The sequence below is a fragment of the Nelumbo lutea genome, chromosome 7 (genome assembly GCF_056320005.1).
Source record: "Nelumbo lutea isolate HS-2025 chromosome 7, American lotus-T2T, whole genome shotgun sequence".
In the NCBI taxonomy this organism is placed as follows: Eukaryota; Viridiplantae; Streptophyta; class Magnoliopsida; order Proteales; family Nelumbonaceae; genus Nelumbo; species Nelumbo lutea.
In genome coordinates this window covers 5,339,649-5,393,669 of record NC_142690.1, presented here as the reverse complement: position 1 = coordinate 5,393,669, position 54,021 = coordinate 5,339,649, and the positions used below count along the sequence as shown (strand labels likewise).

Genomic DNA, 54,021 nt, shown 5'->3' with positions numbered 1-54,021 from the left:
GTAAAATGGGAATTGGGAAGAACTGAAGAAGAATTTCAGAAAAGGTCGGAAGCAATCATCAAGCCCCGAAACGGTTTCCCTGATGGACATTTCCAGTTTCCTCCAGAGTTCCTGAGTCACGCATGGATTTCCATTTGACGTTCTTGTATTCAGTAATTAGGCCAACCAACCGCCATTCACGTGTCACTACTACCTAAGAACTTTACGCGGTTTCCGACCCAACTCTATTTCAGAGAGTCGTCCCAGAACCGAACGATCAATCAATCAGAGTTTTGGAGTTTGAAGTTTGAACGGTCTCTGGGGCTTCCTCCGTTTCGTTCCACTTTCGTATACTAACCAAATTATGACTGCTCCGTTCGTTCACATTGATCGTGGGGTCCACCATACGCGCTTCGTCTCTCTCTCTCTCTCTCTCTCTCTATCTTTCTTCCATGGTTTCATCTATATATACCCCCTCCCCCCATCCCCTCCAATCAATCAAATCGTCCCTCTCACCAACTCGAGTTCTTTTCTCTTTACTCCTACTACTCAGAAACGGCTATCTGCAGCAAGAATCATGAAGGCCGCTGTGCTCGTCTTCCTTGTCGCAGTCCTCTATGCAGTGGCTGCCGTTTCGGCCCAGGATATGGAGATGGCGCCATCGCCGGCACCTTCCATGGAAACTGGATCGGCTTTTGGTCTGTCCATTTCCGGCACCATCCTCTGTTCATCTCTCCTGGTGTCGCTTCTCGCTCTCTTGAAGCAGTAGATGATGGCAATACTCGTCGTATACATATGGCGGAGATTAATTATTCGTTTTAGGCCCCATTATTTGTTTTGATACAGATATCGGCTTCTGGCTAGGATTAAGTGATTTTATTGATTTTTGTTTCCTTTCCTTTCTTTTAGTTATCGGAAACCCACCGTTTCATATATTGTGGGCTTTACTTATATACTTTGTTTCTCTTCTCCATTGCAGATAAATAATAATACATTGTTTTAGTGTTTGTTCTTATCTTCTTCTTCTTCTTCTTCAAAATAGTAGGGTCCAATAACTGTAATCTGTTCCAAAACCAATTGAGCAATGGAAAATGCACACACCCCTCTACATTATCTTGTTAAATCAACCTTGGCATAAAGCTTCTAAGGAGGGTCGGGGTAGTTTAGCAAAAGGGGAGTGACTAATGATTTTAGAATATTGATTTTCATTTTTGTATTTTCACATCATTAATGGTTTTTACAGTAAGAAAGGAAGCAATTTTTCTTTCACGGAGATACATTCAAGCATCATAGATTTGGAAAGAATTTCAATACAAACTCGATTTTGAAAGAGTATAAATTCAAATATATACAATACAAACACATACAAAATACAAGGTTCTACACTATATTTCTACTCCTTGCAAATTGAGTCTAAGACCGTCTCCATCCCCAACCCAATCAAGGAGGGGAGGTTGGATACCCAGCTGGGAAACAAGGATTCCCATCCCTATCCCCAAAAGGAACAAAGATCCTCGAATTTATCCCACCTTAGTTATTCCTACTTGCATATGAGCATATTTATTTATTTTGAAATTTATTTAGAACTATATTACGTTGCATAATATAATATATATATTATCGGTTAGATATAGGCTGTGCGAATTTTCATCAAGCATAGCTTCCTGGTGTCTACGTGCATAAAAGAAAGGTTGAGCACAGTAGTGGTTGAGGGAGGCCACGGCCATGGATAATTGAAGCAATTATCTTTCTTTTACTCGGGAACAAAGTTTTCAGAACAAAAAAATAGGGGGGGGGGGGGTGCCATATTGCTCAATTTATGGAGTTATTTTCAGATTAGATGTCTGAGCATGCTCCTTGCACAAGTGGAGAAGCCAATCCTAAGTCCTAACCAAATTCTGAGGGGGTGCTTAATACTTGAAAGGTCGTCTACCTTTGAAATGATGCTACCCAGGATACAAGAAGGTCAAAATACAAGTGGACCGGCAGAAACAAGGGTTTAGTGTTTTGCTTTTTTGATCAGCGATGGAGCTAATCTGCCAATGTGATCATAGGCATTCATATTCTCGCTTGGGCACTATAATCTGCCAAAAGGATGAGCTACTGGAGTTGGAGCACAAGTCTAATGTTATAAAGAGGGTTCCTGTATCATCATCGCCATAGTGTTTGGGCGTTGAGGTGTATTGATACTTTTAACCCTATATTTTTTAGTTTTTTTATTTCATTTTTATACGTATTTTTAATTCTTTAATTAATAAAAGAATTGGTTTACTGAAAATACCTTTAAATAGATGTATTGAACACCCAACGATACAAAATGATACACTTAATACAGGGCCTCTCATATTGATACTTAGAAACTTGAACGTGGGTCCTTGGTTATGAAAACATGCAACTCTTCTTCCCTAACTCTACCTCTGACGGTTCACCTTAGCATTTCTCAAACAAAGCAAGATAAAGGTGGGTATTTGAAGTGGCAAGTAAACCGCAATTTGCACTCAATCTGAAACCAGATGTTCCCCCATTCAATTTTGAATGTTCATAGCTCATTTTTCTGGACTTGTCAAACAATCAAATTATAGGTTTGATACCTGTTCAACCTCACCAAAAGTCATTTTGAAGGATCAATTCCCATGGAAATCAAGAAGCTAGCTAAACTTTAACAGCTGAGGCTAGGAAAAAAAATAAACTGAATGGTACAATTCCAACAGAGATTAGCCTTTTGTCCAACCTCAGAAATCTTGAACTGCAGGAATATCATTTTTATGGGCCTATACCATCTTCTATAGGAAAGCTTACCATGATTCAGAAACTAAATCTACAGAAAGCAGGCTTGCATTCCAGTATCCCAGTTGGCTTTTGCATCAACTTTACTACCCTTGAGTTGTCAGAAAATAACCTTGCAGGGCCCTTGCCCTTTCAGTGGCACCCCTAAGCCAAATTCTTCTAATTGGACAAAACTCATTCCTTGCTACTTGATACCAACAACTTGACTGGAATAATCCATCCCGAAATTGGGTATCTACATAAGCTTAAAGCTTGGGTACTTGAATTCCAGTATCCCAGTTGGCTTTTGCATCAACTTTACTTCCCTTGAGCTGTCAGAAAATAACCTTGCAGGGCCCTTGCCCTTTCAGTGGCACCCCTAAGCCAAATTCTTCTAATTGGACAAAACTCATTCCTTGCTACTTGATACCAACAACTTGACTGGAATAATCCATCCCGAAATTGGGTATCTACATAAGCTTAAAGCTTGGGTACTTCTACCTATTCAGTAACCAGTTATCAGGTTCCATACCTCAGTAGATTGCAAACTTGAGATTGTGTGTGGTTAAAATACATGCAAGAACTTGATCCGCAAATCAACTAACAAGAGAAATTCCCGTGTATCTTGTCCATTCAACTTCACTTGTATACATGATAAACGTGAGCAACAATCTGCTTTCAGGCTAGATACCAGTAGAGGTAGGAAGGATGTCGTATCTGAAAATTCTGGATTTATCACAACTTTTAAAGTGATCCAATACCAGGGGATTGTCAAGAACTAATATTCTTGAAACTCGATGGAAACAAATTAACTGAGGAGATCCCATACAGGATTGGGAATCAAGTGTTTTTTACATACTGGACTTGATCTCTGTCAAAGTGTTACTTGGAAAAGAACACGACTCATTAACCATCACAGCCATCACAACGATATGAAAATCATACTTAGGTGGTTACTTGGCACAAGGCATTCAGGCATTCAAATTGTTACTGATGCATCAGCTTTCAAGAACACAACTCACTTAAAAAGAAAAACATGACTCATTGAAATGTACGAAAATAGTCAATGCATATCTGAGGTTACCTTTAGAAATAAGACAAACAACTTCGTAGTAACATTAGGTTTCAAAATAAGCAGTAGCTGAATATTATCTAGGAAAATAAACAATCAAGATGAGCTAAGAATGGTCCATAAATCCACCAATTATGCTAACAGTGTATTCATTTTATTTAATGAGCTTCAAAAGTAATAGAACAATTATCAATCACACCTTACAACCACAACAAGCAATGAGGACAAGATATCTATTGTTATGTTGTGGTTGCATAGTAGATGAACTAGGTTGGGTGACATGAGTCCTAAGTGTTCTAGGATGGATTCCAACATACTGATTGACCCACATGAATGAATCCCTGTGGTCACCTCTAACTTGGTGGGCAACGGTAAAACTACTGCCCTTAATTAGTTTCTGTTCTTGCCATGTGTAGCGTCATGTCTCTTTTACCATAGGAGCAAGTTGGTATAAATATTCCCCAACAGTGGTATTTTGAGTGTTCTTCAACACTCTCCTCTCCCTAAGCAGGGTTGCATTTATTTGGGTGTTCTAGGTCATTAAGGACTTCATTCCAAACATATGTATGCCCACTCAAAGAAGAAGTCTGTTACGATCCATTTGTCCCATAAGAGTAGAATGGGATGCTAATGTGAGGTATCCCACATCGGTAGTATGGGATGCTGTTGTGGGATATGTGTGTGTGGGGGGGGGGGGGGGGGTGTTCCCTCCCTCTAACAGCTAGTTTTTAGGGGTGATTTCTCTTAAGGCACATAACAAATGGTATCAGAGCCTACACTATGCCTCCTAGTTGCAATTGTGCAGTGCAGGTGGTGATGTTGGTATTGCAGTGTTCAGCCGGGACTAGGTGGACTAGTGCAAAGCCAGCCCGCCTGGGTGCCGGGACTGTGGAGAGTGGTGGAATGTTACGATCCATTTGTCCCATATTAGTAGTATGGGAAACTAATGTGAGGTATCCCACATCGGTAGTATGGGATGCTGTTGTGGGATATGTATGTGCTTGGGTTCCCTCCCTCTAACAGATAGCTTTTAGGGGTGAGTTCTCCTAAGGCGCATAACAAAGTCATACAACATTGTTTTCCTATTTGTGGACTATACGAGTGTAATAGCGAAGGAATTACAAAGTCCTTCGTCCTTCCTCTTGAAACAACTGGGTAGCCATGAAGTAACAGGAAGTAGAGAAGCTTTCAACCGAGAATATGGAATTAAGGATTCCAAGACATGTTTCCAAATGCTCTTTCTGCCATGCCTTGTCAATCTCTGCACGCATGGCCTTCTCCCTATCCCTTTCCATGTATCTTTCTTTTTCTTGAATCTTTGCCCTCTCCATCTCGATTTTTCTTTCCCTCTCGATAGCAATCTCTTTCTCCTCCCATTCACTTTTTCTTTCTAAGAAATCAATTTCACGCTTATAGACCTCAACCCATGAACCAATCATAATATCAAGACCTAGAGGAAGACATTGCTTCTTCCTTTTCTTCAAGCTGGTGGGGGGATTGCCAACTCTATTCTTACGTTTCAGGACCCCTATTGGCGAATCATTGTTGAGGTCAACAATGTTGACACCAGCAACAGATTTCCCAATGGTTGGTGTGCCTTGATTGTTTAGGAAGATAACTGGTGGTGGGTTATTTGTTTGCTGGTTGGGCTTACCAAGACCCGTTTCAAGTGAAAAACCCCTATCCTTGCTTGCCTGTGCTCCTCCAAAAATGTATTCCAAATTGTTCCAGTGATGGAAAACCTTCATCCTAAATTTATGTGCCCATTGGTAAGTCTGCACATAGCATATAGTAATTAGGGCTTATATCATTCCAAACTAAAGAAAAGGCATGACCTAATGGCAAAATTACTTTTCATAGATTCTGCCAAACATCCTCATTGGTAGTGGGATTTTTCGTCAAGGATCCATTGTCACCCCAGTGTGGTTAAGGAGCATCAAATACTCCTTTCTATGCTGCCTCAGTGCATTATATTTGTTCTTGAACTTGGCATGTATGTAATTCTTGTTATGTGTTTGGTTAAATTTCTCTCAGATGTATTTCCACCCTTCAATATTGAAGGAGGATGTGGACCTGTTGTTTGCCCAAACCTGTTCCACCATTAAGCTAATGAACGTCTCCTCTTCATCCTCAGTCCATTGTACACTATCAGCTGTAAACTTGCAAACTTCCTCACTTTCTATCTCCAATGTCATCCTGCTAAGTAAATTCCACTAAGCTTAGTTAGAATATTTTAGTTGGGTTTTCTAAGGATTCAATCTATATATCCATATGCAAGGGGCCCACATTAAAGAGTTAATAAAAGCACAAATACAAAGTCATACTAATATCAAGATCTCAACCAATCTAGGCTGTCCAAATAAATCAAAAACATTATAGCTGTCTCCTAGAAAAATTGATTTAATCTCACCTGTTCAAATGATACCAATAAAAAAAAAAAAAAAAAAAAAAAAAAAAAAAAAAAAAAACTGGTTTGTTAAGAGGGCATCTACAAACAAGTCAAATGTTGAAAATAGGACCCCTACTCTTAACCAACTTTAGACATCATCCAATACATCATATAAAGGCATAAGGAGCTAAATGTTGAAAAATAACTAAACAAATAAATACAGTATGGGAACTAATGTCATATCCCCCAAAGTATGATGGTTTCTTTATCTGCTCCATTGGTCAACTGTTATTCAAGCGAAGATGGTAGTGTATCTTTGTCATGTTTCAGAAACAAAAATGGTGATGCATTAGTATGGTTAAATATCATTATGTATAATATCTTTATTCATTCTTTCAACCAACCTTTGTTATAGATTTCTTGAGTCTTGGTGTGAGCTGATATAAGCAATTACAATGTCAATGAAGCTAGAGATTAAATCATTTGAAACCGGATTGCATTGAGCAAGGTCAAAACAAATTATGATGGAAAGAGAATCCAAATTGGATGTTGATTATGAGAGATGTGGTGGACCACCTACTTGTTCTTTTTGAAAAACCTAGATAAATTTAAACTAGATAGTGCTGTAGGGTCTTTATTCTCACATTCCCATGATCCAGATAAAACAAGACAAAGTTATAAATCAAACAATTTAATGGGGTGATCTCATTAAAAGGATTAAGGGGTTATAATCTAATTTATTCCAAAGTTGCCTTTACAGATGTTCTGCAATTTAACTCGATATACAGACAGTTGTTGCTAGATAGCACATAGAAAACCCTACTTGGTAAGAATCAAAAGCCTATAAACATGCTACTGTCATGAATCAGTGAGCAACAAATGGCAATTCCTTCAATATAAACAGACAGAAATCAATTTATGGCAGTAGTGCTCTGATTAAGAGAAACAATCAAGAACCAAACAAACAGATAGATGACCCATTATCTTTGCTGACCATAACCTGGTTTTACTTGTTGTAATCGGTTATTTGATGATTAAGGGGAAGATTACCAACCAAATAACCATTTATCTAGAAACATTAATCTATGTAGGTCAGTAATGGAGTTTTGAGTTAGTGAATCATTTTAATATGTCTAATGGAATTATTAAATCACTAGTAATTATCAATGAGTACCGAACTGATCAAAGACTAGAATAGTTTTGGGTATGGTATCATGCTAGTAGCAGATGGCATATTAGACACAAGAAATGTTCAGAAATACTGTTGAACAATATCCCAAGAAAGAAATGTTGTATATCATCCATACATGGCCTGTTAATGGGCATGGGGTTGGATAATTTCCAAAATGAACCAAATATCATTAAACATGGTGATGCATGACTTGAAGTAGGAAGAGGGTGCAGTTAATAAGTATAGTGGGACGGCTGGGTCATACTTTGAATTATTAGTACAATCAATTATCATTGAAGAACCTGAATGTTTTGAGTGTGATCCATGCTTCATTTGCACCAGAGTTTCTCTTGCCTCTTATTCTAAGGAATCCCTGCTTCTACCATTTTGAGTGTGATCCATTTCATGCTAAGAGTTTGGATGGTTTCTTTTCCTTTGGTGCAAAACTACAAGTCAATCATCCCATATAACTGTCATCATGAAGTGAGTGGTGGATAAAGCAACAGAGAACATCTATATGATGAAGAACCTAAGTTACCTACAATTATTTTGGTAAGTGTCTATTTCTAGGATCTCCTGATTATAAAATTCAGTTTACTCTTCTCTTCAGATAGGAGTTTTGTATCTTTGTTCTGTTTGGGGTTCCAAGTATCTCTGCCTTGGGGCTGAAACTGTGAGTCTGCAAGCCAAGGCCTTAATGTAGCCAACACTATTTTTTCATGGAGTCAGCAGTCAACACTAATTTGAGAACATGTTTAAGGCTTTAGGTAGTCTTCTAACTTCTAACATGTCCTAGGATAAGTGCTAGAAAATAAGTCATCTTCCAATAAATGGTTCAGAACTTCTATTTGACCCTCTGGTTGTGAATGGTATGAAGAGCACCTTGTAACTTTTACTATTCCATGTAATTTTAGTACATTTTCCAAGAAAACTTGAGATACTGACTGCACAGTGTATGGATGAGCAATGGGTAGAAAATTTTGATAGGTAAATCACGAGAAATTCCTGCAGCTTAGGTATTGGTGGTATGTTTAGGAACAATCAATGCAAAATTTTTGGCTATTTATACTCAGGACCTATCAGCCAAGGTGACTCAATCAAAGCTGAATTACCAGCAGTACTCCAAGGATTAATATTGGGGTAACAACTGAGTTACAGGGAAGTCTGGCTATAGGAAACTAAATGATGGAAGTGAGAAGCCTGGCAATTTGGATACTGGGGCAAGTAGATGGTCTAGCCTAAATTTTATATGAGATGCTTGGAACAATCTCTTCTTTGTACTTTACTATTCTTTTTTCACAACTTAATAAAACATTACAAGCTACCAATCCAAAAAAGTTTATGTTGCAAGGAGTTTCTGTTTGTCCTAGTCTAATGTTCCTTTAATCTTGTCTTGCCTCATCTGAGTTTGTTTTTTCCATTCTCATTATATCTGTTGTGCTCTTTTTATCTCTTCTTAAATTAGTACTGGTATCAAAAAAGTTAAGAATGTCTGCCATGTCAGATCTCAGATGGCAAATGTTCTTCCTTAATGACCACTAATTGACATCAGTCTATTTTTCCTACAAACAGATAACAGTGATAGGATGACAGTTTTTTTAAGAAGTTGCTGAATCTATATCTATATATTAAAATGCAATGTGCCAAGCTGGCACTTTCCTGCTCTATGGCTTTATTCTCAAAGGCACTTATCTCTTTTTTGTTTTTTTTTCAAAGACACCTATCTTTCTCTCTGTTTTTTTTTTTTTGAATTTTCTAATTTTAAATTAAACAAAATAACTCAAGTGACCAATCACCTTTAAGAGTTTAAATACTCCTCATTAAAACACCATTAGCTCTCTTTAATTATGCCATTAACTATCTCCTTCAATATCTATCTATTTTATATATATATATATACACACACATTAAACTGTAATTATCAGTAAAGATTAATTATATTGAAATTGAGATATTGAAGGATATATTATTGAGCTAAATAATCTACATCCATTTAAAATTAAAATCAAGTTATATTCCATTTTAAAATAATAAAATCAATTAACCATAATACAAGTAATTTAGTAAGTTACTTAAATAAACTAAAAATAATTATTAATTATTGTTATTGATATAAATATTTTTATTAATATAATAAAAATAATTTAATTAATAAAAGGAATAAGATAAATTAAAAGTGAATAATTTAAAATTAATATACAACTAATTCAAAATTATCTAACAATTATTAGTTTTATAATTAAATTTTATTAATTTCAAACCAACTTAAGTTCCACTAAAAAATAAAAAAATTACATAGTTAATTAAAATATTAAATTTCATAAGGAATTTAAATCTAATAAAACTTAATCTACTTAAATAAATTCATATTTTTACTAATTTCAAAAAATAATAAAAAAGTATTAGTTTTAGGCATAGTTTAATTATTTTAAATTAATTTAAATTTCATTTAAAAATAAGGAAACCTATAAAACTTTCTTGGGTTTTTTAACAATCCTATGAAACTCCCCAATGTTTTGACCTTAATAAAAACCTCCCCCATTGTTTTGAAAAAAGGTGCAAATACCTTCATTTAGTCAGCATTCCAAATAAAAAAAATATTGATTTAATGCATTAATCATACTTCACCTTAGCCGTTTTACATTTGTCCAAGAAGAGTAAAGAGAATTATTCTTTGAAAGTTGTCTAGAAAAATAGATTAGTGGAGAGTAAAGTTGAAACTTTAAATTATCTATGATAATGCATTAACAATGATAGGGTATTCTCATAACTTTAATGTCTTTATTACCGAAGAGCCAAGGGAAATTAGATATTTGCAATTTTTTCTCAAAACTATAGAGGAGTCCTTTGTTAGGGTCAAAACATAAAGGTGGTTTATAGAATTGTTATAAGAGGATTTTTTTTATATAATTTAACCTAAAAATAATACAAAATAATAATAAACCAATACAAATTAATCAAAAATATTTTCCAAAAGATTAACAAAAACTAGCATTAAGATACAAAAAATAATACAAATTTATCCAGAGAATAGGAAATTGGCCACTCTCACTAAAGCCCAACTTAGATTGTAATCGGATAAACTAGGCATAACCCCAAAAAATAATAATTGAATTGAACTTAAATGGACACCATTTAATTGGAAATGTCAAATAAACCCTGTGTATCGCACGGGTCCTAACCAGTAATGTAACAATTTGCAATATGTTTGAAATTAAGCCTGCTTATTCCTGAAATTTTCTACTGGTTATATAGTATATTTGAGTTCCAACTAAGATTTCTAAGAGCTTGTTGGAGCAGATAACAATTTCAAGGGTTCATAGAGTGGTACATGTATTTTGGGTTTCAGACAGGCCAAAAACACAGGAAGAAGACAAATAACGGTGAACAAACAACGAGTGGCGGCTGAAGCACAGGAGATCCCTGCAATTGGCTCTTAGATTTGACTAAAAAATAATGAAAAGTTTAGGATGTGTTTGATTGCAATAAAAATGAAGTAAATTAAGACATGAAATAGTAAAAAGTAAAATTCAAAACAAAATTAAATAAGAATTTGCATTTTTTACATTTGCACTCCCATGCATTTGTATGCACTAGTACAAACAGTCTTATTAGGGATCTTCCGTAAATTCAAATAAGGTAAAAAATAATGCCGGTTATACCTGCCAGCGACGGAACCGTCACCTGAGTATGAGCGGCGCGAAAGTCTTAAAGATCCATTTCGAAGCCTCGAAGGTTTTGATCAAATATGTGATTATACATGAAGAAACGAAATGGGGGAAAAAACAAGAAACTTACCGGGCGACGGCGACGGAAAATGGTTGGAAGCAATGGTGGGGCGACACAGGAAACGTCACATTTAACGTTTCCGATATCGACCACTTTCCTGATTTTCGATGCATCAGAGTTTTTTCGTAAAACGCCTCAACCAAACAGCAAATTCGTCTGAAGAAACGGCAACGCATATGTCTCGCTGAACTGGCACCATTTGTACGAAAGAAACGAGCCAAACGGCAACGCTACTAAACAGGCTCACTATTCAAGGTAGCCTTATTCGCAAGGGAGAAGAAAAAAATTAAAAATGGAGCTGATACCAGGCCGGGCTGCGTCGGCCCGTCGGGGAAATAAACGGCGGGGTGGCAGCTGACGCCTGATGGTGGGGGGAAGGTAGTGGTAGGAGTAGATTCGAGCCGAGCCGAACTCGATTCGAGCTATAACCTTAAGCTAAAGCTTGGCTCGATTCAAAAATTCGTAAGCTTCAAATCGGTTCGGTTTAAGCCCGATTTGAGAAAAAATATTTTATATTATTATTAATGTAACCGTTTTTTGTCACGTACCATTTTTTTTGTGATGTATCGATTCTTTTTTTGTTAAATGACTTGTCATTTGACCTGCTCCTAGGAGAGGATGGTGGAGCTCTCTAGTGGTGAACTGCCTAGTGGTGAGCTACTTGGTGACGAACTCCCTGGTGGTGAGCTACCTAGTGACGAGCTCCCTGGTGGTGAGCTGCCTGGTGATGAGCTACTTGGTGACGAGCTACTTGGTGACGAGCTCCTTGGTGGTGAGCTGCCTGGTGACGAGCTACTTGGTGATGAACTCCCTAGTGGTGAACTACCTAGTGACGAGCTCCCTGGTGGTGAACTGCCTGGTGATGAGCTCCCTGATGGCTAACTGCCTGGGGGAGATCTATGCCGAGCTGGGGAGAGCTATACCGAGCTCCTTGATGGCGAACTGCCCGGGGGAGAGCTATGTTGAGCTCCTTGGTGGACTCGTCATTTGTCCTGCTCCTAGGCGGCCTGTAACTCAGAGGATGGTGGAGCTCCCAGGTGTAGCACAACCCAACTGCCCTCTGCATGAGGTGATCTCCTCTCCTTTGTAGGCGGTGGGAGCTGAGGGACCTGCGAGAACTCCATCTTTTCCTCCTCTTTGTAGGCGGTGGGAGCTGAAGAACCTGCAAGAACTGAACCAGGGGGATCGGGGGTATTTATCCAACAGGGACTCTCCGATGCCTAATTTAGCACTTGATTGTCGAGAGCTTGAAGATGATATTAGAGGAATGAGAGAGCTAGAGAGCAGGGATTACCTCCATTTTTCCTTCTCTCCCCTTGCCTTTGGCGGTCGGAGTCTTTACATAGCAGTGTTCTGTCAAATCAGGCGTGACCGCCTCTGTCAAGTCAGGTACAACCGCCTCTGTCTCTCTGCCGCAATCGTCGCTGTCAGAGCTGAGGCGACGGGTGCAGGCGACTATTGCAGAGTACGGCTCTGCCAGGCAAGGCGCCGCCTGGTGAGAGATGTGGGTGCAAGTCTCCAAGTCTTTCAGGTACAGTTGTCAGGCAGGAGATCTTCCTGCGATACGCCAAACTGCTCTTCTGTATCGAGCTACCCTACAAGTGGCGAGCTGCCGGGGGGAGCTCTACCGAGCTTCCTGGCTCCTTGGTGGCGAACCCCTTGGAGAGTTGCCTAGCTCCTTGGCGAGCTCTTTGGTGAGCTACCGAGCTCCTTGGTGAGCTACGGAGCTCGTGGGGTATGCATGCTGAGTTTATCGGTGGGCGTCTTATGGGTTGCTAGGTCGGATCATGTACTAGGCTGATCCAGATCGGCCAGGTCGTGCAGGCCGTGCCAGGCCGCGCACAGGCCGATGTTCGAATGGGACACCAACTTGGTAAGTTGTTGCCTGGGCGTCGCCTAGTTGTCATGAGGTGCCATGTGTCACAATTTCACTGGAGGGCTAAATATGCCATCATCAATTATTATTATTATTATTATTATTATTATTATTATTATTATTATTATTATTATTATTATTATTATTATATGTAGCTATTCGAGCTCGGCTTGCGAGCCTCACGAGTCGAGATTTATCAGGCTCGAGCTTATTTGAAACTGAGTCAAGCTGAGCTTTTCACAAGCTAAGTAGTGGAGGCGGAGGCAATCGAAAGAGGAATTCAAAACTTCAAATCATGTCCCAACAATGGTCCCAACAAGAGCCATTACCGGTCGTTGTTGTGAACAACCAAAAGAATTTTGGAGAAGTACATTGTAGATACTGGCTTAATCCAACCCAATCCAATATAAATTTGTTACGGATGGACCAGGTCCAACCGATCTAATGAATATTTTGGACTGAATTGGTCCAATCCAGCATGTCTTATTGGAACTCCTGTTAAGCATAGAGACCATACAGCCAAAGCGAAATCACATTTGCGCCCTATAGCACATCCAAACCGTGTATTGGGAACATCTAATCTCGCCAATGCATGTTCAGATATGCATATGGTATGTTGGTGGGGCACAGATCTAATCTCACCAAAATCTTTCCAAAAACAGAAGTTTAAGTCCTCTCTCTGTGATGCGATCTGCTCCTCACAAATGGGCGCCTCACATAAACATTCACATGCATAGGGAACATCTCATGTGAATATTCATCAATAAGTATGGAAGATGTGCCTGCGAGGCGCAAGGTGTGAGGAACAGATCCTGTCTCCTCTCAATCAATCAATCAATCTCACATTCTTTTATCTATTATTCAAGTATAATAATGAAAAGAAAAACGAAAACTCTAGTGGGTCAAAATGAATATGGGATAATTTTCAAAATGCAGACAACGAATAGGACCTTAGAAATGTGTGAACAAAGTGAACAACCTCCCCCTCCCCCCTCTGAAATTCTTACAAGATATCATGGTTTTCAAAATTGGACCTGATCGGATGGTCAGATCACAAAAACCAGGAATCAGTCACTTCTGTTTTCCCCAAAAATCATATTTCCCCCCAAAACCATTGATTTTGGTCAGTGAACCGTTGAACCAGGCAGTTAATTATTCAAACGGTTTTGACCATTATTTATTTATTTTTTATTTTTTTGTTAGGACAGGTTGAGCGTTCGGTTCGAATGGTCAGACCATTCAACCCGGTAACCAGACCCCTTATCGGTTTGGTCACCGGGTCGATTTAAAAAACCATGCCATAGATTCTACATCAAACAAAAGTATAATAGAGACAGAACATCTATGTGTGCCTTACATGCACATCTCAGTAGGGGTGTCAATGGACTGGTTTTGGGTTGGATTCCATCCAAATCAAAATCTATTTGAACGGATTGGACGGTCCAATAAGACATATTGAATTTGACAGATTGGACGGACCAATATGACATATTGGATTGGACCCGATCCATCCATAATGAATTTATATTGGATTGAGCTAATATCTAGTTCATTGATAGAAGATTAGAACATAGGTGTCAATGGATCAGGTTTGAGTTGAAACCAATCTAAATTAACAAGAATTTGAACAGATTGAAAATGGTCCATAATATTCATTGGACTGGATTGGACCAGGTTCATTTGTAATGGGCTTAAATCGGACTGGACCGGATTAGACCAAATCCAGTCCAATTGACACCCCTACATCTCAGCGTGCGTACATTAGAAACATCTCCCGTAATTGTCATGCTGATATCAATTTCCGACCGGGAGGTGAATTTTTAACGCACCAGTTTTCACTGGGAATTTCCTACTCACTTTTCCTACCACTCTCTACCCGCCCTGAACTACAGCTACACCAGTGTGTTAATCAGGCATTGGTTTTGACGTTGATGTCAATTCCCTGAGAAGCTCCAAGAGAATCCCAAATGAATATCGGATTTTGGGGTTTGCGATTTGTGTTCATTTTTGTATTTTCTATTTTTTTTTTTGGATTATTCTACCCTTGTTTTGATTCTGATAATGATCATATATCACCTGAGACAACGATGAGGAAAATTAGGGAGGAGGTTTACAGGTTGCTGGTTTTCTATGTGTTTTTCTTAGGGTTAGGGTTGGAGTTGGAGTAGTGAGAAGATTAGGAATGGGAGGCATCACTAAGGAATGATGAGCAATGGGCAGGAATTTTTTTGCAATCCACTCCACTCGTAAGTCGGATCTTGTGGTCAAATAATCTTTTTAAATTTTGAATCTCCCTGCTCGGCTGCTCGCTTTATTCATCCTGTCGGCATCACCTTTATCACTTGACTTTAAAAGGATGGAAATGGGAGAGACCCACATCTGATCTCAACAGAAGAGACATTCTCCAGTCTCCACCATCAGCTCTCAGAGGCTCAGAGCGCAGAAGATGAATGGGAATGGTAAGAACGTCGTCTTGTTCCCGTTCATGGCACAGGGGCACCTCAACCCTTTCCTTGATCTGGCCCGTCTCTTCGCCTTCCGAGCACCTTCCCTTACCATCACTTTCGTCAGCACCCCCGCCAACAACCTTAGCCTACGCCCACGCTTCCTCTCCTACCCAACTATCCGCTTCCTCGACCTCTCCTTCCGCATCGACGGCGAACCCCCTCTCCCTGACAACGCTGAGAACACCGACCTCTTCACAACACAATCATACATCTCGCGCTTCTACCATGGCTCAGAGTCCCTTTTTCGTCACTCCTTCCACCGTCTCATCTCCCAGATTACAGAATCAGACGGCGGTCGTCCCCCCGTCTGCATCATCTCCGATATGTTCTCAGCATGGACGATCGATTTTGCACACAGCTTTGGGTCCCTTCATATCCCTCTTTACACCTCCGGTCCTTACGCCATGTCCATCTATAACTCCATTTGGACTCATCTTCCCCACACGCTCACCTGTTCCGACGTGTTCACCCTCCCCGACGTCCCAGGCATCACCCTACACCGCACCCAACTCTCCAACAACATGAAAGCTGCATCCAAGGATAAAAGGTCATCGGAATTCGTCAAACGACAGGCGGATTGCTGCCGGAGATCCGACGGGAGTCTCTGGAACACCGTCGAAGTGCTCGAGAGGTCAAGACTCCACAACTGGGCACAATCAACAGGCAAACCCGTATGGGCGATTGGGCCTCTGCTTCCCAGGTCCTGTGACGAACACGAAAGAGGAGGGAAACGGCCTGGGCTTTCCCCCGAAGCATGCATCGAATGGCTTAACCTGCACCCACCCAATTCAGTGTTGTACGTGTCCTTTGGGTCGCAGAATAGCGTTACCGTCGCTCAGATGAAGGAGCTCGCAAATGGGTTGGAACAGAGTGGGAGGCCTTTCATCTGGACACTTCGGAATCCGACTGGGTTCGACGGCAGGGAGAGTTTCAGAGAAGAATGGTTGCCGGATGGGTTCCAAGAAAGAATGAAAGAGAGCAAACAGGGTCTGCTGGTGCATAACTGGGCGCCTCAAATTGACATACTGTCTCACACATCGACGGGTGCATTTCTGAGCCACTGTGGTTGGAATTCGGTGTTAGAGAGCTTGGGCAGAGGAGTGCCCATCATCGGGTGGCCTCTTGCGGCGGAGCAATTCTACAATTCGAAATTGTTGGAGGAGGAGCTGGGTGCGTGCATGGAATTGGCAAGAGGGAGCGATGCGATAGTGGAAGGCGGAGATGTGGCGAGGATAGTCAGATTGGTGATGGAGGGTGAGGAAGGCGAGGAGATGAGAAGGAAAGCTAAGGGATTGAGAGAGGAGATGAAGATGGCTGTAATGGAGGGAGACGGGCAGAAAGGATCTTCACTTCGCGCATTCGATGACTTTGTCGAGACACTGATATTGCGATGTGACAAGTCTGAAAAACCTGAACGAGAGTAATGCTTTCTTGCTCAGAGTTGCGTTGTTTTCTGCGGTTTATGTGTGGATATCTTTTATGGGTATTATTGTAAAAAATAAAACGGAATTCTAAAGTCCGAGAGAAAACCGCTTTGAATGATAGAGATGATTGATTATTAATCTGATCGATCGATCGTTATCATAGAGACGTCACCAGTTACTCCATACTTGCTCTCTGTCTTACCGAACAGTGCTCCTTTGATTCTTTCAACTTCCTTTTCTTCTTTGTATTCTGCAAGGTTGGTTGGTTCCTTTTTTTTTTTTTGTGGGGAGGCGGGGGGGTTCTTCAGAGATTAGATTTCTCCCCTTGTATTGAGAAGGTTCTCGTTATGTCTCAAGTATCAACCGCATTAAAAATTGAAAAGGCGTAAAGAGAATAATACATTATACCATTTTTCTGTCCTTCCTCTTCTGTAATATTCGACAAGTTTAGGGTTTTTTGTCTGGTGAGAAGGGTAATGGATACACATCCAAAATAGCTTCAAAAAACTCAGAAAAAAACGCCCATCTCTAAAATAGATATGATCATATGCTGCCATTTGTTTTGATTTTTCTGAGGCTCAGTTTGGAAAGAGTATAAATGCAAATATGTTCAGCATAAATACATGTAAAATAATACAAAATATAAGATTCTGCACTATATATACTCCTTCCAAACTCAGCCTCGGGAAGTTTGTGAATATAAAAAAAAAAAAAAAAAGAGATTAATAAGGCAGAAATGCTGGGCATTCACCCTTTTGACCTCGATTTGCGTAGAATTTAAGTGCTCTTCCATTTCAGCTTATTGATATTATTTACTCCTCGAATCTTCCTTTGTATATATCTATGAAATAAGTGAGATGGGTTTTCAAATTTCTCATTTTGTTGGTTCGTTTTTTTCCTACTCTTTCTTATTTGGATTCAAAGAAAATGAATGGTACAAGGAATCTCCTTTGAATCAGGTCCAGGTGATGTGGACTCAGGCAGATGGCCCGTTTATCCACCTTTGGTTGAAACCCTTAACATGTCAATGTGATTGGGTAAAGGAGTCGATGGATGAGGGTGGGGGGTGCCTGGTGAGAGACTCAGAGAAGAGACGAACCAAGAGAGATTATGGGAAATTTGTTCAATAACGACGTTAGAATTGAACTTTAAAAACCTGTAACCTAGTAAAGATAGAGAGCTCGAAAGGGTAAACTTAAGTACATCCTTTTTCAGTTCCTTGATGAAGCATATTTAAGTCCCAACGCATCTCTACCTGTCGTCTAGTGCTTGTAAAACTTCTCAGCATGTATCACATTACTGAGGACTGATTCCTAGGTGTGTTAGCTGGTTTGTTCCACCGCGAAATAGAATCCCGCAATCAGCACTTCGGGAAAAAGGGGTCAGGGAGGAAGTTATTAACTGCCATGCACCGAATACAAAAAAAATATATATCAGCATTGACATTTAATTTAAAAGATTTCAAATTGGGATTCATTTTAACCTGCGAAAAAAAAAACTATCGAAACCCAGATGCGTACAATGGCAGAATCTCTGGAAGACCCCTTTTTTTTGGTATTTTTATTTCTTGAATCTATATATGTACACATACAATTTCAAATAATTTTTTCGGCCTCACATCATATCATGCAATATTGATATAAATCCCACATCCAAAAGCATATCAATCTATGTACAGCTTCTAATGTAGTGATGATGAGTAGATGGGGTTGTCTAATAATCACCCACTTCACCCATCATTTTGAATCCTTCTAGTGCTATTTTAGGGGAACCACCGCATGCAACAAACATAAGTTCTCAAAAATATGTACAATCTTCATCCATTTTTAACCCTTTTTCTCACATATAGATATATATATTTTTTTTGTTTAATAATGAATGCACTTTATTCTTATGACTGCACCTTCAAGTCCGTTGTTTGGCTCCCCGCAAGAACTTCTGTATGACAGAGTCAACAGATTAGCAAGAAAGAATTTTCAAAAAGAAACAAGACATCAAGAATTTCATAGAAGACTGAAAAAACCAATATCACAATCAGAATTAAATGTATACTTGGAAATAACATAAGCACACAAGCGCCATGCTATGTTTCAAAGAGAATTTATTTGGGGGAAAACGAAGAGGAAAAATATGCGGACCTACTTTCATACAAATGTTTTTTCTAGGTTTAGTGGTTTCTTTGGCAGATTATAGAGAACAGAGGAGATAGTGATAAACTGGAGTTCCCACAATGTCCCACAGCGCATCCCCTCCGTGTATTGGGAACATCTCCCAATGATAGTACCAGATCTGATAATGTCATCATCGGGAGATGTTCCCGATACAAGGCAGGGATGCGCTGTGGGACGTCGTGGGGCGCAGATCTGAACTCGATAAACTGATACTATAATAGATGGACCCAGAGAGCTCAATTAGGTGAAAGACAGTTTAGCTAGAGCTGGGGTGGGGAGGCAGGAGGCTTTTTTTTTTTTTTTGACAAGTAGTGGGAAGGCATTATTGTACATTGTCAGTGCTTATGATGTGGGTCATAAAGTTGAGTCTAGGAATTTTCAATTTGTCTTCAATTTTTTTTTTTTTCTATTGGAGAAAGGTAAGGTAAATTAAATTAAGAAAGAGAAAAGCAAAGAATGTGTAATCACACTGCTCTAGGAGTCAATAAGGAAAATAACAAAGACAACCAAAACCCACAGGCCCAAAAAAACCTTCCTAACAGATTAGAAGAAAACCTCGGAACCATAAAGACCCAAAAAAGGCCTGGGCCGGCCCCTACCTGCCTAATGACACTTTCCTACCCCTGCCTCCATGTCCCCTACTGCACCTTCTACAAGCTCCTTTGCTGTGGATTTTAACAACTATGTCATCATAGAACTCAGCTAATATCTTCGCTTTCCTACAACCAGAAATGCAGTCCAGACTGTTAACTGACCAATCTAATTCCTCACTACCTTCAACCATTTGAACCTACAACTCACCCAACTGAAACTTCCTTGAATTAGGGTATGTTTGGGACCATTGTCGTTTTCTCAGGTACCATTTGTATGGAATTTCTCGAGAAACAGAAAAGTGGGTGGCATTATGCACATAACCCAGTGCACATTTTTACTATTTCATTATGACAGCTAGGCACCACATAAGATAAAGGGGTTTTTTATAGATTCCTCCACCTCAAAAATTTTTATACGTTTCTACTTTCTACAGCTGTGTGAATAATGACAGGTGCGGAAATCTATCACAATTCAAAGGGTACTTACTGTAGCATAGGTCGGGGTTTGCCATTCCAAGAAATGTCATTTTGATGTTTCTTCCAAAATGTGGTTTCACATAACCAAGAAAAGTGAAAGTCCAACCACTTCACTTTAAACGGTTCAAAAAACAAGTGTCTCCATTGCAACAAGCACCTACTTGGAGCTGACCTGGCAGTATTTTTCTGATAAAAATGGCAATGGTACCAAACACCTACTTGGCTTGAGCTTCTGGAAAACCAACATGGATTTCAGAGACTCTCGTGGTTGGACCATCACTTAGACCAGCCCACCATTTTTAAGCAACAAAGAGGGGGTGACTGGGCTTCACTTTTTGGGCCCACTGCAACTAGTTACTCCCCCCACCCCCCACTCCGACTTTAAGCCATACCCATTTACTTGATCCAAATTAGCTAACTGACCTGCACCTGAAACATTAAACAACTTCACCTCCTTCGCCTGCGAATCAGAGGCAGTAGATAGCTGTCTTAATCTTTTGAGGCAAGAAACAGGTTCTGATTTCTCTGCCACTTTAACCTCCACCTATTGCAACTCAGAAAATCTTGCTTGAACATAGAGCCGCAACTGGCTGAAGCTTTCTCAATGAACTAGCTTCATCTTCAACAGCCACTCATGAACCTAGAACCCTTAACAATGATCTCCATATTTTTTGGCATCTTGGCAAGAGACCTACACCAAATACGCATCCTAACACAGTTTCCATTCAAGATTTGCCGAGTCGACAGCGATGAAACAGCCAAGGGCATTGGCAACTTCCTTGAAGGTCACCAAACTCGACACATGTAGTGGGAGTCCAAATAGACGTATCCACCGCAGAAGTTACCAAACCACACCACTGGGCCTCTTGCTCACCAACATCCATGTCCGAAACAATTTTATGTGGGATCCCCCCCCCCTCTTCTCTTTTTCGAGGAAATGGAGTTGAACTAAAGGAGAAGATAACATTGACAGATAACTTCATGTCATCAGACTATTGTAAGACTTCAGTGTCCAATTTGGAAACTCCCCCCCCCCCTCTTATTCAAGGACCAACATCAAGAATGAACTCTGTTCTAGGTGCACAAGAAAGAGGGAAGAGAAAATAACTGAAAAGGGAAGAGAAGAACAATCAAAATAAGAGTAAGAGAGGTGGTAATGAGGGAGAAAAGTTACTCTCCCAATCAGCCAGGCCACTATCAATATGCTCTCCACTTAGAATAACTGTAAGATTACAACAAATGGGCTAAAGTAACCCCTTTAAATCTCTTAATAAAAGTCATTGTTATTTATCAAAAAAAAAAAGTAACCCCTTTAAATACACTAGACCCAGGCATATTAGATGAACAAACCAGAAAAATATAAACTACAGACTACTTTCTCAGCAAAGAAGTGATAGTGGATATTTCTGTCACAGAGCCTATTAAGTTTGCTGCTCCTTTTGCACACCTTTAATTAAACATATTCTTTTTTACTCCTTTTTTGTTGATTAATACAATATTTAATTGCACCTGTATGTGTTCATTGGATATTTTCTCATTAGGTTATTGTACACTCTGTGGAGCACTGGCTCCAAAATAGATAAGCTATCAAGCAATTGAAGGTATGTGAAGGAACATATGTCAGTGCCCATTTTGGACCTCTAATGGACCCTTCCAACCCCAAGACAAGGGCCATTGGAGTATTTATGAGGTAAACAGATAGACCATTTATATTTTGTTGGAAGTTTCCGAATTGTGTATTTTCCAAATACTTTATAATTCGATTATTCTTTCTTAACTGCAGATTAAATGCCTCAAGGAAATAAAAAAGCCCCGTCACCTCAGGCATGGCTTAGGATTTCAACCATGTTGAAGTAGACTAATAATCTTGTAGTCTTCGAAATGAGCATCTAACCTTGCAAAGAAGTGAAGTACAGCATGGGAAAAAGACAAATTTTTTGGGCCTTGAAGTCACATGTAGTTGCTTGCTAACAATAAACATCCTGTCAAATGTCAATATAGACACCAAAATCAGAGAAAGTGGAAAAAAATAATAATGTAGGATTTTAGAAGGCAAGCATTTAGTCAATAAACAGGAACCTGCAGATTAGAAGAACCATGTGAATCCAAATAAGTAGAGGCTTAGCCTAGGCCACTGACTTCTTAGCCACAAATACAGAACTGGTTACCCCAGAAAATGCCATAATAAACAAAGGCTCATATTGCCATCATAAGTTTATGATGGTGTAAATAATACGATATTAATTACATCCTAAATGAAGCAAACTTCTGTTTTTCTCTTTTATTTAGGATGATTAATCCCAGATTAAATACACCACCTCTTAATTGTGGTATTGAAGCATTAAAAAAAAATCAAGATTTTTGGGGAAATTGAGAACTTACGCTTAAAGCCTTTCAATCAAGCAGCGCTCACCTCAAATGCAAGCTACCAAGGAAGTCAGAGAGCCTAAAAAAGCACAGGAAAAATGTGAAATGAAAGAACCAAGAACCTGCCAAAAAATTGATTCCAAATAACAAGATCATGGTGTAGGACAAACCTAATATCTTTTGCAATGACTGTGTTCCCATCTTCAGCTCCAAGATGCCGCAGAACCACTTCTTCCAGATGACCATCACGAAAAGCATGCTGCAAATAGAAAAATCCATGCAACAAAACTTCAATTTAAGGACCAATATATAAGAAAATCAAACCTAGCACTAGATACAAATACAAATTTGTTCCTGACAATAGATCAATGGAGCTTTAATGGAGTAATGCAATTTCATTCATTCTAGGACTGTAAGCCACCATTGGTTCTGCCAACCCAGTTCATTTTCAACTAAAAATTTTTACACAATCTTCATGATACAACAAGGTTGGATAGTTAAAAGAAATTGTTAATTCATCATATAACATACACTAAAGTCAATGAATTGATCATATCACAGAATGCCCGCACCTTCAAGAAAGTTTACATCTCAGTTATGACATCACAAACACAGAAATGATTAGGAAGTTATGTTTTAAAAGGGCAATAAGGAGACTTGCAAGCAAAAAGGGCAATTCAGTATATCTATGTCAGGAAAATAACAAAGAGTACAGGCACAAAGCCAGTACAAGAGGGCTTAATCAAAGAAGCCTCGAAATGAGGCTACAAGAAGACTATTCAACCACAAGAGAGAAAAAATTAGACCAAAGGAAGTGAACCCATGCTGACAAGAACTTATTCAACCGTATCCATCAGATAGAAAAGACAACAGAAATTTACTAGAAAAACTAAACAGCTTAACATTACATGCAAGAGCAAGGAGGCATTTAGAATGCAAAACAATGATTACATTCAAAATAAGAAACATGTGAATATGCTTTGGCAATATCAACTATGAGTTTCTTGTTGCAATCAATATACCTTGTAGAAACAACTAGTCCCAAAAGGACATGTGCCATTTCCAAAGTCAAAGTATCTGCAATCAATAGACCTGCAAAAAGAAGCTAGTTTAGTTCCAAAATCAATTAGTAACACCCAGAATAATGAGTCGTATATGGGGAAGGGGTAAAGGTAGTAGTAATTAATCAATTAATTATTATTTAACCAACTGATGGTGGCTCAGTTGGTAAGGTCTCTAGCTTGCTGTAGCAAAGACTTTAGATTAAATCCCACTGCCACCATAATTAAGGGGGTGAGATCAAATTGGAGATGGCTGCCATCATTGTATATATACATTCTTTGTTCTTTTCTCAATAAATATAGTTTTCAGTTACCAATTAAATAAATCTATACAATTATTATGGTACCTGAGTTTTGCTTTATAGCCATTGATAATCTCCTGCTTTTCTTCTTTTGTGGAATACCAAATGACACTTGGAATGACAAAATATGAAAGCTTGCGGCATATTGGGCAGGCTCTCAATGCAGTATTAACATCCATGCCAGAAGCTGGTGAACTACTACGCCAACTCCTTATGCAGGATATACAGAACGGATGATCACATTCTGATAATAATCCAAACTTCCGTTCAGCAGCTGTGGTCTTTGAAAGCACACGATCTAGGCACACACTGCACTCAATTTCTTGGCTGCGTTTCAATGCCTCAAGGTGCTTTTTCTTTTTTTCACACATCTTCATGTGCTCCTCTCTTTCATCATGCCTATAAGGATGCAAGCAATGTTTTCCACAAATGGGACATAAGTCCCCATGTATGTGTGGACATTTTTCCCCACGAGGACAATTACCAGCAGCAGCAAATGAACAAATAGAATGGTCAGCAGGCCTAACAATTACAGATTCCCTATCATTTTCATTGTCTGGGAAGTTATAATCTCCTGAAACATGACTCCAAGCCGGTTTACCAGGAGGAAAGAAGGGTCTACTCAAAGATGAAAGTTCTGCAGGAAAACTCGGGACCGAAGCGGTTTCCCCACTTGATGTAATTCTAGAAGAATGTTGATGAGAATTTGTTGATGATGATGAGACCGAATGTTGCAGACGAGAAATTTTAACATGTTCATACCTGCATCGACTACCATAAGAGCATGCTCCTTTCTGATAGAAGGTGCACACCTATCGTTACAACAAAAAGAAACGATAAGGAAAGATACCATGCATCTACAAATATTTGGAAAATGTAAACAGAACAAAGACATTACATTATTTGCTTGGTCCCTCCAATCATGTGAATACTCACAGTGCTCCCCTTTTAGACATGCTCCATGTGCAAAGAACTTGCAAAGAATCCTGAAGGAATTAATATAATGAAATAAAAGAAGATACATGTAAAAAAAATGATAAATTTGAGATACGTGAGAAGTGTGGAGAAATTTAAGTAGCCTGTGGGGCCTGACAATGAAAAATAGAGCAAAGTTGCTAAAGGCACAATTGTAAAATGTTGCAAATATTTTGGTGTTGGAACTTAAGGACTTCTTTACATTCAAAAGAATGGCCTTTTCATATAATCCGCAGACTGTTTTAGGTGTAGAAGCCGGCTACTGTAACCAGCTTTTGAAGGTGATTGATGATTCTCCCTTTCTCTGCATAATATACTCCAAGTAATCAAGACAAATAATTTTTTGATTGAAGGATGAGTTTTGAACCAACAAACGAATCTTTTTAAGCTAAAATTTTTAAGAATCAATTCTTAGAATGTGTTTTGAGCGCCCCCCTCCCCCCAAAAAAATAATAATAATTTCTTGTTCAATTGACGGATTTAAATCTTGAAATAATCTTCAATTGTTTTTTTTTTTTTTTGATAAATGCATAATCTTCAATTGTTTCCGAATCTCCTAAAACCAAATTCTTGAAGTAAGAAAGAATACAAGTATTATTGTCTCTCAAACAGGAATTCTAAATAACTCTCAAGCTTAAAACCCTGAATTCATGAAACCCACGAGACAAAACAGGCCCTACCGTAACACACCTATTTCCTTGTTCCGAATTTCCTAAAATACCCACACCTAGACTCCAGTCAGTTTTCCTCTCAACCAAGATTTCATCCAACAATCATCAAATAATTTAAAAGAAAAGAGGAAAAGCAATACAAGAAAATAAAAAAAAAGTTATGAGTTTCGGGAAAAAAAATAAAACCCTAGATAAATGAGTAAGCTCCGTTTCAGCTAGATAATGCAAAAGTGAAGAAAGCATTACCGCTTCGACATGGCGAACGGGGAAATGTTTCTGCAAATCGAATTTCTCGACTTTTCACAGCAAATCCAAAACCAAGGGGAGAAAAAGGGGGAGCGAGAGACCAAACGAAATTGATGGCGTCGAAATTGAAAGCGAAGTTTGATCGGTTGATCCTCCTTCTGTGCTTTCTAGGGTTTTTGGTGGTTCATTTCTAAGGGAGATAACACCGTGGCCATCCAATTCACGCGATAAATACGAATTTGCCCCTATTTTCTGATGTTTCGGAAATCGGAAGCAAAATTATGTATGGCGTCGGCGTCGGCGTGGCGTGGTTTTTTCGTAGTTACGAATGAAACAGAGGGCATGGTCCTTCAGAGCTCCATGCTTTCCATATGAGGTGTACGGACGCCAGGCGCCATTGGGTTCGGCCGTGCAGAGAGCGAGCGCCGTTGTCGTGATTTTTTATTTGTTGAAACCACGTCCACGGGAATTCAACCATTATCATTCTTTTTTTCAAGGGTAATTTAAAGGGAAGATTCATACACCTTCGTACTTTCGAGCTACTGTGATAGATGGACGCCCCCAGCTTTCAATCGAAAACTCTTAAAAATATAGACACTTTGTGTCCATCCACTATTATTCCGTTACTTAAATATTATATAATACCAAAATAACCCTTTTGTCAATTAAACTTGTATGGTCTCGCTTAACTATAATTAACTTATAGTTAGGGCTGTTCACGGGTCGGGTTGGATTGGTTTATTATGGTTTTTCCAATCGATTCGACCTGGTCAGATTATCTGATATAAAAATTGAAACCGATTTAGTGTTAAGCAAAATCGATCTAGTCGGTTCGAATCGGGTTGGGTCGGTTTCGGTTCTAAGTTCATCATTGTGATAAAATCTTGCTAATTTTAAAAATAATCATAAATTGAATATTATTTTCAGCTATCTCCTATCATAAAATTTAAATGAAAAGTTAATCACAAAAGTTGTTCATTAATCACTATTCACTAATCCAAAGTTTTTTGCAACCATTCAAAAACTAAGTGGCTTAATGGGCTTTGGAACTTCATGTTTGAACTAGGAACTAAGTCGGTTCGGTTCGAGTCGATTTCAGTTTTCTTATGTGATAACCAAAATCGACCCGAATCATCAGTTTAGGAATTTACACAATTCGAAACCGACCAGTGCTAATGAAAACCCGACCGACTTAAGTTGGATCGGTCCGAGTTGGTCGCTTTGGGCCTTCTTATGAACAACCCTACTTATAGATTTTTTAATTCATCTAGGGACCTAGAAGGGTAGTTTTGACACCATATGATGTTTAACTAATCGAGTACTATCAAACGGATTCAAATGTCTACTTTTAAGAATTTAGGATACTCAAATGTTATAATTAAAAGTTTAAGGTACCTATATGTTATTATCCCCAAAAGTATGAGATACCTATTTGTAATTTACCATTTTTCAAAGCTGCACTTGTTACATGTAGAGGGTGGTTTAGTTTTTCTACGTATAGATTAAGACATAGTGGTGTTGTAAAACGGGTTGGGTCACCCACGGATCCTCATGGCTTGTGTGCTACAATATTGTGTGACGGGATCTGCTCCTCACAAATAGGTGCCTCACAGGCACATCCACCATGCATTGGGAATATCTCCCGTGAATAATAATCAATAAATGCGGTAGATGTTCTTTGATAGGATGTGCGTGTGAGGCACCAGGTGTGAGGAGCAGATCTGGCCTCCAATACCATGCCATGCCAAGTATGGCCTATGCCCTAGGCTAGCCTCGACCTTTAAGGCCCATGGGCTTGACACCTATGTGTGTGTTTAAGTATCATAACAATATTAATATATAAAATATAAGGAAATTTCCATTATGACCCACCATATAAAAAATTCCATGCCAACCTGCAAAAATGGCATAATATTAAATAAATGTGAAAATCAACCGAAAAAAACAAAGTAGTTTTTCATCCAAGTGGTGGATTAGTGGTTTAACTGTACATAACAAATGGAGCAACACATGATGGTATAATTAAATGATAGAATATATGAAACTATAGAAATGTATAAAATTGCATATAAATTTTGATACATTCTATAATAATATATATTAAAAAAGTGTGATAAATGATAATTATTTTCATTAATGATGAAATTGGATATAAAATAGAAGAAAAATTTATAAAAAAGCATATATCTAACACATGATTTCGCTAGCTATGTCAAATGATTTAATGATTTGGTTAGCTAAGTCACCATAGGCAAGTGGCTTAATTTAGTGATAAATAGATCTACAATCTTGAATTAGATGGTCAATTTATCAATCTAATCAATTGATTTAACCATAAAATTAAAAACCAATATCAAACAATATATTGGAATTGCATTTACTCTTGGTAAATAAGTAAATTTTATTAAATAATAAAAATAAGAATATATAATTTTCATTAGTTTTATAAAAAAGATTGAACATGCATTAATATTATATGTTCTTCATATTAGACAAAAATCTTTAAATTTAAAAATGAGAATTATTGTTAGTAAAGATAAAAATGGCTAAAAATACCAAAAATAATATGAATGTCTTAACCATAATCCATTTTCTTGGTTAAATAAATTAGTAGTTCAACCAATAAGGACCTTATTTGGTTGTTTGACCAAGTCAATGATTTTTTTTTTTGGCAATAAAGTGATTTAGGTTAAAAGATACTTAAAAATCGTGTCTAGTTGACAAACTAATAAATCCAACTCTATAGTTCAACAATACATTAAAAACATTTATAGAAACTATAAGAACATTTGAAGTTAAGTCTTTAATTTGAAAGACTATATATACATCAGTACACCATGGTTTGATCACCATTCTTTGTTTCATGAATTCTAATAAAAACACTAAAATATTATTATCATCACTATTATTTGAAATTGCCACGTACACTTTTACTAGTATAAAATAATAAACCAGCTTATCTTTAGTAAAATTCTTCCCTCGAACAATAAAAATATTCAAACTAATAACACATGACCAAACAACAAGAGAACTTTATCTTGTTTTCTCTTTTTCTTTAATGAAATTTTATTTGCCATAAAAAGGAGTAATTGGGAAAAGTTACATATAAAGAGGGCTTAAATGCCACAAGCTTTAGTTGCAAGGAAACTTGTATACAAAAATTATTTTACATCCTTTTTATTACTAATTCAAGGATATGCTGTATATACGTGTGCAAATAAAGATAAAGACATGATAACATTATATAATCAAATTTAGCACCAAAATTAGGGTCGGCAATTTTCCCTATTGAACCAAGGCCCTGCCCTGTCCCACCCCGAATGGGGAGGGCTTTCCCTGGTCTTAAATGGGACAAGGTAGGGATAGGGAAAACATTTTTGCCATGAACTAGATAGGAGGCTGGAATGGAATTGGCATATAAATCCCCAACCCCACTCCAAATCCGATGGTAAATTATTAAAATACCTTTAGGTTTATTATTAACTCTTAAAATGTCATTAAGTTTTTCTCAAAATCTCAAAACCATTGAATTCTATAATCCCGTTTAAAATACCCTAAATTCCTATAATCTAATTTCTCAAATACATCAAAATTCCCATTATCTCATTTTAAAAATACCCCATAATTTTGTTATATTTCCATTTGGAGGATTCCCTATCCCCAATGGAAATGAATGCCCCTCTTCTTTGCCATTCCTAACCAAAACCAAGGGAGTTATTCGCTTTTACTACAGGGACATTCTACAGCATGGATTGCTTTCCTCTGTTGCGGGTTTTAAAAACAAATAAAAACCATCTCATCAATAGATTGTTTCTTAAAACAGAAAACATGTTATTATATAGTTGTTTAAAACACGTTCTTGAATTTCAGGTTTCAAAAGCATATTTTCATATAGTTATCTAATAATAATATATTAATATTGTCTACGATAAATTGTATAATTCACATACTTCAAAATTTATTTTAAAAACCCTTATTTTAATGGTTCAAAAATTTGTTTTTATTTTTTATTTTTAAGCAAAACTAACTTAATTTTTGCTTTTTTCAGAGTCCAAGAACATGTTTTGTTTTTGTTAACTGACCTGACGATTTAAAAAATTTAGAAGTGCCGATATCAAGAATTTTTCCAACAAAGAATAATAAGGCCACGTGTAAGGCTCATAATTCATCCATTCTTCTATGATGGTTGATGGGTACTTCCAACATAACAAAAAAGGAATCCAAAGATTCTCAGCATTCAAATGTGGGTGAAGTAAAAAAGAGCCTGAAAAGGCAGGTATATACAATAAATAATACACATGAAAAAATGAAACGTACAGATTGGCTGAGCAAGCTTAACGAAACTTGAGACAAGCCCTTCACACAATCTCTTCCTTCTCCATTAAAAATTCTCTCAAGCTGAGAGCCCGAGACTGTCAATGGCAGCTTAAATATCGAGGAGTTACAACTTATTTGAAGGTCTGTGCCATGGTGATGAGTCTGGTGAGTGGTGACCACTTATCCTCTCAATCGCAGGCCTTCTCTTAGTGTTTGTGCGTTACATTCTCTTTGCCTTTCTTCCCAGAGAGAAGTAACTCCGCAGATTGTATTTGCGCCCGCTACTGCTTCTCGTTTTCCTGTTTTAGAGACAATACGAGCACCCTAGATCATATTCTTCTCTGTTCTGGCGGGTTGTTTGGTTTGGAAATTGCAACTTGTAGTTTCGAGTACGATTGGTCATGGATTCTCAGGTTATGGTCGCTATTGCTCTCTCCCTCGTCGGTGGATTGAGCACGTCGATGGGTATGGCTTTGAAAGCTTGGAATCGTGAATTTTGTCTACATAACTAAATTCTGAACTTGGTTTCTTTTGTTCTATCATTTGCGTCTCTAAAATGTAAAATGAGTCATATATTGTTTTTTCCATAGGCGTTTCTTTAGATGATTCGTTTGATAGTTGTTGAAGATTTATTTGCTTCCAGTTTTCTCGTACAATATTAGCAAAGTGGACATCTGGGTATAAATTAACTTTTATTAGTTCTCTTTAGAATTCTGTGATACTGGTGACATTTTATCATGAACGATGCACTAATTATTTTTTACTATTCATTTCCTTAAAATTTACTTGCTTGTTCTACGATATTTTAGCTGTATATGGATAATTTTTATTTGTTTTTCTTTTTGTTTCTTTTGTTCTTTGCACTTTATTCTTTATGAATATGGATATGGTGGAAACTAGCCTCATTTTTTTTGGTATTTTATTTTTAGTTTGAGTGTTTGATGATTTGTGCACGTTATATTCGATAATCCTTATTCAAGTAATATAATTGGGTAAAGTTGATTCAAGTGAAAGGCTTGGGTTGAACCACAGAAATAGGGATTATGATATAATTATTGAACGTGTTCTGAGGAAAAACTGTTACGTCAGTATAGCTTGCCTAGTTTTGTGACAGAGAATGTTGTAACTAATTTTCCAAATTCAATTAATTTTATTACATTTTTTTTTTATCTTCTTTAATATAGTATTTCAAGAAGGCAAGTTAAAATGTTTGTAAAGATAAATATATTCAGGCTACCCTTTAGGATTCATCCAAGCTGGTTTTGTTCTTGCCTTTAAGAAATTGCATGTTTCTCAAGACAAATTACCAACTCAATTCAACTCCACTCAACAAATTCTTATTGCAGCTATATGGGGTTGGCTACATTAATCCTATTATTTAATTGCAATCTATGAGGGTCATGTCCTCAGACAAACTTTACATATTTGGATCATTTCTCACTGCTTCAACCCTATGTCTTTGCTGGCTTTTCTCTTGCTCTTTTAGAGCCATTTGTTTGTACCAAGTCACTCCTTACTGGTGCAGTTATAGGTCTTTTTTTTTGCACCCTTGAGACAAAGTATACCTCAGATTATTAAATGCCACAAAGCAAATTGAGAAAGTTATAATAATTTCTGTCTAAAATCAAGCAGATTTCCTTCTGAAAATTCTGAAGATGATAGAACCTGGGCAGATTTTATGTAATCTGGGTAATCTCATAAGGTTTAATAAAGGGAATGAATGAGGCAATTTGCAATTGGACTACATCCCAAGGAAGAAAATATGGAAATGGAAGTGGTTCTGTTTTGCAAAGATTTCTACACGACTTGTGCAAATATGGCTTCAGATTGTGGACCTTGAGTTCTTGGAGAATTGGTTTAGATCTTCCCTTTTTGCTCTCAGGGTTTGGTCCATAATTTATATTTATCAGGTAACAATTTGGACTGCCTGTCTTTCTTTCTTAGATATAGAGAGGAGCACCTGGGAAATGAGTGAAGTGTTGGGAACCAATAAAACTGGAGTACCATGGTTTGTGGTTATTCAAGGTCCAATGAATGTCACTGTCACCAAATAATGAGGAAAGCTTGAACTGGACCAAGTTCTGAACCTGCAGGCCAACCTAGAATTGGGGTTTGCAAAATCCAAATGCAACCTGCATAGCAACAACCTATAACTTTGGGTGGTGAATTGCAATCTATAAAGTCGCCCAAACCCTTGTCTGCACAAACCATACAAAGCACAACAAAAGTTGAAGGAGCATAATGATCTTATAAGCAGTGCTTTAAAAGTGAGTGCAACTAAGGCATAATAGTTTCCTAGAGATTGGGGCACAAGACACGAGGTGAGGCAATTTGTATATTATTGTATAAACAGTAATATACAAATTTAAATTCTGAAAGAAATAAAATATTATAAAAAAGAAGTTACAGCATCAATTCTCCCTTGGAAATAAAAAAGGAAATCATTTTAAGAATTAAACTAAACTTTATTTAACTTTGGAAAGGAAGTTAATAAAGTCAAGGTAAAACACAAAATGAATGCTTAGAAAGTACTGAATGTAAAAATATTTGAATAGAGTATCCTTGCTTATAGGCAATTTTAATATTGTCTGGTGTTCAGGTTTTCTCTTCCTCTACGTGTCCCTCAGAGAAAAATGAGTATTCAGACACTTTTTAGCGCATTACTTGTTTTGAAGTACTTATAGGGCAGCTTCTCTTCCTCTATATGTCACTTTTTAATACAGCTTGCTTAATCACAATATTAACTCTCCAGCCCCCAATAATTTCCTTGGACTCTAAAAACTTCTAAGAGTTTTTTAACCTAAAATGATTATGTTGTACCTATATTTTTTTTTCAAGATACGAATTTTCTGTTTTTTATTTTTTCTGAGGCAGTGTGAGAATCCTCTTTATTATGCAGATTTCATTTATTGGTTTCTTTATCTTCTTTTACAAGGGTGAAAACCCAAGTTTCAAGTACTTATATATTTATGCATATACGTATATATACTTTTTATATACTTGTTTGCTTGTAATTTTCCTAATATATTTGTTTGCTTGTGCATATAAGATAAAAATTAAAATTAAATAATTTTAAATAACAGTTATATTTTCTTCATGTGCAATGTACCTTTCCATTTTGAAGTGAATTCTGAGGGGCATAAAACCATCAAGGCTAAGAACAATTCTCTTGTTAACTCATCCACTAAAGTGGAGGTTTTGAACCTGTGTTCTCTTCAAATTCATTGATTTATAGTTGTGTGATAAACTTTCTTGGAATAATGACTTCCTGATTACCTTAAAATTTTTAATGAATGCCTGAAACTAATCATGGATGCCTAAAAAGTTCTGCAATTTAATTACAAGTCCTGGATGTTAAACAGGTGCACTTTTTGTAATCATTAGTCAGGCTCCCAATCTGAAGATGCTTGGGATTTTACAGGTAAAGTTAATCCTCTCATTCCTTAGGTAAATTCAATCTACCTATTACCCTGGAATGCTAGTTACTTACATAACAAGGACACAGTTCCTTGAGGAGGTTCTCTGTTAGAATGACGCAAGGACTCTTATTAGGGAATATGGTTGTTTTCTTTTTTGTTATTTTTATTTGTCTAATTGTTATTTAAATCTATTTACCACACATACACATAGACCACCAAGTTCAAGTTGAAATTCCATGTCTAAATTTCATCAATGGTAGCATTTTCTAAAACCCAAACACTCCATGCAGGGCTTTGCTGCAGGACTTATGTTGAGCATATCCTTCTTAGACTTGGCACATAATGCTTTGAACTCCATTGGCTTCTTGAAAGGAAATCTTTGGGTGAGCTTATCCTCTTCAGATTCTTGAAGTGGATTACTGTTGAGACATGATTCACCCATTTTTCTTTTGTTAATTGGTTTTCAGTTTTTCGTGTCATGCAGTTCTTTGCTGGTGTTATTTTCTTTGCTTTTGTTGCCAGCTTCATCCCTGAACCAACATTAGCTCCTAGTGTAGACGTGAAAAGTAAAAAGGTTTGTCAGACAGTTTGTCCTACATTTATAGTTGGTTACTCCTAAAAAGGAGATTCTGATTTTGCGTCTTAAAATTTTATTTCTCTGTTGTTTGGAGCATTAGAAAAATGACGAAAGGGGAAAGGATCTAATGAAAAAGCATCACCGCCAAGTTTTATTCAGTGGAATTATCAATGAATAGTTTGTAATTTTTGTTACTCGAATACTGCATATTCTGTGCTACAAATTTTAGTTACTTCTGAAGTCTCTGGAAAGGAGCTCTTGAGATTATCCAAGCTATATTATTTTGGATCGCTTAAGTGAACTATTCATGTATTCATCTTATGCCTCTAATATGAAAAACAATATTATCCTTATAGGTCTAGTAGTTTATCTTAAAATATTCTTTTTAAAGTAAAATAACTGTTAAGTTCATAAACAATAATATAATTGCAATATCTCAACTCAAATATTGAAGTATTTATATCTTGGTATGGTTACTGAATTAACATATTTTCCTTTAATATTTGGCTAAAATATTGTAATTAACTACAATTAATTTGTCATTGTTACGACTGTTGTAAACATAACTAGCTTACCGTGCTTATCAATGAAACTTGTGGTACTGAATAATGTGATGGGAAACCCACCACACTTGCATCTCATAAACTTTATAATACAAATTTTCTTAATTAGAATATTAGAATTTTATTGTGAGAAATATCTTAGTAAAATTGTTGTGTTATGAAAGGTATTACCAACTACTACTTTAAAGAAAAAAGGGGAAAACTGTAATATGTTAAAAATTAGGCCTTACTATTCTGCAAGTTTGCCATGCCAAGGTTGCTTCTTTGGGTCTTGTCTGATGGATGAATTGACTCTTATGAGTTGTAGGCATAAGCTTGCACAATTTTCCAGAGGGAATGGCAGTGTTCCTTGGATCAATCAAGGTACCTTAACTTTTTTTTTTTTTTTTGGTGAAGTAATTTATTAACTTTATTACATAGAAGGGTATAGATGAATTCACTGATGTATATCTTTATAAATGTAACTCTATTTCTGTTTGTCTGTCATGGTGTGGTCTTTGTTATAGTCAATTTTCATTAAGTTGTTTTCAAGTAAAGTCATAGTGTAATTAGCAATGGCTTTCTCAGTGGCATATGCTATAGTAAGATATTTTTTTGGTAGCAATAGGAAAGTACTATAGCAAGACTTTTGTAGTATAAAAAAATGGATTTGAAAATTCTAGGTGATATGTTCTTTCTTTGCATAACAAAGTATATCAATTCCTCTTCATTTCCTCCTTTTTGATAAGGACAGACCTAATTCATTCCTTTGTTTTAGTAGTAATGAAGGTACAAACTTATTTAGTTAAATGCATATATTATGGCATGAATTTTTGTGGTGTAAACTCTATCTTAACTTGAGATCCACTGTCCACATTGGTACTTTATGTTTTTTCTTTTGCCTAGTAAAGTATAACACCTTTCTAACTTTCTTATACTTTTGTTGACAGCTTAATGGCATTTTTTCTGCCTTCATGGGGATAGAGTTTTTACTAGTTGGACTTAGACATTGCATTATTTTGTACATAATAATGCAAACGATATTTGTTCTTTCATTTGCCTATATTTGCAGTATTGTTATTACCCTGTTAATGCATTTATCTAAAGTGTATTTCTTTTCACTAGGTCAACTTGCAATATTGATTAATGAATTAGTCAGAATTTTAGATGGCAATGGAGCCATCTTAATATTATGCTAGGCTGGTAATGCATAGAACAGCATGTCTTTATTCCTACTTTTTCAACAGTATATAGGGTCATAAGAGCTGGTTTTCTAGTTTCAGTCTGCTGTTCCAGCAATAAATTATCTTCTTGAAAATCTGTGTTTTCTAGCACATACATACAAACTGTTTAAGCTAAATGATGCTACACCTCATCTTCCAAGGAGTTTTTGCATGGATTAACTCCTATTTGTATTCTTATATCTGCATGTGTAAATACTCAACTTGTCAAAGCTTTATTCCAATCATATGTTGTCAACTATCAAAAAAAGTAATAATAATAGAAGTAAGGCCTGTTTCACCATTTGATTCTGTTGAGAGTCTCTTTCTCTGTCAAATTCATGAGAATGCTTTAGCATGAGCTTTACAATGATTCAGGATTGATATCTACAAGGGCTTGGCAAAAGTTCTTTGCCTACAGCTGATCTGACACAGCTGTGCTTTATCTCAGCTTTGGACATGAAGGATATTGGTGGAGTTGTCTATGTGCATGTGCATGTCTGTCATACACATACACATAAACATGTGCATGTGTATGACAGACATGCACATGCACAAATTCATGAGAATGCTTTAGCATGAGCTTTACAATGATTCAGGATTGATATCTACAAGGGCTTGGCAAAGTTCTTTGCCTACTGCTGATCTGACAGCTGTGCTTTATCTCAGCTTTGGACATGAAGGATATTGGTGGAGTTGTCTATGTGCATGTGCATGTCTGTCATACACATACACATAAACATGTGCATACACATATTACGAACGCATACACAAAGATGAAGGCATATACACATGCATATGCATAATATAGACCAACACACAAACCTATGTGTATATATGTATCCATATGTCTTGGGATCTTCATGGTACCTGTTGTCCTCTCCTCTCAACTCATGGGCAAGTTTCAGGATGAAAGCTGATGTCTTGTTTTTAGAACAAGTCCTTTTTCTGGAGCACGATTAGAAATGAAGTTTTGCAACCTTTTGGAAGGCTGTTATCACTTGGAGAAAGCTCCAATACAAGGTGGTATATAGGGATGATGTGGACTGGGGAGTGAATACATGGCCAACTAGAGGGTCTCCTGTCTGATGGATGGTTTGTACACTATATCTACCTTCCATGTGGAAGAAAGCAAGAAACAAGTAGAGTTATCTAGAAAAAAACCTAATAAACCTGATCAAACTACTTTCTTCTTACATACATACCCTAAAGCATACATGCTTTAAAAGACAAAAGCACCCTTATATTTTGACTTACCATTACATTCAGTTATTTATTTATTTGTTTGTATTTCACCAGGGATGTGCCAAAATCAGTCTCCAATAATATTGTATTAGACTTTTTTCTGTTTTCCCCTTGTTTTAATTAATTAAATGCTTATATGAAAATATTTTTTATTTGAGATGAAGGCATTAAATCATCGAGTTTACATGCCTATTGTTTAAGTAGCAGTGACTTTACCATCTTTTCCAGATATGATGATTTGAATTCTGATTATATTTTTATTTCTAGCCTTGAACAACTAAGAATCACATGTAAGTTCTAACTCTTTTTGTTTGTTGAGTGCTTTATTTTAGGGACTCCGGGTTGGTCTTAACTTAGCATTAGCTATTGCTCTGCACAACATCCCAGAGGTACATAGTTACTTAGTAGTTACTAAAATGTTGATCTTATTTTTGGAGACTTGGTATGTTTATTAAGTCCTAAGCTAGACCTTGTACTCTGGTTCTACTACTTTTCCTTTCTTTTTTTTTTTTTTCTTTTTGGTTATCCAGATATTAAGGTAGTCAGCTGTTATTAGTTATTACTGTGCCTTTACACTGTTGATAGTACAAGGCAATACATCAATTATGAAAATGTAAGAAATAGTGCAACAGATGCAGAAAAAGAAATGAAAAGCCCAAAGAGAAATGTTAAAATTTTACTATAGATCTTGTAAACAAGCCATTACTTTTAAGTTATATTCAATTCTCTGAATAGAGGAATTGATCCCTTCATTTAAAATGATCCATATCACTCTTTTTTGTGATCATAATTTCTATAGCTTATCTTTTGTAGGGTGTGGCTGTAGCACTACCTATCTATTTTGCAACACAGAGGTAAGAATTTCTTAAACCTCTTAACCAAAGTTTTGGCCAGAAACTTAAGGTGTTAACCAAGAACAAAAATCATTGGGCAATTTCTGATTTTGTGATTAAGTTCTTTACTTCTTACACATTTTTATGTACTTTGACATTACTAAAACGACAAATTAGAAAACACCGGTGATGATGACATAGTTCCAGCATTATTAAGTTCTAGATACAACATAAACTCAACTAAGTAGATGGTAGGTAGTATGTTAATAATTAAAGGAAATAGATTGAGTGCACTCCATACCATAGTGGCCCAACTACATTGTTTTTTTTTTTTTTTCTTTGAATGGAAATAGTAGGTCCAACTACATTCTTTTGATAGGTAAAGATAAGAATTTATATAAATGAAGGCTGATTCCATATAAAACATTAACCTTTGAGATTGAGATAATAGTATGAACTGTACACAGTCTATACATCAAAAGACCATTCTATCCCAATCAAATTTGAAATGATGAAAAGCCATTGAAGTCCACTATACATTATCTATACAATATACCAACTCTATTACAGAGGGACTATTCAAACATTGAAAAGAGGGAAGCTGTACAGAAAACCTCCATACTTTCATGCTAGACAAAGGGTAAGTGGCATTGCCCATCTACCATTAAATCTGGTAGCTCTCTTTGAAGTCAATGAGAATGGAAAATCAAAATGGTTACAGGGTCAAACACCCCGTTAGCTGCTTGATGAGCTGAATATGAGTTGTTGTCAGAAGTATATTTGCTCCTCTTACTCTGAGAAGTGCTCTGAGAAATCTTTGAATAAAGCTTATTGTTCTTGAAACCCTTGAACCCCACCTGACCTAACATCCATGATTCAGTAGCATTGGTTGTGAAACTTCACACACCAAAAGTTGATCAGATCAATCTTCTCTCACCTAATAGTAGTGTAGATTGTAGAATGAGATGTTTGACGGTTACTCCATTCTCTATGCATACAAAACAAATATAAGACAAATGCTGTCAGTGGTGAATCTACTAACAAAGTAGTCCATGAGAAGGACATTTTACATGGTATTCATCACAGTACATCTAATGCACAACATAGGATAAGAAAGAAGCACTTAAAGAGTTGAAAGGAATTGACCATGAAATTGTGTTTCTTTTCATGCTACCACCTTCTGTTTTTTTATTTTTTTTCTTGATCAGCAAAAGAGAACTTTATTTAAATTTAGGGTTATATTAAAATTTTACAGTTTGTGTATGGGATTAATGCTCCCACACTAGTACATATTTCTGTCCCACTTTACTTTGCAGCCCAAAACAATTGTTGCCTCAAAGCCCCTTGTTTAGCAAGATAATCAGCTATCTGATTTGCACTCCTAACTCATTTGAATTCAGCCTCTACCTCCTTTGCAACTTTTTCCACTTCCCTTATCACTTGTTTGAAAGTCCAAGGAATACTTCTATTGTTTTTAGCCCAAGAGATGATCACCTTGGAATCCCCTTCAACCTCAATATGCCTCAGTCCTAGCTGCTTAGCTATCTTCAGCGCTTGTAGCAATGACATTAACTCAACTCTTAGAGAGTTGCCAATGCCAATCAGTCCAGAGAACAAAGCTAATATTCTCCTTACAGAATTTCCGATTACTCCTCCAATACCTGACAGTCCCGGATTTCCAAGAGAGCTTCCATCAAAATTCAGTTTAATCCTGTTGCCTTCTGGAGGTTTCCATTCCATCCTTACTTTCTCTTTCACTCTTGAGGATTGTGCTACTTTTGTCCAAGATCTTAGAATGTCTGTGACTGAGAAGTCTTGGAAGATATGCAAAGATTTTACCCAATGAGCTACTTTAACTTTTATGGTGTCTATCACCTCCACTGTTCTACTCTTCCCCAAGAATATTCTGTTATTTCTTTCTTCCCAAATCACCCAACAATTGTCTGCCTTTGTAGCTTTCCACATAACCTTCCCTCTTTTCTTTGGTTGGCTCAAGAAGTCTCGGTTGAAGAGTCCTGCCACATCTTGAGGGGAAGCCCACCTGCAACCAAAGAGAGTACAAACCACCTTCTGTTATCTTCCTTGTCTTCATATAGCTCAGTCCTCTCCTAGGTTAGTGTAGTGACGGAAACCAAAATAAACAAAAAGAAACAAAAAGACAAGAGTGCAAACAGAGAATACAAGATTTAACATGGTTTGGCAGTTTGTGCCTACTTCCATGGAAGCTCCATGCTGAATCCACTGTTCTCAATCAACTGAATAGAGCCCTAATTAACAAACTACCTTTTTTTATCATTAGATTATGTCTCTCAAGGTTTTGTTGTCCATGTGCAACTGAGAATAAACAAGGTAAATAGAATGCCAAAAATTGTATGGACAACATATGGGCGGATTTCGCATACCATTTGGGCCTACACCCCAATGTCTTTTTTGTTGCAACAGGTGGATATTGTGCCTCCGCACATAATGTGTGTATTGAATGAAGGAGAGTTTGGATCACTGTCAGCTTCACAGAACACTTCCCATTGCTGTTGTTTGTGCTTGTAACTCATTCCTTTAAAACAAGAACTTTTCATTAGTTAAAGATGTGATCAATACGTGCTGGATTTGATAAAAAAATCAATACGTGCTGGATTTCCCAATCATTAAGTCCTTTTAGAGGATGCAGGGAGGAGAAAAAAATCAACAAACCAGCTACTTTATCCATAATTTTTGTTGCCTAGGCCCCTTTTTAGGTCACTATCCTGCCAACATCTGGGTAGGAAGAGTTGAGAAGCCTACTGATGTGGGACGTAAAGGAAAAAGGAGGAGAGATTATAATAAAAAGGAGGAGAGTAAAGAAAACACTTTTACCCACAGGTAAATCTCAAAGAAATATTTCTATTCCATTAACTCTCTAATTGACTTACAATGACTCGGTTTATAGAATCACTGTAGGGGCTGAGGTCTCTCTTTATAGACTCCAATCTCAACTAGAAGACTAACCAAAAACAACTTTTATTTACCTTGGACCTAAGATGAACTCATAATGGTGCTTCAATATAGGGGTGCTCATAAAAAACCGAAAAACTGAACCAAACCGATCAGTTTGGTTCTGGTTCAGTATTTTTGAAAAACTGAAAGACGGTTTCAGTTCAGTTTTTCAGTTAACCTAGAAAAAACCGGCAGCTAACCAAACCAACTGGTATATATTTTTAATATATATATTATATTATTTATTATTTATAAAATACTATATACAACATTATATATTTATTTATAATATATATCGTAAAAATAAAAAACCAAAAGCCAAAGAACCGAACCAGTCAAAAACCAAAATCGGTCTACTGGTTAATAGGTGGTATCAGTTTGGGGAATTGCAAAAGCCGGTGGTACTGGTTCGGTTTGAAAAAAGAGCTCATGGTTCGGTGAGCACCCCTACTTAATATAGATCATAACTCCTAGAACAACTATAAATTCCTCCTAATTCTGCTAAATCTAAACAAATAAGAAGCAACTCTGAAATAGACCCCAAAATAAAAAGTGCTTAAATTCCATCATTGATTGATATCTTACCAATAAATTAGCAATAACTTCACTAGTTTATATTGGATTTATAAGATCTTGATCTTCTTGAATAGCTACTAACTAAAAAGTAAAAACTTAAGTGACACCAAAATCATGCCAAATAGGCAAGTTGTGACTTGTGAAGCTTGGGATGTAAGAAATTTGATGAGCCTATAACTTCAACTTTTTGAAATTCCAAAAATATCTTAATGGAACACTTTAATGATTTAACCTTTCAGGACAATTAACCCTGTTACTACAACCCCAAAAATCTAGAAAATAACTACTCAAGAAATTAAGATTCACTAATATTAGAATTTTCCAAAAATTATGAAATTGCCACTGGTGCAAGAATCTGTAACAGCTGCATCACTTACCAATTCAGAGACAAGATTTCCCTTGTTCCATTACCAATCCCAATCTCCGTGCTCCTCAAGAGTCCTCCCTATGCTTCATGACATCTTTCTACATCCCCAGGCCTCAAGTAATATTAACAAAATTTCTGCCCCTTCCAGAGGAATGTCTATATTTTAGCTTAACTACCTTTCTCCATGAACTGCTCTATTACCCTCAAATTCTTCGTAACCATTTCCTAAAGAGAGCTTTGTTCATCAAATAAATAGGCCTTTTACGTAAACATCCAAGCCTTTTTCTGTAAATACAAAGTATAAATCCCCAAGACTTCTGCGATACATATACATAACCAAGCAGAATTTTGAAGTTTTATCTCATCCATTTTCAAAGAAAGTACCTTTGGAGTTTATCAATCTTCACTGTTGCAAAAGCTATGATATAGAATGTAGTTCTTGAAGCTGATCTGAGATAAGACAACAAATAGATAAAGAAAAAGAAAAGACAAGGGGAGTGGAAGAGAATAAGATATCCTTAGGCTTAAACAAAGCTGTCTTGATAAAGGTACCCTTCTCCCATTACTGAGGTACCCACTCATCCAAAAATGCAACATTTTTAACTGCTAGATCCCATCCTAATTCAATGATGACTTGTAATAGTGTAACTTGCTCCAAGAAGGAGCTATTAATGAGGATGGGTGGCAGTTCACCCTGTAATCAAGGCAACATCCTATCTCCCCTGCATCTTATGTGACTTTTACTAAACCTATTTTAAGTACCTGAAGAAGAACCTGTGACATCTTGGATACCCCAAGAAGCACCATATACATTATTTCTTAAAAGATCTTCAGAAATCTATGTTGCAAAGTTAACGCGCATATATGTATATATATACCTTTGGAATTGCATCTGGTATATCTAAATGTACCTTGTTGTCATGTTACAGCAAATGGCAGGCATTCAAACTGGCAACACTATCTGGCTTTGCTGAACCACTTGGGGTGGTTATTGTAGGTATGCCAATTGGTTCTTAGTGCATGCATGTGCTTTTATGTACTTAGGAAATTTCTTACTGATTTTTTTTTTTTTTGTTTGAAAAAGCATGCTACTACTTGAAAAAAATAAAATGTTACCTTGTAACTTTTTCCAAGAGCCTTGATTCATGGGGAAGGTCTTAGCCGAAAAGCACTTGTCATGTATTGAAATTTCAAACTAAGCACTTATTTGTGGGCATTCTTTTGAAGTAAAGTTTCAAACTTTGAATTACTAATATCACTTGTTCTAGCTCCAGTATAGTAATTTATGAATTTTTTAGAGACTATGTAGCATTGTAAATATATACGGTATATTCCTACTATCACCGATAAAATCATTACCTGATCAAAGAAAAAAACTCCATTAAATTGAGGGGGGGGGTATAGGTCTGACATAGATTAGGTTAGTGAATAGTGAACATTTCATGGAGGTTCCCTATCTGATGAATGTTAAGAAGTTGCACACATGTCATTCACATATATTTTTTCCCCTTTGTGCAGCATACTTATTCCCAAGCAGTCTTAGTCCTGAAATTCTGGAGGGCTTGCTTGGAGCAGGTTTGAGATGCAATCTGAGTCTTCTTTTTCAAGTTACAACCAAAATTATGTCTATTGCTTTTGCAATCTGAGTCTTCTTTTTCAAGTTACAACCAAAATTATGTCTATTGCTTTGACATTGTTTTTCCATATTTATTTTCCATGCAGTTGGTGGAGTGATGGCTTTTCTCACCTTGCATGAGATGTTGCCATTGGCATTTGAGTATGCAGGACATAAACAAGCTGTCAAAGCCGTTTTCTTTGGAATGGCTTTCATGTCTGCAAGGTACTCCGGTTCATAACAAAGAGAAAACTATTGAAATGCTTCAGTTCAATGTCAAGACTATAAATGAAAACGGCTAAAATATCACGGGTTCTATAAACTTCCTTCCACATGACGAAGGGCCTTTGGGGAATAGTTGCAATGCCAGTGATCAGGAACATAGTTTCTAATAGTCCTGATAAACATTGTTATTGTTGTTTCATAAGGGACATCAAGTAATGTTTTCAGTTTAGCTTTGATTGAAAGAAATTGAAATTATTAAGTGAAAAGTCTAATTTGACTGAAATTTTTGTTGATTTAAGATTGTCAATGAAAAACATAAACGATAAGTATATAATACTGAAAAAACCTTGTGTTGTTATATGATAATATAGAAAGGTGACAATCCAAAAAGATATATTATGCATATATGAAATAAATACATAGTTCTTAAATCTTAATGCATGTTTAATTAGACCAAAGTTTCAGTTAATCCTGTCATGTGGCCAGAATTAAACCATGAAAATGATTTTTCCCATGAAGAAAATCTGTTTTTAATTTATACAGGAACACCACATTTTTTTGTTTTATTTTATAACAGGAAATAACTAAAAACTAAAAACATGCAGTTCTTATTCACTGTTACTGTAACGATTTTTTTCTTTAGTTATTGTTTTCTGCAAGATGCTGATCTTGCCAAACTCTTTAAAGACCAGGAGCTGGGATCCAGAGTATTATACCTGACAGATCATCTAAAATTTGAAGCTTGCAAGCTAAGAATTTAGGTTTCTTATGGAAATATGCTTCAGTAAACACATATGACAACCCGCAGTTTTGCATTCTGCAGACTAGCATGTTTTCCTAGGGTTGCAGTCCTTTTCTACCGGTGGCATAGGGTGCCAGGTGATCGCATTTGGTACTTTGCCCACATAAAGCAGTTCTTTTATTACGATCAAATGGATTAATGGAGATAAGGAAAGAATCAAACTGTATAGATTTTAGATACATTACTAGGTCCTATTTGGTTCATCTTCTTAGTAGTGCGAGTTCCTATGTTCTGATTGTTCTCCTACTTGAAGTATTTTATTTCTTACAAGTTCTCTTACTGTTTTCACAGCTTATATTTTCTTGAAATGAGCTTACCTAAGGAGATGAGCTTATAGCTGTGGACTTGTTGACAAGGACTGAAGAACCTCTATATTCCAAGACAACCAACCTAAGCCCTTGACATGCCCACCACTGCTTACTTGTTTTAGCGCAAATCACCGTCAACTTTTTCTGAAGGCAGATATCATCATCGCTCATCGATAGAATGGGATGTACATATACTAAAAAAGGGGAAAGAAGAAAAAAAGGAAAGCAAAAAAGAGGTGCAGCTGTTATATTCTTCAAAAATCTGGTGCTAATTCTTTATAAGACTGCCTATTCAAAATGTTATTCACATCATTTGTCCTGACTTGAAATTCTCTTAATAAAGCCACTAGTGAGAAGTGTTTTTCCTTTAATATGGAATCTCAATATTCAATGATGGTGGTGGTTATTGTTGGAACAGCTTCGGACCCATCTGTACTGTCTTGAGAAAATGCTGGGTTGTCCAGCAAAAAGTATTAGCACTTGGGAGAGAGCTCGTTTGAATCATGGAAGAGAGGGTGGAGAAGATGCTGTCTTTTGCAATTCGAGTTACATTTTAGAAGGGGAGAAAATGACCTTAGGTTGTTATATGCATGGTTCACTTTCTAATGTAAATCTAGGCTGAAGACACAATTGGTAAAGTTAAAAATGAAGGACCGAAACTTGTTGATCGAGGAATTGATCATTTGAGTGGTTCCAATTCTCTCATCATAACAAGAACCTGTTATATATTCACTTATTTGAAAGGTATAGGATTCTGCACAACAAACACTTCTGAGAGGTTTCGTAGAAAATAATGTGGTCAGTTTGATAAGAATGGTTCAAGCGCCTCTGTCAAAAAGTAAAGGGAGAAAGAAAGAAGAATCTGTTCTAGTAAGACTCTAAAATCAGATTTTGGACCTAGACGTTCACAAGATTATCAAGTTGCTACAAGGAATGATGATGCTCTTCTAATAAAGCTAGTGGATACTGTGGAAAACTTTCATCCTGCCTCTTCTACATGAACTCTTTTACACAGGGAACTTCGAGAAAATTTGAGAAAAGCTTGGCTGTTTTGAACCAAATTCGGATTCAGTCCTCCTAGGACCGTCCTCACATTATTCTCACAACTATTTGCAGCTGTGCATTGGGAATGTCTCCCCATGAATAAAAATATATAAATACATTGGGAATGTCTCCCCATGAATAAAAATATATAAATACAGAAATGTTTCCGATGAATGGCTCCAAAAGGCTGTGAACACGGTGTGAGGACTGAATCCATACTCTTTTTGAGTTCGGCTTCTATCAGGGCAAGTCGGTGCTTGCACCCTTTGAGCAGCCCCTTACAATCTTGCATTGGAAATTTCTCCTATGAAATAAATCACGTAACTACAGGGATATTCCTAACGCAAGGATGTAAAGGCTGTTGAAACGGGCTTTGCCATGACTCAAGCTGGACTCGTTTTTTCCAAACAACCAAGCCTTTCCCAGAAAACTTTGACTGTACATGTTCGACAGCCCAGCCTGGGCTGTCAACAGAGCTCTCCTTGCGTGATACGTTAGTTCGCCCAGCAATGCATCCAGGCTCCAGCTGATACTGCTGCAAGGAGTCCACATGGATTAGTTGACCGCCCAGGCCGTTGAATTTAGACAACCATTTTTTCGGGCACGTAGGAGGGATGGGCTTCTGAGATAAGAGTTGTTGGTTTGTTTGCAAGGTTCAAAGTATCGACACGTATCGGCTGATATGTATTGTTTTGGGACCCCTTTGATATGCTTCTACAGTGGGTGTATCGGGGGTCTGACCGGTTCAGGGGGTGGAAGAGACCTAAACCAGCCCCCTTGAATCAGTTGCGAAAAAAAAGTATAAAAATGCAGTATCGGTTCACCTAATATGCCCCTATTGGTCCAAGGTCAAGCCCGATTTTTCCAACCCAAGCCCAGACCGCCCTGTAATTTGATGCACTCGGGATGGGCTTGGGCCTGGGCTAGGCTCGGGTTGGCCAATGAACCCACTCTAAAATTATATATATATATTTATGTATGTATGCAAAATATGTACATACAAATATGTATGTATATATATGTAAATATGTATGCAACATTTACATATATACACATATATGTATAAATGTATATAATTGGGCCAGGTTCCAACTACCTAAGGGCTAGGCACGAGGCATGCCCAAAATATAAAAAAGCCCGACTTATTGGGTCCGAGCCCAGCCCAAGGACCGAAAATCCAAGCCCATCCCGTATAAAATTCAGGGTTGGGCCAATTTGGGCTCAGGTTGGGCCCACCCAAGTTGCACCCCTGGTTTTTAAAACCAAACCAAACAATGAACCGGTCAGGGGTCTGGTTCCTGGGTCGAATGGTTCGACCATTCGCATAGAACGGACGACCCATTCTGACAAAAAATTTAAAAAATAAAAAATGACCAAAACCATTGGATGGTTCAAACGGTTTAACTGTTCGGGTCAGTGGTTTGCTGAGCAAAACAATGATTTTTAGCAAAATAACGATTATGAGATAAAACGGACCTGACCGATTTCCACTTTTCCTGTCTGGTTTTATAAACCAAGGTTTGACATCTCTTTGGAGAAAAGAGTAAGGAGTATTTTACAAGCTACTACCTTTGTTGTACAGGGCTACAAGGATGGCAGAGACATTTAGACCGTCTAACTATTTTTCCTTTTCTACCTTTTATCTTGGTCATTGAATGGTCCACTGAAAATGAACTATGAAGTGCTGGTGATCCGGGAATTCTCAATCAGATTTCCTTCCCAATTCCTGGCAATTGGTCTCTCTTCCACTCCATTGTGTTCTGCATGACATGCACCATGGGAGATGACATCCACATCATCACATGACTGCAATTATATAGATGAAGAACATAGAAAAACTAGAAAAGTAGAATACATCAAGGAAATTCATGCATAATGAGGTGCACTGCTCCAATTGAGTACAACCCAAAATGCTACAATCATCAAGAACAGTGAAAAGAAAGAGACAATGAAAACCCAACTGCTGATGAAGAAGTTGGTGACCCTGAGCACCGAGAGATGGAGTTATTAAAACCAAACTGAAGAAGTTGCTCCATTTCAAAGCTTGCATTTATGAAGTGATGAAATTCCATGCATCTCTTTACTAGCAAGAGGAGTTATCCCAGAATTAATTTGTTGGGCCATCACTGAATGAAGGTTTGGTTTCAATCCCATAAATTTAGCATGCCTTTTATGGGAAATACAAGTGCAATAGCTTTGAATGCAGCTTCCAAACATGTCACACATGAAACATAGATCTCATAAACGATTCATGGTATTAAAGTTGTCTTGTCCTAACTTTTCTTCACTGGAAAAAAAAGTAAGCTTTTGATTGAATTCTTCAAAGTTGAATGAGAGATTGGTTATTGGTAGAGGGAGATAAAGACACCTACACTTAAAGCAAAAGAGGAGAAAAGTGTTTCTTCAACTAAAGAAGAAAGAAGGAAAATTTTCTTTTCAAACTTTATTGGGAAGAGGAACGAACCACTTGTTAGAGAACCAATCTAACCACAGATAAATCCAATGTGCTCCTTTGAAGTTATCTAAAGTCACCCCAACAGAATATATGGAAGAGAAAATGAAATGGGGGAAGATTGTGAATAATCCTTCATTGATAATTATGGCTGCATTGAAAAAAGGATATCATGAGAATTTTTCAAGATATCTTAAATACTTACAATGTTAATCCATATAGCGCTTGATGAGACTCTTCACAAAAATAGCTTATTTCATATAGCTATCTATCATCCAGTTCAAATGGTGTTTGTATCATTGGTTCATAGTAGGGAAATGATGGGGAGGAATGTTGGTCCGTAGCCCAAAATGGAGCAAATATTATGAGGGAGAAGTCCACTAGAGCCCATTGCAGAATTCTGAAATTACAGCCCTCATAGTCTATAAGTAGCCCCCTCATAAACCGCATCCTATCCGTGGATTTGACATCAATCCACGGTCAGGATTCATCTCACCTGTAGGCTGTATGGTGGGGCTAAGAATTCTGAGGTGGGCTGAACAGTCATTCTCCCATCATTATCATGCTAACCATCAAATCAGTTACTTGATTTTGAAGTTCTTAGGGCCATCAGCTCAACTTCTTGATGTGATTCCATTCTGGGGTTCAAGCAAAAGGTCTTCAGTAAGATGTTATGGGTATAATGGCTTAAGGAATTCCCATATTCTGTCAGAATTGGGCCTGAACTGGTACATCCTCAACCCAAGCCCATAAAAGTGTGACAACTTGAAGCATCTTCAAAAGGGAGGACTGATGAGCCATTAGTGGCTTATCTTTGTAATTATTATGTATGGACTGTAGTAGTGTTTGATAATCACCTCAAAAGCATAGAGATTCGTCAATTATATGTGTTGGGAGTGGGGTTTGCTACTGTGACCTTTAGGCGACAAGGAAATAAATTAGGGCCCATTTCCTTGCCCTATTTGATTGCAATCTTAAGACAATATCCTTTGTGAGTGTGAGTCAAAAACTGCATAGTTATACTTACAGAGTTACAGGGGTGTTTGATATGTGGTCCTGAAACCATGAGAACCCTTGTTTTTCCAACAGTATGAATCTAGTATTCTCAATCAGGCAACAGTTTTCTCTGAGCTTTCCATTCTTTTGTTATAATTTCTTTCTACTTTTTACCATTTTTTCCAATTTACACACCAAATTGGAACCATTCAATTGAAATCTAAATGCTTTTTTTGTGCATAGTTGTTCATATGCAATCAATTTGGCCACATGGTTTAGAAAAGTGAAATGCCATTTTCAACAACAGAAAACAAGAAGTTGGTAGAATACTCTTCCATGGGTTTTTGTGGTTCAAAACCATGTTTCTGCTATTTCTGAAAAGTAGGTCCAGATTTTATTTATTTATTTATTAACCAAACCCATGAGCCAAACACCACCTTTAGTGGTCAGTCTTCCTTCATAGATATTTAATTGAGGGTGTCATTGACTAGCATTTTCTTGTTATTGTGAGATATGAGTAGGATGATAAAGACTTGGATAAATTTCTTTTATTCTTCCATTCTTCTGTTTACCTGCAGTTAAATCTTTCTACTGCATCGTGCTGATTGTTAGAAGAAACACTTTTTTTTTCTCTATCAGTACAAGTGGGGAGTGGACAGAAAGATAGGAACATGGATCTCTTGCTGAAGCTTCAGCAGAAAAACATGGTGCAGGAGTATCTATGGGGCATTTGGGTCAATACACTTATAAACAATGTTTAGAAAAACAGTCAAAAACTGTTGAGCGGGTCAAATAGGTGGATGATTCGACCGTTTATATCAATGAGTTATTGATCAATTCAACGGTTTTTAGTCAGAGATTGGATTTGGGGTAAAATAGAATCGGTTGCCCAAACGGTTTCCAGGCCAAACGGTTCAACCGTCTGAGTCAAGGGTCAAAAACATTGCCTATAAATGTTTGGTTACCAATTGATTTTCTGCTAAAGCTTCAACAGGAAATCCATACTTGAGAGAAAAGAATTCCGCTGTGTTTGCAGAATTGGGGTATCCTTTTTATATAGCAAATATGTATTAGCTGTTTAATGCTTTTTTAATCATTTATTTAAAAATAGGCTAATCCTTCTTCATAAAAAATGAACAGACAAACGATAAAATAAATAAATAAACAAATAAAACTTTTAATATGTGACAGACAAGATCAAGGGTCTTTTCATCTTCCATCTCTAGTGTGAGATATTTAATATATAGAACTATTTCAACGAAAAGAAAAACCATTTCTCTGGAGGAGATAAACTGATGACCTCTTAGATTTTCTCACTTTACCCCATTATTTAGTCTGTGTTTTCATTTATTTTTTCGAGAAGAGGTAAGGTATATTCAGAAAAAAGGAGAATGAAAGAATTTACAACCCTGGCTCAAAACGTGAGAGAGACACGGAGCTAGAAAACACAGACTAAATAAGAGAAGAGGTAAGGTATATTCATAGGGGTAACTTTATCTTTTAAAACAAATCACTTTTCCAGTTTTTAATTAGGATTGCACCTTGTTTATGAAAAGGTGACGTGCCCTAATCCTATTGTAATTCTATCCATGCATTATATCTAGACTGTCTCTGTTTTGTAATTGGATCACTAGCTATAACCTACATTGACTTTCTCCACTATTTTCTCAGTTTCTTAACCCTTTTTCTGGTTATATTTGGAAGCTGCAGATCAAGGTTTAAAGTATCGACACATATCGGCTCGTATTGGTTGATACGTATCATATCAGGAGTATTCTATCGGGGTTTTGACCGGTTCAGAGAGTGGAGGAATCTTAAACCGCTCCCTGACCGATTAAAAAAAAATAAAAATAAAATAAAAAGGATCAATACTGCCCGATATGCCTCTACCAGTGTATCGGATATATCGATATTTAGAACCTTGCCCCAGACCCCCCCTGGACCCCTAACCCTACCTAATGAAAGCAGGATTCAATCTTTTACCAATGAGGCAATGACCTATTTTGTTTGGGACCATTATCTGCACGATTAAGTGTCTGAATCATCCAGAGACCTAATACCAGTTTCATCCATAATTAGACAACCCAATTTATCTAGGATAATGGGACTATGCATCAATGTAAACATCTTGAAAACCTTCATGTTGGTGTTTTTTTACAGGATTCCTTTTTGCTAAGAAAGTTGATTGAACAGACAAAATTGGTGATGTTTATAGAAATAATGCAAAACTTGTGAGTGAGGGAAGAAGTCTTTTTCGAACAAAAATTGAGCCTATAAAAAGAGAAAAAGTGCTTTATGGCAGCAAGGATCAAAGCTTTTCCAAAGAAGCAAGGAAGAAATCTCAGGAGATCAAAAAAGAAGCAACCTCAGCAGTGAAGTGATCTCTACAACTACCAAGAGGAACGACTAGGTAGGATGACAGTTGGTTGTCTCAGATCAGATATAGAGGTTGCTGCCAAGGCTAGAAAGAAAGCTGATCAAATCACAAATCAAGATTGAGGCCTTGAAGCGAGCCGACAGCAAGATCAAATCCAAATGTTGAGAGGGGATCGATTTCACACCCTAAATTCCCAACCTTGTAATTGGTCTCACTTGTGACTCCTCTTCTGTTTCTCCATCGTCTTCAAACAAAAATAACCAAAGCTTTTGGTTAGCTCTAAATTTAGAGGTTGTAATGTAGTAAAAGCTGGCTACAGAGAAAATGAAAACAAAAAAGGAGAAAGACCAAACAGTATGCGTTTTTGAGGACTGTCACACAAAGTCCATCAATGTCAAATTGCCCATGTTGTTGCTAATGTCATTATCAACTCCACTAGCAGGATTGACCACCTCCCTCTCTCTCTCTCTCTGTTACTCATTTTTTCTCTTTCCAACTGTAAAATGACCTAGTTAGTGATGACATCAATTGCTTTCATTAATGGAATTAGAGGTATATAATTCATGCTAACACGTGCATGGATGTTAATAGTATCAATTGTTTATTGCTAAAACTGAAAGATCTATGCAATAGATATTTCATCTTTCTCTTCATAATTCTCTCTCTCTCTCTGGAAGGTCAATAATTTTGTCAAAAAATTGATTCCTCCCTTCTCATGGATTTATGGGCACTGTTTTCTAAGCACAACTGATTTTGAAATTCAACTAACTTTGCTTTTCCCCCATGAAGTATAGAGTTCCATTATTTCTCCCCTAAAATAGGTCTTCTTATGCCATTAGAAAACAGTGTTGATATGTTCTTCTTTGAGTCTGTTTGTGCTGTCTACAGTGAACATATCTTTTTTAGGAACATCCATTATTGAAGCATCATGAGGCTCCAAATTTTTGCTAGGATCCATCCAGTTTGTTTTAACTCTGAGCACACATACACACAGACTGCTAGTTCGGCTCTGCTGGTCTGGAGTCCTTTTCATAGAAAATATGTATAATGTATTTAGAAGATCAAGACCCATCACTGGATTGGTCCAACCAAAGAGACCCTACCCCCCAAAAAATTTAACATGCCTGGATATCTTTAAACCATCAGACTAATTAGATTCACACATCATTTTAGAGCTTTCAAAGAATTTAAATCCTACCTTTTGACCACCATCTCCTAACATCTGCTTTAATCTGGATCGGAGAACACTTGTTCCACACAAGATTAGGTTTTCAGCTGATTTGGATCCAATTAATCTTCAAAAGTAGGACCCATTTGAATGATGGCCCTGATCTGATATGATGCGGATGTAGAGAGAGAGAGAGAGAGAGAGAGAGAGAGAGAGAGAGAGAGAGAGAGAGGGGTCATGGGCCCCAGATCGGTTTCCCAGGCCCAAACTTTTGACATTATCATGATACCCTTCATTATTATGATACCCTCCAGCGCAACCCTCCTCCCTTTTAATGACAAAACTTCATGAGTAGAGGGAGTGTCATCGTCATCTATGTGATGTGGTTTGCTGCCACCTCAGATGCCTTTTTGGCTTACTGCTATCATGTAATAATAGGCCCATATAGAAGACATGTTCAACTTTGTTTTCGTCTTTTAGTGGTGAAAGCTGAAAGCTTCCAACCAACCAAAGAGTTGCACAAACTCGTTTATATGGTGGAATGGATTTCATGGTCTGCCATAATGGGCTTAATTACCAGGCTAGTGCCCATAAACAAAAAGTCCATGAGCTATAAAAAAAGTATTGGGATTATTGGATTGGGGGAATGGGGGGGGGGGTTGCATGGATGACACAAAAGGGGCGTCAAATCCAATGGCAAAGTATCATAAATCAAGTCAGATGACCGTCAGTGATTTGATCTGTTACCAGTTGTAGGGTTTTTAGGATATTCTGATGTCAAACCCACGAAATCTCTTATCAGAGTCAGACCCTTCTGATTGATGGGGCTGGTGCTTTCATGGAACACAGCTGACTGCACACATTGATGATCGATCAAGGGCAATCCACAAACAAACAGTTCCATTATTCTCCTTCCCCCAAAAAGGTCCTACTTAACAAACAAGGTCTCTACCCTCTCTACTCTATACTCTCTAAGTAGCCAGCTGCTCTGTCAGTCTCCTCTATCTATGAGGCTGACTGACGATTCTGTGCATGTGTAGAGAGACTAGAGAGAGCGTAGCTAGGCATTCTCCTAATGCCTTCCATCCATCCATCCTTCCATCCTTTTGGTTGTATGTGTACAAGGGGT

At 37.2% G+C, this 54,021-nt stretch overlaps 2 protein-coding genes, 1 long non-coding RNA gene and 1 pseudogene across 6 annotated transcripts; 2 read left to right on the top strand and 2 right to left on the bottom strand.

The window, feature by feature from the left end:
* Positions 1–2,573: 2,573 nt before the first annotated feature.
* On the bottom strand, positions 2,574–11,298 carry LOC148844794 (uncharacterized). The gene is made up of 2 exons (XR_016101971.1): positions 11,040–11,298; positions 2,574–6,013 (listed from the first exon to the last, which is right to left on the bottom strand). It is a non-coding gene; the product is annotated as an uncharacterized LOC148844794 (long non-coding RNA).
* A 3,380-nt stretch (positions 11,299–14,678) lies between these two features.
* Positions 14,679–17,156, top strand: LOC148844793 (crocetin glucosyltransferase 3 pseudogene; annotated as a pseudogene). The gene has a single exon (XR_016101667.1). The product of XR_016101667.1 is annotated as a crocetin glucosyltransferase 3 pseudogene (transcript).
* A 1,024-nt stretch (positions 17,157–18,180) lies between these two features.
* Positions 18,181–26,398, bottom strand: LOC148844792 (E3 ubiquitin-protein ligase makorin-like). 3 transcript variants are annotated; one of them, XM_088953626.1, is made up of 9 exons: positions 25,837–26,314; positions 24,843–24,930; positions 23,990–24,756; positions 23,604–23,673; positions 22,752–22,840; positions 22,628–22,660; positions 22,102–22,196; positions 18,877–18,908; positions 18,181–18,374 (listed from the first exon to the last, which is right to left on the bottom strand). In XM_088953626.1, the coding sequence occupies exons 1-9, from the start codon at positions 25,845–25,847 to the stop codon at positions 18,270–18,272; spliced, it is 1,290 nt and encodes a 429-aa protein (XP_088809752.1). In that variant the 5' UTR covers positions 25,848–26,314; the 3' UTR covers positions 18,181–18,269. The 3 variants fall into 3 exon arrangements, 1 of the variants encoding a protein (XP_088809752.1); XR_016101970.1 differs by lacking the exon at positions 18,181–18,374 and adding an exon at positions 25,122–25,223 and having other exon boundaries at positions 18,754–18,911; positions 22,109–22,196; positions 22,597–22,660; positions 25,837–26,307; XR_016101969.1 differs by lacking the exon at positions 18,181–18,374 and having other exon boundaries at positions 18,754–18,911; positions 22,109–22,196; positions 22,597–22,660; positions 25,837–26,398.
* Positions 26,399–30,107: 3,709 nt separating this feature from the next.
* On the top strand, positions 30,108–45,226 carry LOC148844791 (zinc transporter ZTP29). Its single transcript, XM_088955294.1, has 12 exons — positions 30,108–30,618; positions 33,516–33,574; positions 33,863–33,955; positions 34,057–34,146; positions 34,250–34,321; positions 35,013–35,075; positions 37,489–37,545; positions 37,970–38,010; positions 42,835–42,902; positions 43,424–43,480; positions 43,628–43,745; positions 44,839–45,226. The coding sequence occupies exons 1-12, from the start codon at positions 30,555–30,557 to the stop codon at positions 44,882–44,884; spliced, it is 828 nt and encodes a 275-aa protein (XP_088811420.1). The 5' UTR covers positions 30,108–30,554; the 3' UTR covers positions 44,885–45,226.
* The last annotated feature ends 8,795 nt before the right edge of the window (positions 45,227–54,021 follow it).

Excerpts from the sequence above, each read along its gene's own strand:
- LOC148844791 (XM_088955294.1), top strand. The coding sequence starts at position 30,555 with ATGGATTCTCAGGTTATGGTCGCTATTGCTCTCTCCCTCGTCGGTGGA. Across the intron at positions 34,147-34,249 it reads TAGACGTGAAAAGTAAAAAG|AAAAATGACGAAAGGGGAAA; the intron begins GTTTGTCAGACA and ends TTGGAGCATTAG. Across the intron at positions 42,903-43,423 it reads ACTTGGGGTGGTTATTGTAG|CATACTTATTCCCAAGCAGT; the intron begins GTATGCCAATTG and ends CCCTTTGTGCAG.
- LOC148844792 (XM_088953626.1), bottom strand. Across the intron at positions 22,661-22,751 it reads GTCATTGCAAAAGATATTAG|GCTCTCTGACTTCCTTGGTA; the intron begins GTTTGTCCTACA and ends GTGCTTTTTTAG. Across the intron at positions 22,197-22,627 it reads CTTGGTAGCTTGCATTTGAG|GATGTTTATTGTTAGCAAGC; the intron begins GTGAGCGCTGCT and ends GACATTTGACAG.